At 52.6% G+C, this 70,172-nt stretch overlaps 2 protein-coding genes across 4 annotated transcripts; both read left to right on the top strand.

Annotated features, from left to right (window-relative positions):
* Nucleotides 1-13,596: 13,596 nt before the first annotated feature.
* Nucleotides 13,597-20,974, top strand: KCNK16 (potassium two pore domain channel subfamily K member 16). 3 transcript variants are annotated; one of them, XM_032410173.1, is made up of 6 exons: nt 13,597-13,809; nt 16,858-16,972; nt 18,040-18,206; nt 19,085-19,250; nt 19,563-19,703; nt 20,868-20,974. In XM_032410173.1, the coding sequence occupies exons 1-6, from the start codon at nt 13,597-13,599 to the stop codon at nt 20,972-20,974; spliced, it is 909 nt and encodes a 302-aa protein (XP_032266064.1). The 3 variants fall into 3 exon arrangements, with proteins under 3 accessions (XP_032266064.1, XP_032266067.1, XP_032266066.1); XM_032410176.1 differs by lacking the exon at nt 19,563-19,703; XM_032410175.1 differs by lacking the exon at nt 20,868-20,974 and having other exon boundaries at nt 19,563-19,786.
* A 605-nt stretch (nt 20,975-21,579) lies between these two features.
* KCNK17 (potassium two pore domain channel subfamily K member 17) lies at nt 21,580-34,714 on the top strand. Its single transcript, XM_032410177.1, has 5 exons — nt 21,580-21,912; nt 24,856-24,970; nt 29,327-29,487; nt 29,887-30,061; nt 33,978-34,714. Exons 1-5 carry the CDS (start codon nt 21,640-21,642, stop codon nt 34,286-34,288), a joined length of 1,035 nt encoding a protein of 344 aa, XP_032266068.1. The 5' UTR covers nt 21,580-21,639; the 3' UTR covers nt 34,289-34,714.
* The last annotated feature ends 35,458 nt before the right edge of the window (nt 34,715-70,172 follow it).

Below are 70,172 nucleotides of genomic sequence, written 5' to 3' on the forward strand. Positions count from 1 at the left end.
CCAGGGAGCCGTTATTGGGGGAACTGGCCTCAGTGGTGAGAGCTCGCCCAACACAGTGAGGAGTGATTTCCTCTCCAGGATTGCTCTGCAGCAATACCCCCCAGTCTGGGAACCTACAGTCACAAAATCTCCTACAGACTGACGGCTCCACCACCACGTCACTGGGGCTCAGCGGGTCCAGAAATGGCCCCTTTTATCTGGGGTTGAAGTCTGTGTCTGTGGGGCCCTCTGGCTCCTATTATGATAGCCAGACTTTAAGCAAATTAACTGCTTGTCACTCACACCACTCCTCACGTGTTAATGTGCCAGTAAATGTAGGGGTTTTGTTAAAACGTAGATTCTGGTCCAGGAAGTCTGGGTTGGGGGCCAAGATTCTGCACTTCTTAACAAGCTTCCTGGGGATGCCAGGGCTGCTGACTCACACTTTGAGAAGCAAGGAGCCATGCTAGTTACCTTTCTTCTTCCGGGTACCTCATCTGCTCCATGGATCTGGATGTTCGGAAGGAGGCCCAGAGAACGAACATGATTTGCCCAGCCACACCACGGGTTGGGGACTGTCCTGGCTAGAACTCAGGGGCCCTGGTTCTTAGTCCAGAGAACCTTTCTCCGTGTCCAGCCATGTGGTCAGAAAGAGCCATCCTGGGAGGTCACCTGGGTGGCTCAGTAGTTAAGCGTCTGCCTTCAGCTCAGGTCATGGTCCCAGGGTCCTGGGATCGAGCCCCGCATCAGGCTCCCTGCTCGGCGGGAAGCCTGCTTCTCCCTCTCCCACTCCCCCTGCTTGTGTTCCCTTTCTCACTGTGTCTCTCTGTCAAACAATAAATAAATAAAAATCTTAAAAAAAAAAAAAAAAAAAAAAAGAGCCACCCTGGAATATAATGAATATCAGGAGCAAAAAGCAAAAAGAGAATCTCTTGGAGAATTTAGCAGGGGTGTCTGTGAAAACCGTGCGGTTGGACAATGAGTACGGTTCCTGGCTCAGGGAGATTAAGCTTTTGCAGAGGGCAAAGGAGGCATCGTCCTGCAGAGCTGGGGGAATAAAGGCAGCCCCTGGGAGTCGGGGCACTGAGAGGCGCACCACCCCAGAGCCGAGGAGAGTGGCTTGCAGCCTCCTCCCTGTGCCCCGCGCCCTTCCGTCTGGGGAGGAATCGGTGCCCCCGTGCACAGCCTAACCAAGAACATCCCGTCTCCTTTCAGGTTTCCAGTAGGTGTCCAGCCATGCATCGTGGCCGCAGGAACAGAGTACGGATGAAGGAAGGCGCCTTTTCTCACTCACCCTGGCTTCAGATGTGATCTGCGGTCTGCTGAGAGCAACTAGTGATTTTGGCTCCAATAGAAGGGGCTGTGTTTCCTTAAGGACGGTGTCCTGAAGGCCACCGGCGAGGCTGGGCCTAGGGCTTAGGGTGCCGTCCTTGCTGTGGGTGCTAGAGACAATGCCAGGGTGCCAGGGGCGGGACAGGGGCGGGACGGGCTTCTGCTCACTCTTGTGGTGCTGCTTCCCATGGTCGATTACAAAGCCGGGACATTATGAAACAGTACCATCAGAATGTAGCGGCAGGGGAAGCTCGTGCTGGTAGAATATGGGAGAAATGATAGCCCGTTATTTTTAGCTAACTACCAGCCAGGTGTAGGAGCCCAGGAATAGCTGGGGCAAGCCAGGCAGGACAGGGCGTCAGAGCCCAAGATAACGCAGCTGAATACAAAGCATCCTGATGGCCAGTCCTGATCTCCCAAACCAAACCTTCCACCATCACCCTCACAGCCCGGATGACCCATAGACAGCACCTGAATCGGCCATATTTCCATCAGGGTCCAAGGACATCGCTGCACCCGAGAGCAGGAGATGGCTCCTGGGAGCCCTGCAGAGAGCTTGAGAGGGGGCAGTATAGGCAGCTGGGGCCTCACACCCTCACCGAGCCACTTGGGCAAGGATTGGGGCTAAAACCTTCCACTCCTACCAAGGAAACAGCTGCTGGGGGCTTGCCTCCGTGAGCCTTTTCAGCACTCCAGGGCCTGGCTGCAGGATAGAGACCCAGAGGAGGGTGGGCCAGCCCTCAGGAGGCCCTTGGAGAACTGCCACCTGGCCTGCATAAGGGCAGCATCAGCAAGGTCCCAAGCCAGCTGTAGGTGGGGAGGGGTGTGGAGTGGGGAGAGGAATGGCACCGCGATGAAGCTAAGTGAATAACAGTGTCCATCTACCACTCCCACTATCCCTGTCCTGTAAATACAGGACCTGCCACCACAGAGAGAGCAGAGAGAAAATACATATAATTGGCTTAATTTCTCCCCTTGCCAGGACTGGGTAAAAGGATCATGTGAGAGAAGGTAGATGATCACATTTCAGAGCCAGTCTGCCCATAGAGCCCCTCTAATCCACACCCCTATTGATAATATTAGAGACCTGAAACAGAGAGGAGGGACTGGCTTCTAAGAGCCTTGGGGGGCTTTCCCTAACCCCCCAACTAGAGCCACCCCCATTTCTCTGTTTCATTTTCCCCATCACTACGTGACATATTATCTTTCTTTATTTGCTTATTTTTTTATGGCCTGCCACCCCTCCCTGAGACTAAAAGCTCCATGACAACAAAGACCTATAGGTCTTGCTCACCGCCGTGTTCCCAGCACAAGTTCGTACTAAATAAATAATCCTTCAATTAATGAGTGGCAGAGTCAGAACCCAGATCTCCTACTCTCGGGCTCACGTCTGTCCCACGCCTTTACTCTGGCTCTGCGACTGAGGCCCATCAAGGCAGAGTCCAGTCTCTCTGGTCGACCCGGTCCCTCATGGTTCTGTGGCACATAGTAAGTCCTCCATAAAGTCTATAGAACCCGAGAAGATCAAACAGAGCCCTTCCAGCCTGATCCTAGAAGCCTCCCCAAGTCCACAGGGCCGACACGTAGCAAACAGACACACACTCTCAAGAGCGCTGAAGGCAGCATGGAGTTGGCCAGAGCGCCTTGGAGACAGCCTCAGTGTACCTAGCACACCTGAGTGCCTTCAGCCCTCTAGAGCTGGTTGGAGTCTATTGACTTTAGATCTCCTGCTGAGAACTTATCTCCAGGATCCAAAGGCCTTATTGACAGAGATGTGTGGTTGGCCCCATGCAGGGTGTGAACCCACCTCCTAGAGCAGAGAGAAAAGAAGAGAGAAAAACAGACAGCTGGGTCATGGTGTCCTGCAGGGAGTCATATACAAAGTGTATGCAGCCACTGGAGAGGGAGTCCCCTCTCCAAAGGTCCCCTCTCAATGGAAGCTGGGCCTTGGACATGGACACATGCTTGAGCACAGTGCATCTTCTCCAAAGTTCACTGGCCTCTAAAAGGGAGAAATGGATGCAAGGCTCTGGAAAGACTGTCCGGCAACCCTGAGCTCAGTGGAGCATCTGAGTTCACTCCAGGCCAAACTGGAGCTTTCCAAGACGTCTTCTGGAAAGTAGCCTGGCCGGTGACTCCAGCCCAGTCCCTACTAGAATTCAATTTGCTCTGCTATTCACTTGACAGGGATGTGAGGAGAAGGAGGGTGGTCTAGATGTTAGGAGGAGGGCTTGCTCAGATCTTGCTAAAAGGGATTTTTAGGAAGCAGATAAAGAAACTATGGTAGATCAAATAGCCAGTCTTAAGACTTTACTCTCTGTAATAAAATTATACATCCAAAGCTTTGCCATGGCCTCATGGTGGCAGGGTATACTTTCCTACCCCTTAAATTTGGGCTTGGTCCTGTGACTTGCCCTGCTCCATGGGATGTTAGCAGACATGATGCAAGCCTTGCATGCTCGGGCTTGCCTCTTTGCACTCCAGGGATCTGCCTTGAGAAGAACATGCCTGGGATAGGTGCTGCCCCTTCAGCCTCCATCCCAGAACATACACAGAGCATATCTAAGCCCAGCCTATAGCCTGGAGCCAAGCCCAGCTGACCTGTGGCTTGGAGCAGAGCTTCCCTGTCAAGCTCAGCCCAGATCAGCTGAACCCTGGCTGACCCAAAGACCCCATATAAGGCACTGAGACTTGGGGTGATTTGTTAGGGAGCATTAATTGTAGAAATGGCTAACAGATACAGATATTGAAACCCAGAAAGGGTAGATGGCTAGATGCAGAATTTCTCAAAGTTCACTCTTTTCTTCCATGCTGCCTACTGAAATGCACTTGAGAGTAAGCTGTGTATGAAAAAGTAGGACACCACTTATGACCATGATAGAGCAATAGGGACCTGATTTACCCTCCTGCTTGAAATAACTGAAAACTAGACAAAATGTATAAAACAACGGAAGAAGGCAGTACAGGACACCAACCGCCAAGAGAAGTGAAACAAGTGAGGTGAGCCCAAGATTGCGGAACTTAACTTCATGCAGGGCTTGGGCCTCAGTCCAGGAGAAGGCCGCCATGGGGTACCTAGTGGTTTCCTGAGTTGAGGAACTGATACCAGCGGTCCAGGGAGGCCAAGGTGGCTTCCACTGGCAAGGTGAAGTACAAGGGATGAGCAAGCTGCAGACAGAGAGAGTGGACAGACTCCGAAGATCTCCAGAGGGTACTGTGGAGACTCTCAAGTCTTCAGCTCACAGCTGGGCAATGCACGGTGGGGAGGAAATCAGTCAGGGCTGGGGAAAGAACCACCAGAAAGGAGCAGGTGGAACCATTTCCAGAAATAACACAGGGGTGGGAATAGTTCATGCTCCCAACAGCCACAGTGGAGAAACCTTCAAACAAAAGAGTCATTGAACAGAAATCAAGTAAAGGTACTGCCACGGAAGTGGGGCCAAATTAGCCATAGATCAAAGCTCTTCTGGTCCTGCCTAACACAATCTAAAAAGTAGGCCTCAAGAGAGGCAAACTGTTTTCAGTGAGTTTCCAAACAAAGCTCAAAAATATGTAAAGGATCCCTGGGTGGCACAGTTGGTTAAGTCCCTGACTCTTGGATTCAGCTCAGGTCATGATCTCAGAGTTGTGAGATCAAGCCCCACGTCGGGCTCCAAGCTCAGCGAAGAAGGAGTCTGCTAAAGTTTCTCTCTCCCTGTCCCTCTGCCTGCCCCCCAATCATGCACTCTCTCTCTTGCTCTCTCTCTCTCTCAAATAAATAAATCTTTTTTAAAAAAATATTTAAAGGAATAAAAAAAAAAAAAAAAACCTAACAACAATGTAGAAGTGGCACCCAGTAAAAAAATGACCAAGCATTCAAAGAGGCAGGAAAATATGGCCCATAGGAGAAAAACCAATCGAAAGAATTAGAAACAGACCCAGGAATGACACAGATGATTGAATTAATAGACAAGGACTTTTTTTTTTTTTAATGCAATGGGTGTATGTTTAAAATATAGGGAGAAAGATGCCCCTTGTCATTCCTTAAATGTAAACATGACTCAATCATCTGGTCATTCTTTTAACAAGGATGTGCCATCCACTGTGCTAAGTTCCAATGACTCAGAGGCGACCAGGACAGAGAAAGTGCCAGCCCTCTTAGAACTTACATTCTAATTAGGGAGACAGACAGCAATTAAACAAGGGAATCTGAGCTAAGATGGAGTTGGGGTGGGATAGAATGGGCCTGGGCTCACCATCAAGGGTGGGGCAGAGTACCGAGAGAAAGGTGGGAGATGCAGGCTCAGGACTAGAATGCCAGGTCAGGGGTTCGAGGATGTGAAGAGGCCTGGGGCTGAGCCATCAATTAGGAAGGTGGAGCATGGCAAATAGGGGGACTTGGGGGATCTGAGTCATTGAAGAATATGGAGGGAGAGAGTATCTCATGACATGTGTCCAGGGGTCTGCCAGGGCAACCAGGCAGAGGAGGTGTGGAAAGGTTGGCTGTGAATGTTAGAAGGTGAAAATGTCCATGTAAAATGTGGAAGGAGAAATAGCATTTCCTTTAACACAGGTTCCATCTTCGGTATGGCAGGTGGCCCCTGGCTATGGCCCTGGATGCTTCTGTCAGGGCTAGGGAAGAGGTGGCAAACTTTATTAGGGTTAACTGCTCTATTTGAGTTTCCATGGCCAAGTGCCAGCGAGCAGGGCTGAGCCCATGTTATGCACATTGAGGGGGAACTTGGAGCAACCAGCAAGCAGAAAGCTGGTGAGGGATGTCTCCCTCTCACTTTGCTCAACTCCTTGTCTTGAGAAGGCAGCACTTCCCCAGACCAGCCCCATGCCCCCTGCACTCCCTGTCCCATGTGTGAGATACTAATGTCATCTCTCCTCTGAAGTATCTTTTGGGTTGGCCTTTTCCATGACTTTCCTTAGAGCCAGGCAAGGAGATGCCCTCAGCCATGCCTCAGACACTTTAAAATGCCTTGCCAGAAAGTTTCTAAACCTCCCTCCAGCGCTGGGACCTGCCATGGCCAACAGTGTCATCAAGTGGGCCCATGTGGGCCTCATTCCCTTTCCTCCCTTCAGGTTATTCTTTTTTTTTTTTTTTTAAGATTTATTTATTTTACAGAGAGAACACAAGCAGGGGGAGCTGCAGAGGGAGAGGGAGAAGCAAGCTCCCCTAAGAGCAGGGAACCCAATGGGGGGCTCGATCCCAGGACCCTGGGATCATGACCTGAGCTGAAGGCAGATGCTTAACCGATTGAGCCACCCAGGCGCCCCTCTTCAGGTTATTCTTGCATGGGGTGGTTGACCAGATGCCCCAAGATACTCCAGGATTCATGCCTATGGAGTTGTGCTGGGGCCCCTTGGTCAATCCTTGGTTCCAGGAGAACAGCCTGGTGAGCAGATCATTCCACTGACCTGAGCATTCCACTCATGACATTGCTCAAGACTGGGCCACTCGAATGGTGCTGACCTGCTCACTTGAGTGACTCTCACGTATAACAAAGAATCTTCACATGCACTGAATGGACAACAAACAAATCCATGAGTACCTGTTCTCTGCTACATTCTAAATCTTCACCAATAAATTATTATACCTCACATGGACTCATGAATTTGACATAATTTTTATCGAATTGCTTCTATAGAGAGGAGCAGGCCTGGCCTTTTCCGTACTCTCAGTTCCTCCATTCACTACGTCTCTCAGGCCCTGGGGAGGCTCCACTCATCCCTGCAGCCAAGATGGACCATACCTTGGTCAACACCCCACATCCACACCCTGGTCCATGTCTTCCCAGGCTTATTTCTGCTTTTGCTTCATTGCATCTTACAGCTCTGGGTTTTTCCATAGTAGACAGACAGAAGGAGACATAGGGGCTTCTTTTGGGGGGGGGGGTGGGAGGGCTTCTTTCATATGGGGTATCTGATGGAGGCTTATTCAAATTTAGTGGCCTTCGAGAGAGAGAGGCATGATCTTCCCACTTCCGTCGTCTCCCAAGGGCATTTGTCTGACAAGCTGAATGACTCCTTCATTCTGTTCCACAGATGAGCTATTGTCCTGCAGGATGTACAACTATAATGACTCAGAAAAAGGGGTAGAGAATTAAGAGTCTGACAGACACTGGCAGTGTCCCCCGGCCCACTTGGAGGTCCCACGTGAACAGTCCCCATCCCCACCAATAGCTTCATCTCAAGTACCTGTCTGTCTCTACCCGAAGGTTCTCTTTGGTCACGAGGGCACTCTCGGCGCATATGCAGGGCAGGCCAGTAGTGCAGGAGTTAGCCTCTCCTGGAACAATCCTCAACTACTGAGGGGGAGGGGCTGGTGGATAAACACTCTCAGCTGCCTCGCCTCCCTGTGGGTCAACTCTGAAGTGTGTCCCACACAGTGTCCCAGAGCTCCCCAGCAGGGCTGAGCCCCAGCTGCCCACAGCGGTCACCTGTTCGATAACTCACCTTGTATTGACTGCCCCCCGTCTCTCCTCCCTATGCTCCTGGGATCATCTCCTAGGATCACTTCCCCCATGAACCGCTCACACATCCAGATTTTGCCTCAGGGTCTGCTCTGAAGTGAGCCCAATGTGAACAAGGGCATCTATTTCAAAGTCACGAGTTGGGGGGCTCTTGCAATCAAGCCCTCGAGGTGGTAAAAGTGGGAGCCCCATCCCCAACTTCAACCAGAGCCCCGCTCTTCACGGTGCCACATATTGAGGCACAGGGAAAGATTTCATGTGAGAAAGGAATCCTGCTGCTCCAAAAAAACACAATGGAAAATCTGAACAAGGTCAATACCAGGTGTGTTTGTTTGTTTTAAGCCTTTCCCTCAAATCACCCCTCAGCTTTCTCCCTCCTCTCTGCGGGCCATGCCGTTGGGCTGGACCTTCCCAGCGATCACACTCTCTGGCCATGAGGGCAAAGCCCCACACGAACCTCCACCTCCCCTGCCCCCACAGAGGACGCCCTCCCACACCCCTCACCGTGGGGGACATCCAGGAGCCTGGATGACCACACACAGGACCTGTCCTGCCACTCTGGCCCCGTGTTGCCGCCAATCCGGTGGGCGCAGGGAGGCGGCGTCTGAAACCAGGGCTCTTTCCCTCTGCTCGCCCTTTTCCCCACAGGGGACGTCCCTGGGACAGGTGGGCCTTATCTTCTCCCTCCAGTTCCGGTTTGGAACGTGCCCTTTTTCACTCGTGCGGATATCTGCCTATCGAGTGACTCCCTGAGCGAATGCCGATGTTGGCTGGCGGGGTGGCGGCCTGTCCTTTTCCTTATCTCGGGGCTCATTCAGATGGAAAGGGGCCCCGGGCCCAGCTGCTCTGTTTACCCTGCATTCTCTGCCCATTGTACATGAAATTGATCTGAGAGGGGTTTTGTTTTTCTTCTTTTTCCTCCGGTCTCCTTATTAGTTCAGCCTCGGAAAGTCCCTTATCACTGCCGGATGTCAGGCCACACTCTGCCACCAGGCCTGGCCAGGTTTGACTCTCCATTAATTGATTTTGCCCTCCCCACTTGGGGAGCACGAATTGGCTCTGCCCATTAGCAGCAATAATTCCCTGAAAGGAATTAAAAATCATGCCCTGTGTCCATCCATCCCTCACAGCGGCGTGTGCCCACATGGGGACGTGTCGGGCAGGGAGAGGGAGTGCTTGAGGGCCAGGGGAGGTGCACACAGTCATGTAGGTTCTCCCCTAAACTGGACCTAAGGGGGCCTCAGCTGACAGAAGGAGTGGCTGGAACAGGTCCCAGCACAGAGGGCTCAACGAGTATGTGCTGAATCAGTACAGGGAGAGAGAAAGAGGACTGCCTGTGTGGTGCACAGGGTCTTGAGGGCCTCTTTACTTGACCCCCATCCACCAGTTCTGCCATTACATTAACCACCCTCTGGCCCTGTGGCCTTGGGGTTTTCATAAGGACCCCCCATTAAACTGGAAGTGCTCCCAAGAAGGACTCTATCTAAATTCCAGTCAGGTCTCTGGGTGTCTGTGAAAAGTGAGCATGAGAACAGGACACGGGGTGGGGGTGCAAGCAGAGGAAGGAGCATGAGAAGGGGAGAGCGAGCAGCCGGGCAAGGGGGGGCCAAGGTTGCTGGCACACGGGAGGTTCTCAGTAGGTCGGCTGCAAGCGAATGGAGTGTCTTGTCCCCGGTGAACCTGCCCAGGACATGAGGCTGCAGGAGGAGGGGAGAGGGGGCTCCAGTGAGGGCTGATTCAGCCCTCCCTCCAGCCCAACACATCAGAGACCTACCTCTGGCTCCCTGCACCCACCCCTTTCTCCCACACAGGTAGTCCACGCTCTTCCCCTTCATTTCCTTCCACCTTAGAACCACCACCATTACCTGTGGATGGTGTCCAGACCCGTCGAGGACACTGGGCTACAGAGGTTGCTAAGACATGCCTGAGATCCCCCAGACGTCCATGGATGAGCTTTCTAAATGATACATAAGAGAACTCTTCACATGTTGAGCTTCTCTAGGGCAATAAAATAGGATTTGATTATTACATGGTCTTGAAGTGTAGCTACAAGCCTAGCTTAAAGCCAGGCATTATTAGCAAGTCTGTAATGATAAGATGGTGGCCCCGTCATCCCATCTCTCCAGACCATAAAGAAGAACCAGTCGAGGGTGAGTCTTGTGAGTCTTGACGCTTCCTTCCTCCTCCACAGCCCAGCCCGGTGCTGTCCGGGAAAGCTCTGGGTATAGAAGAGCCTCGTACAGGACAGCTTGAGATCCCCAGGTGGCTTCGGGGAACCCCGAACCAACAGGATCACAGAGAAGGCAGCTGCCATGCCCAGGCCAGGCCCCACCCAAACCCCAGGAAAGATGAGGTGCTTCGGAGGACACCGCGGCCTGCCCTCAGCACTGGTTATAGCACTGGGATGTCCCCATGTGCAGCCTCTACATCCTGCCTGCACCTCGGGTCCCTGTGATTTCTTGTCCTGGTTTGGGCCTCAGAGCAGATTAAGAACCTATGATGCTCCCACTCTCCTGATCACCCTCATACTTGAAATGGTAAAATTCTCCCCCTTGACTTTTGCTTTCTACAATCTCTTTCTCTTCCCCTCCCTCGTGCTGGACATGCAGGCCACCATCTCTGCCTCCCCATAGCCTTTTCCAAGTGACACCTGTCCGTGTGCAGAGGCGGAGAAGCTGAAGGTGGTGCCCGATGCAAGGACGGCCAGATACCTGTGAAGTGGCCTGCGTGAAAAGGGGCCCTGGGACACTTGGCCTCACCACAGAGGACCCGAGGCAAGAAGTACCAAGAGAAAGAAGAAGAGGACCCAGCAGCTGACGCTGATGAGATGAGGGCAGCGGCCTGGAGCGGAATTGCCATCAGAGAGATGAGTGGAGGGGCTGCCCCGTGTGGAGAGGGGACGGAGCCTGTTAACGGTCAGGAGTGAAGACGCAGGCTCGGTTGCTCCAGAAGGCTGGCGGCTCCTGGGTTCCGACCACAAATTGTTTCAATTACTTAAGATAATTGGAGTGTGTTCCTACTCCTTCCAACTCAAATAAGCCTTGAACAATGAAAACAACAACAGCAATGGCAAAAACTTGTGTAGCCGTTGGGGAGTAACAGGATGCCTGGCAGTGGCTTGAAAGAACAGGCTTTATGTTTCTAACATTTTTGAAATCTAGAGATGGGCGTGTGCAGGAACTGGCTGAGCGTCTTTGCCACACTCTGGACCGCTCCCTCAAGGGCACGAGGTGGCTCGGCAGGGCCGGTGCTCTGTGTGGGGACGGTGGGGCTGGCTGCAGCTGAGCCCTTTGTGGGAACAGAGCAGCTTTACCCCACACCTCCACGGCGGGCTCTGCACGCATCTAATTGGCTAGAACTGGGTCACATGGCCGCCCCAGCTGCAAGAGACACCGTCAATCCTCTGATCCCCTCCCCATTTCTGTGCCCCTCTTCTCCTCTTTAAGGTGTTTTTTGCTTCCAATGCCTGGCCTGCCAATGACCTGGGACTCCAGCGGACTGGAGAGGCTACTGGAGCCGTTCTGCCTGCTGGTGTGCAGAGCAAGAGACACCTCAACAACCAGCCCGTGTGGGATTATGAAAGCCCGGCTCCCTGCCTCCACCTGGGACTCACAGGGTGTGCATTCCCCACCGGGGCTCTCCAGGAACCAGGCGGAGCTGGGACTACGGTCCCTTGCGTGGCCCCGCCTGCCCCACATTCTTACCGGTCTTCCCCTAGTCCGCTGCTCATACACAAATCGTCCTCTCAGGGCTGCTCCCGAGGACCCCAGCTAAGAGCCTGGGGAGCAGGATAATCATGATGGGTTAGAACAATCATGCTCCACTGCCTGGAGCTGACACGTACACTAGTAGGGCTCTCTCAGCCAGGAAGGAGGGAAAGGATGTGGGCAGGAGGCCCATGTTGTCCACTGCCCCAGCTCATCACAGAAAACGTGAGCAGGGAACTTGGATCCTCACACACTGTCAGTGCAAATGTACAACGATGCGGCCGCTTTGGAAAAAAGTCTGGCACTTTTCAAAAAGCTAGGGTGACCGCATGACCAGCACTCCACTCCTAGAGACACGAAAACATACATCCTCACAAAAACTTGTCCATGAATATTCCTGGCAGCATTATTCATCATAGCCGAGAAGTAGAAATAACCCAAATATCTATCAACTGATAAATGGATAAATAAAACACTGCTGTATCCATACAATGAAATAGGAAACAGCTATAAATAAGGATGAAGTACTGAGACACATGCCATAGTATGGATGACACGTGCCATAGTATGGATGAGCCTTGAAAACATTACACCAAGAGGCCAGATGCAAAAGTCCACGTAGAGTCTGATTGCATTTCTACGAAATGTCCAGAGACAGAAAGCAGACTGATGGTTGCCAGAGGCTGAGGGGGCAGGTTGGGTGGATAGGGGGATGATAGCTAAATGGGGGTAGGGGATTGTGGAGATAGTTGCATGATTCTCAACATACTAAAAACCATTCCATTGTATACTTTAAAAGTGTGAAAGAAGGGCACCTGGGTGGCTCAGTCGGTTGAGCGTCTGCCTTTGGCTCGCGTCGTGATCCTGGGGTCCCGGGATTGAGTCCCACATCAGGCTCCCTGCTCAGTGGGGAGCCTGCTTCTTCCTCTCCGTCTGCCCTTCTCCTCTGCTTGTGCTCTCTCTCTCTGGAATAAATAATAAAATCTTCTAAAAAATAAATAAATAAAAGTGTGAATGATATGGTATGTGAATTATATCTCAATAAAGCTATTACAAATACAAGCCAAGAAGAGAAAGAGAGGAAAACACCCTAGATTCCACTCCCCCGAGTGAGCCACTGTGAACATCTCAGGCCAGGATATACTTTTAGTTTCTTTTTTATTCACACATATGTCTCGCCAATACAGTATCCTCTGAAGGGAACCTGCTAAAGGATTTCAAGCACAGAAAACTATCAGCAAAAGCTATGAAACAAATGTGTCCGATTAGGAGCATCAACCCCAGTACCTCTCCTGATCGAGACTATTATGTGTCTATTTGCTTTGCCCTGATTTGTCACCCAGTTTACTTATCCTCAGGGTCCCCCAGTAGGCAGGTCAATCCTTCCAACCCCATTCTGTAGCCAGGGCAACTGGGCACAAGGCATATTCACACCCATCCTGATTTATTTTTTTATAAGATTTTATTTATTTATTTATTTGAGAGAGAGAGAGAGAGAGACAACATGAGTGGGGAGGGGCAGAGGGGGAGGGAAGGACAGAATCTCAAGCAGACTCCAGGCTGAGTGGGGAGCCCGACTCGGAGCTCCATCCCAGGACCCTGAGATCATGACCTGAGCTGAAACCAAGAGTCAGATGCTCAACCGACTGCACCACCCAGGCACCACCCCCATCCTGCTTTCTTCCCAGCTTGGGGGTCTGAAGCATCATGGGTGAAAAACTGGGGGCTGTGGAAGGCAGCCCTTCAGGCCTGGGCAAAATGAGGGGGAAGCATCTGGTTTGGTCTAGAAACACCCATCCAACCTAGAGGCAGAGGGCAAGACAAAATGACCTCCGGAGGACCCCATAGGTCTCTTTGAGGGGTCCGTACCACTGACCTGTGCTCTCCATGGTGGAAAAAAAAAAAGGCTGGTTGGGGGTGGCAGGCCTGTTTGCACTGGAGGCACTTAGTGCAGCCAAGCTGAGCTGCACTGTTCAAACAGACTCTCCGGCCTCCAGACACCTGTGCTGAGGAGGACGAGGAGGGCGAGGCGGGCAGGAGGCTGGGCGCGGGCCCCTGGGCGCTTCCCACCTCTCTTCCCATAGGCAGCCCGACGGCCCCGGCAGAGCCCTGGCCACGCCATGCCCCAAGCCAGGCTCTGCGGCTGCTGGGGCGGCCGGGTGCTGCCCCTGCTGCTGGCCTATGTCTGCTACCTGCTGCTTGGAGCCGCGGTCTTCCAGCTGCTGGAGAAACAGGCGGAAGCTCAGTCCAGAGACCAGGTTCAGTTTGAGAAGCTGCGCTTCCTGGAGAACTACACCTGCCTGGACCAGCGGGCCCTGGAGCAGTTCGTGCAGGTGAGGGGAGAGGCCCGCGGGGGACGGTGGGCAGAATGCGGGTTCTCCCGGCAGGTCCGCAGCTACCACCCAGGGGCTGACGCAGCGCGGGGCGCAACAGGGAGCCGGCTGAGCCCTAGTGCTGCATGCTGTGCGACAGGGAGCAAGTCGCTTCAACTCCCTGCTCCCGAATGCCCCGTCTAAACGGTGAGAATACTCTCCTATGCGCTGCAGGCGTTGATGGCACATTAAGAGCCCTTTTGTAAGGTGCCACTTGGGGCATAAACGTGAGCTGTGTGTCGGCGTCATCAACACTGTGCAGATTTCCTTCTCCCACGCTCTGCCCTTCCCCTAACGCCGACTCCAGGGCTGCTAACCCTTCTGCCCTCTCCCCGCTCACACCCCTGTGCTGACCATGCTTGAGGGCTGGGGGGGCGGGAGACACAAAGAAAGATCAGGAGCAGCCGCCACGCTGGCCTTCCCCGGCCGGGTGAGCGGTGGCCAGGGCGACAGCTCCACCAGTAAGGTGTCCGTAGGGGGATCTCTCTGGTGGCAGAGCGGGTTCCCCCACCACCACCACCTGGGCCCCTTCTGCTCCCCAGCACAAACTCTGGGGCCCCAGCACCCTCTCTCCAAGAAGCAAGGCAAAACCACGGTGTTGTGAATGCCTTCGAGACCAGGGGGCCCGGTGAATGACAACACCCACCACAAAGGAACAAGCCAAGTGCAGAGTCATCACAGAGATAAATGGCCCATAGTGAGCATTTACAATATGCCTAAAACAGTGGGGAGCAGGGTCATCGTGATGGGTCAGACTAGTCATGATCCATCCTCTGGAGCCAAGCATTTTGTGTGTGTTTCCTCATAACAACCTATTACCATCACTGTCTCCAGTTGGCAGATGGAAAATGCACAGAGGGGTGGAGTATTGGCAAGACTGCACGGTGAGTGATAGAGACGGAACTCACCCATAGGCCAGCAGCTCTTCACCATACAAATTAGCATAAGTGCGGGGTTGGAGGGCAGGCAGGATAAGGTTCTCCAAGTGTGAACCAGATGCAAGAGCGTCACGTGGGAGTCCTTTAGAAATGTCAGTGATGGCACCCCACCCCCGACGCTGGGAATCAGCAGCTCTGGGGGCGGGACCAGCAGCCTGTCGTTAACAAGCCCTCCAGACCATGCCCGTACCCTCAAGATGGAGACGAGCTGACGTAGAAGATGATGGGTGGGCTGAGTGGTCAGAGGGAAATTTCCGGAGATGTGAGAGCCCTGTCCAGACCCTTTCTCCCAGGAAATGAGGCTTCCTTGTTCTCCAGCAGCCCTATGGGGCTGAGAAGGGCTCTGGAGCCTCCCAAGACCTCGGGGGATAAGACAGAAGCCCTGGAGGTCATGACACCTCCTCATCCCCCAGCCTAGGGTTAGAGGGGAAACCCAGGAGCCGGAGGGTGCGGGAAGGATTGAAGCTGGATCTGACTAGCTCTGTAAACAGAGGTGGGAGACAACAGGCTTGACTGCAGCCTCAGCCACTGATTAACGGCACCCCTGTTGTTGATTAGGACACCCCCATCCTCAGCCTCCTTGGGAGGGAGCCTCAGTTGCCAGGGGATGCCTGGCTGACAGTAAGAACGCTGGTCTAGGATTCCAGAACACACGTTACTGGTACAATCGCAAGAGGAAAAAGCTATTAGCAGCACCAGAAGCAGTATGAGAGACTCCTCCGTAAGAAAAGGGCCTTGCCCAGTTTCAGAAGACTCATGTCTGACTTTCTCTACCACGTGTGGATTCTTAGAGAAAACTGGAAGGTCGCATTGGGCCCCCCCCAACTCAGTACCCTTGCTGAATCAAGGCCCCTTCCTCAGCAGATTGGAGAGCTTCGGGTTGGCCGTGGGAGACAGCTGGGCCTAGGGCAAGCGCTGCTCCCAAGGATGAGGGTCTCCAGGGAGCGAGCGTGTTCCAGAATGTTCCGTCCTGGCCTCCCTGGGTGTGTGGGAAAGGGAGGGAGACCAAAGTCCACATGTGACGAGACCAGTTCTGCCAAAGGGAAGAAAAGCAGACAGCCTGTGTCACGACTCCCAGACTGGCCCAGCCTACCAGGGCCACCCCACCCCGGCAGGGAGCACACTCGAGCTGCCAGTAGGGAAACGGTTCCCACGGGAACTAGAGGCCGGGGTGGCCCTTTCCCCCACTGCCTCCTCCTGTTTTGGGGGCTTTATCACATGGCAAGGCTGGGCTGCTGCCTGGGACAATGCACGGTGACAGGGGAGGGGACTGGGGAGCAGACGGGAGAGGGATCCCTAACCAGCTCCAAGAGGGCTGGTCTTAGGGACAGAGGGGCTTCGGCCTGAGCCCACAAGTGTTCAGCTTGTGTAAACACACACTCAACACACATGCACATACATGCAACATAGAGAACCCATGCATGTCACGGGTATACAACACACCACGCAGAAACACTGCTACACACCGACCTTTGCCCTGGCCTCTGGTGGAATTTCTCTTATAGGTAAGCCTGGGCGGGGCGTCACTAGGGGACAGCAAAGAGCAAAGCCACCCGCTCACCTGGAAGTTCAGAGAACACAGGGTTCTCTTGGTCTCCCCCATCCACCTTGTGGGAGGGCAGCCCCATGGCTTCCCTGTGGTCCCCAAACCCCACGTTCCCTAGTAAGCCCTTCTGGGAGCATCCAACCTGAAATCTTCCCATTGGCCTCACAACACACCTACGCCTCACCCTCTTGGCCATAGGCAGCATCTCCCACCTGGCTCACCCCGTAAGCACCCTCGGCCTCCTCAAACCTGTTTCCCCTCCCCCAGCCCATGTTTACAGCCCACACATCAGTCAGCCCTGGCCCATGGAACAAGCCGTGGATTTGGAATCCAATGACCTTGGGCAAGTCAGTTAGCTACTCAGATGGAGCCGTGGTTTCCTTTTCTACAAAATGGAAACAAGAGCCCCTAAGGATATCATTAAATGAGATAACAGGAAAGCACCCTGCAGAGAGCTTGGCCACCAGCTGGTGCCTCAACTCCCTCTTCTTGCCACCCCATGCCACCCCCCCTGCCCCCACACAGGTCATCATGGAAGCCTGGGTGAAGGGCGTGAACCCCAAAGGCAACTCCACCAACCCCAGCAACTGGGACTTCGGCAGCAGTTTCTTCTTTGCAGGCACGGTTGTCACCACCATAGGTAAAGGGTCGGGGTGGGGAAGGGCTTCCCCAAAGCCCCTGTCTTGGTTTGGGTTCCCCAGACCAGATGCTGAGACCAGGATGCGGTTTGTCTCAGAGATGATGCCAGGAAGCACGAGTAGAGAGGTGGGGAGATAGAGCAGGAGGGGAGAAAAGACAGCAAAGTTTGCATTGACGAGCAGGGTCCCAGTGAGGGTCACTGGCCTCGCTCCCACCGGGGCCCTCTGAGAGGCCAGGCAGAGCCCAGCCTCAGAACAGTGCCTGTGAGGGGCGAGGAAGCGGGCTATTTATCTACTAATTCCCGCCCTTGCTGGTTGAGAGCTGATCCCGGATGTGTTAACTCTCCAGTATTTGAAACTTGCCCACAGACCAAGCACACTCTCAAATGGAGATGCAGGGACTTGGGGTGGAGAGCCACCTGTGTGTGCAGGAACTGTCCCCCGAGCTGCAGGTGGTGCCCAAGTTGTTCTGAGGGGACAGGACACCCAACAGCATCTGCTACACCCCCTCACCTAGAAAACCCACACCACCTCTCCCAAGGAAACCCCAGACCCCCCATTTCCAAGGTCTACCCATCCATTCAATTAAATTCGATTCCACATACCTTCCTTGAGCTCAGGGGACAACTAAAGCAGAGGGAGTGGGGAGTTAGGAGGGTACAAACTTGGATCAGACCCAGGCTCAGCCCTCAAGGAGCTTCTGATCCAGTGAAGCGGAATGAGATAAGCACGCAAAAAACAATAGTACAAGGCAAAGTACATAATTAGACAAGAATGACACAAAGCACTGTGGAGAATCACTCCTAGTAAGGAAGAAGAGGGTGGCAGTCAAGAGGGCTTCCTAGAGGCAGTGTCCCTGGAGATGGGCCTTTCAAAGACAAGCAGGAGTCTTACAAATAGAGATCTTTCTAGTGGGGGGGGGGGGGGGGGGGCGGAGAATGTTCTTGGGAACAGAGGAGCTTCCCCTCCATCCCCAGAGGTAGTGGAAGACCACCTTCTGCTAGAGCCTGTGCGGGAGGCAGCTCTGAACGCTCTCTTCTCCATGTTTGCACACTCCTCCCCCCTGCAGGATACGGCAACCTGGCGCCCAGCACGGAGGCAGGCCAGGTCTTCTGTGTCTTCTACGCCCTGGTGGGCATCCCGCTCAACGTGGTCTTCCTCAACCACCTGGGCGCAGGGCTGCATGGCCACCTGGCTACCCTGGAGAGGTGGGAGGAGCAGCCCAGGCGCTCCCAGGTAGGGCCCCTCCCCCCTTCCAGCCCCTTCCAGCCCCTTCCAGCCCTGCCCTGATGGGATCTGCTGCAGGGTGAAAATGGAAGTTGACACCAAGATGCAGTTTGGCAGGCAGGGTCTTAGGGGTAGATGCTTGTGGAAGAAAGGGCTGTGCCGAGGAAGAGGTTGAATTGTGATCAGGCTGGAACAAAGACTTGGACAGCCCCTCACGGAGTTCTGCATTGTGTGTGGCCGGTGAAGTTGGCCCCACAGGGGGCTAAATTGGCCAGGGCTTTATTCGTGTCCATCAGGCACAGGGTGGCCTTCCTGGGAAGGGTGTGCCCTTGGGCCAGGCAGTCCTCTGTAGCCAAGGGTCACCTCCAAGGAGCTGAGAGCTGGAGGCCACTGGCTGATGGCTGGTCAACAAGGTCTTCTTTGAAGGGGGATCTGGGCGGCACATCCCTGTGGTCATCATAGAGCTCTAGCACCTCCTCTTGTGGTTAAAAATAAACTCCAGGCCACCCGGCACACCCCCCAGTGCCCAACCGCTTGGCCAACACCTTGCAAAGCCAGGCACATGAAGGAGGGCCGAGGTGCAGAGCAATCCGGGACAGTTCAGTGGCTGTCCTCCATCCCAGATCTGAGTCCCCCGAGGGCCTATCCAAGTGTGATCCCCAGGCCCAGAAGAGTCTCCAGATTCCAGCCTGACCCACTAATGAAATCCTTCTGACCAAATATTCCCTGGCCTGGGCAAGAGCGCACACACAGAATACAACCCCCACCCCAAAGGTCTGCAGAGCCAGGAAGAGACATAGCTATGGCCCAGCTCTACTCCCAGATTTGTCCCTCCCCAATCCTGGGGCCTTCCAAGTAGACTCAGAGACAGACTCTCTCGCTCCCAGCTGCTGCAGATCCTGGGCCTGGCTCTGTTCCTGACCCTGGGGACGCTGGTCATTCTCATCTTCCCACCCATGGTCTTCAGCCATGTGGAGGGCTGGAGCTTTGGGGAAGGCTTCTACTTCGCCTTCATCACTCTCAGCACCATCGGCTTCGGGGACTATGTTGTTGGTGAGAACAAGGCAGTCACATAGCTCAGGGTGGGGGCCACGGGGATTCAGGGGATGGGGAGATATCAGCAGGAGGTACCTTTTGAGGATCAGATAGTCCTTGGTTATCCAGGGGAGACCAACAGTTTGTGAGGCTGCTGAGGATTCTAACATCCTTAGATATCTGTGGCCTGGGACCCATGGCCCTTTCCTCCGGGGACCTCCACTGCAGATCCTTGTTATGGGGAGGCCGGCGGGGACCCCTGTGGAACCTGGGGCAACGGGGGCTGTGCCCTCAGATCCCTAGCATGTATCATGTCTCCTTCCCTGCCAGGCACAGACCCCAGCAAGCATTACATCTCCGTGTACCGAAGCCTGGCTGCCATCTGGATCCTCCTGGGCCTGGCGTGGCTGGCGCTGATCCTCCCGCTAGGCCCTCTGCTTCTGCACAGGTGCTCCCAGCTCTGGCCGCTCAGCAGGGGACTCAGCCTCAAGGACCGGGGAGCCCCCGAGATGGATGGGCTCCCCAGACCTCAGAAGATCCCCATCTCTGCGTGAGGTCACCAGTGGCCCCAGGAGCCCCTCCTGCTGCCCCTACCCCTGTATGCCCTCTGGACTTCCTGTTCCGTGTCCTTTCCCACTCCCTTCCTAGCCAGGGCTGCTCTCAGGAGCTCTCCAGAGAGCAAAGGAGTTGGAATGCCCAAGCAGGTCACTGCAAGATGTAGGACAGGATGAAAGACAGATGTGTGTGGAGTGAGATGTGCATTGTTGTCCCAAAGCCCCTCCCCCAAATGTGGCCTGGCAAAGTTGAATCCAGACATGGATCACTCTGGTCAAATCCCCATGATGTCCTACTGCATCCCGCCCCCCCACCCAGGAGACTTTATTCAGTACAGCAGACAAAGGGTGAGTTTATTTTCACCTCACTTGATATATGCACAATGTGCATTTGTCAGGCCCCCACTGTGTGTCTGGCAGAGTTCCAGGCTCTGGGGGCAAATAGTGAAAGATCCTGCTCTCCCTGTGCATTTCATCCAATGGAAGGACTAGACAAGCCTCGAGGCCCTGAGCCAGTACCCCCAATGGGGTAGAGCAGGTATGACAAGAGCCCATAGGAGGGGCTGGCAGGGAGCGTCAAGGAGAGAGGCTGGGCAGAGACTTTGGAGCATCTTCGTGCAAACAGGATAGCTGCCCTCAGGAAGGTGGCAGCTACCTCTCAGAGCCCACCAGCTCCCCTTGCCTAAGGCCTGGAGCTGTCCGTCAACAAGGCGGGGCTCTTGGGTGTCCCACCTACCTTCCGGAATGTGGCCTCCCCCTGACTCCTCAGGGCACCCCTTGACCTCATCACCCCCTCTGAGCGTCTGTCTTAAGAGCCTTTCTAAACACACCCTGGGAAAACGGGGAGCCAGCAGATCCCAGGAGATCCCCCAGGAAATGAGCTCCATGGAGGCCTGGCCTCCTTTGGGAACGCGCTCTGCAGCCCTGGCCTTTCTCCTGCCGGACTCTGACATCTCGGGCCAGAAGGACATGAGAGTTTGAGGCCAGTCCATCCAAAGCCCAGCCTCAGGAAGGACTCCAAACCTCTGCCCCTACGTCTGCCATCAAGGCAGGCCCAATAGTGGCCGGGGGCTCTGGACAGGACTGAGGCAAGGCTGTGAGGAAGAGGAGGCTCCAGACGGGACACACAGGGAAGGATCTACAACAACAAGAGTGACCCAGGTTACACCACAGGACTTCCTGGTATGAAGAAGAGGCCTGGGAAACGGAAGACTCCCAGGGGACTCCTTATATACCCTGGACCTTTCCCCCAGGAAGGGAGTTAGGGGGCCTCTTCAGAAGCAGGGAATGAACAAACCCACTGGTCAAGGATCCTCTTGCCTCCCAAGTTCATAGACAAGAGGTGATCAGCTGGGGTCCCTCACCTTTGGGTACACAATGGAAAGGGGGTTGTTGCAAGAGATCCAGGGAGGACTTGACAGGTGGCAAGTCCTTGGTGATAGTCCCAGGATCCAAGAACTTAGGCTGGGGCCCTAAGGCAATGAACATGTCTTCTACTTTCTCTTCCTCTTGCGTGGAGTTTCCAGGAGTCCCTCCCTCTGCTCCCTACAGTAGGACACCCTGGGGGGCTCTGGGCCCCTTCCTTCTGAGGCCTGTCGTCACCCCGCAGCCCTCCCCTTCTCCCTGAGCTAGGCCTGGGGGGTGAGCACGCCACACACACTCAAGGCGGGGCCAGATGCCCACAGCTCCGGCCTCATTTTGTCCCTGGGATTGGATCCCTGTGCGGGGTGGGGCTGGGCTGTCCCATTCCCCAGCAAGCCTCCTCTGCTGAGAAAACTGGCCACAGACAGGCGTTGGCTGAGGAGGGGACCAGCCGAGCTCCTAGCCCTTTCTTTCCGACTCAGACCTGGCCCATGGCTCCAGGCCCAGGCCTCCCTGCCTCTCTGGCTCTGTGCAGACCCCCAGCCCGGGCGACGGCCGACCACAGGGCTCCCGAGTGCGCGGTGCCGGGCACCCTGCTCCTGCTGCTCGCCTACCTGGTTTACCTGGCGCTGGGCACCGGCGTGTTCTGGGTGCTGGAGAGCCCCGCGGCGCGCGATTCCAGCGCGAGGTTCCAGCGCGACAAGTGGGCGCTGCTGCAGAACTTCACGTGCCTGGACGGCCCGGCGCTGGACTCTCTGATCCGGGTCAGGGGCGAGCGGGGCGGGCGAGCGGGGGGCACGGCGGGGGCGAGGGGGCACGCCCTGGCTGCGGCCCGGGCCCCGCCGGCAGCACTCAGGGGACAGAGAGGCGGAGGGGTTCGACGCGGACCTCCTGGGGCGGGCGGGGGTTGGAGGGTCGGGCTGGAGCGCGGCGGGACCGGCGGCTGAGGCGGGAGGGAAGCGGACGCGGCGCTCAGTGCCCGGGTAGGGCGGAGAGGGCACGACCCGCCCCGTGGAGAGGGTTGCCAGGCGCCAACACCGGAATTTGAGCATGGGGAGGACAGGGGGCGCGCCGACCCGGGTCCGGGGCTGGCGGGGCGGGGCGCTCGCACGGCCGGGGAGGTGGCGGGGCGAGGGTCCCACCAGGCCCGCGCGCCGCTGTGTCGGGGTCGCACCGCGGGCCAAGGACGGAAGGGCGCGCCTGAGGCCTTGCACAGAGAGTGCAAACATGCGACCGGGGGGGGCGAGGAGGACAGGGGGCGACGGGCAGTGTCTGAGGATGCGCTGAGTGGGAGTCTTGGGGTAGGAAAGGGTCCAGGGCGCTCTTGTCCCAGCGGGTGAGTGGTATGGGGCCGGGAGCTCGAAGTGCACAGACCTGCTCTGAGAGAAGCGGGGGGCAGTCACAGGGGCGCTCTTTGGCTGATCCCGCTCTACTCCGGGTCTTCGGACTCGGGCTGGACGCGTCCGGGGGATCCAGAGGTCCCGGAGCACAGAGACTGCTCAGGGAGTGCGGGACGCAGCGGGGCGTGGGGGAGGGGAGAGGCAGGGGAGGGTTCTTGGGGAAGGGGGGAATCGCAGATGGATGGAGGTCTCCTTTCACTCCGGGCAGGACACACCCGACCGGGACCCGCCCAGAATTGGCTGATGTTTTAACGTCCCGGGACCTCCCTGGGTCCGGGGACCCAGACAGCTGTGTCCCTAGCCCCAAATGCCGGACCCGCAGTCCTGGCGCCGCCTCCATCGAGGAGGGCAGGGCCTGAGTCCCAGAGCGGCCATTCCGAAGCCAGTCCCCAGAAGGTAGCAGGGAAACGTTTCTGGGTGGGAAGTGACCCTGCACTGGAACAGTGGTAGGGTCCTGAGCACTTGGCCTGGGCTGACTGGGCAGCGGGAGGACTGTCTCTGCTAAGGACCTCACGTCGCACCTCCACCCACCCCCCACCTCTACACTTTCACAAATGCAGCGGCACTGCCTTGTCCTGGAGGCTGGGCGGCACCCCTTTTGCAGAAGTGCTGAACCTCCCTTACCTGCAGCACTGGCCCAGGGAGGATGACAGTGATGGCCATGATAGCAGAGAGTGCTTCTGCAGAGCCCTCGCTGTGTGTCAGGCATTGTTCCGGGGGGTTAACTTGCATTTACTCATTTCATCCTCACCTACATCCCATTTCCGAGATGAAGAAACTGAGGCTCAAAGAGGTTAAATACAAGTACATGGCTGCATAGCCAGGGAGCTGGGCCTGTTAACCACCAAGATGGGGCTCGGTGCGGATCTGTGGGGGATGTTCCCCAAAGTTCCTGCAGGGCTTTCATCTCCTTAGCTTCCCCTCCAACCCCCTCTGCTCCACACGCACTTCGACTTCGCCCCTTCCTCAACCATCCCGTGGCTTCCACCATCCCCGAGATAAGGATCTGGTGTGTCCGAAGCCCAGATCTCCCGCTGAGTACAGACAGGTACATGCAACTTCCCCAGATTCCCCCAAGGTCAAGAGCAAGCAGCCCTCCTCCTCCCAGCCCTGCACCTCCACCTATTCCAAATCTCCGTCATCGGCCCCACATCCACACACTCCCACAGTGGTCTTAGAGGCTTCCTCACTACCCACACCAAATAGGGCCAACGGCCTAGGCTTTTGAGTATCTCCTTTCGGTTCCTCCTGGACCACTCGGCCAGGATGCAGGCTACTCGCCCCTGCAAGGCTCTCTCCCCTTCTGGTCTGCTCACACCTCTGTTGCCAGCTGCCAGGGAACACACAAACCGGATCTTGCCTCCTCTTTGCTCGGTGACCTTGGGAGAGGCCTGCTGCTCCATCCCTGGGGTGGCAGATCCAAGCATGACCTGGCCCCCACCTGTCTTTCAGTCTCCCTGTACTAAATCCCAGGCACAGTCCTGCCCCGCAGGAGTCCCTAAATCTCCCTAAATGTCCTTCCACCAGGAGCAGTCCCTTTCAACTCTCAAAGAAGGCCCAACTAAAACCTCACCCCCTCCATGAAGCCTTCTGCCCCTACCCCCAGCAGAATGAACACCTTTCCTCTTTGCATTCCTATTATTATATTTGTAACCATGAGGATGATGGCAACCACTGGCACTTACCATGTCCCAGGTACTGTTCTAAGTCTACACCGAATAGCACATTTAACCCACACAACAACTCTATGAAGTAGGTGCTATTAGTATTCCCGTTTTACAGATAAGGAAACTGAGGCACAGAGAAGTTAGGTATCTTGTCCAGGGTCATGCAGCTCTACCGCCTTAATGCCCAAAGCTGCACTGGCTGCACTGTATGAGTTAAGTCTGTCTCTGTCCCGCTGAGGACTGAGATCCTGTCTCTTACATCTCCGGGTCCCCTAAAACACCACGTGTCCTGCCTGGCAGTGCTTGTTGCAAGGATGGGAGTGAGCAGGGGAGGGGGGATGGAATGGTGTTCTTCCAGCTGCTGAGACACCCTGAGCTGACCTGGGGTCTAGGGTAAAGAAGGGAAGGAGCTGTCCCCATGGTCCCTGCCCCTGGGGAGGCCCTGGGTGGAGGGGAAGAACCTCCTTGCCCTGGAAGGGCTGAGATTGAAGAGTGGTTGAATGTCCATGAATGTGTGTGTGTGTGTGTGTGTTTGTACACACATGCATGTGCATGTATTCATGCACACATGTGTATGTGTTTGGGTGCAGGGGCCCAGTTGCCCCACAGAGCCTGGTGGTCACTGCAGCCTCTCCCCCAGGGCATCATCCAAGCATACCAAAGTGGGGACATTGTCCTTGGCAACACCACCAGCATGGGACGCTGGGAGTTCATGGGCTCCTTCTTCTTTTCCGTGTCGACCGTCACCACCATTGGTAAGAGTGGGTGGGACTGGGGAGGCTGGTCTCCCCCTAGAGGATGGGGGACAGGGGACCAGTGCCTTTTAGAGGGGTGACTAGGGCCCCGTGACTCCAAGTGTAGTCAGCCCCTGCAGTGTGGCCACTGCCTGTGGGCAGGATCTCGGGCTCCCCTGGGATCTGCTGAATCAGTTTCTGCATTTCACCAAGGTCTCCAGGAGGTTTGTGTGCAACACTCACATTTGAGAAGCGCTGCTCTGGAGGATTTCTGCCTCACACAACCTTTCAGGAAGCAGGGGGTCTCCCCCGTGCAGCAGTAAAGATGCTTCTCAACTTTATAAGTGTCCAGAGCCAAGCCCACCCAACACTGAGCCCAGGGGTGGAGACGAGGGGCAAGGGAAAATTAGGAAGGAGGGAGGGGCCGAAATCTAAAAAGAGCCTTTCCGGCCCCTCTTCTCAGCATTGGGGAAAGGTGGCCATTCCTGCAAGCCTCTCCCCAGCTCACTGTGGCACCCTTCACCCTCCTCACCATCTTCTCCAAGCCCACTTCCTCCCTCACACACAGGGACCCCTGGAGCCAGATCTCAATCCTGTCTCCCCAGCCCCGCCTTCAGGAGAGCAAAGGTAGAACTTGTCTTGGGAAGGTGCCTGGGGGCTGCTGGAAAGGGAAGGAGAAGAGCAGCCTAGGTCCCTCCAGCTCTGAAACCCAAGAAATAACTCAAGTCCAGAACCCCATCCCCCTGCCCTTGGGGTTGCCCCGCCCTGCATGACACTGGATTTACCACCAGGTGGCAGGCTGACACCACTGCTGGCCAGGGCCACCTCTACCAGCTCTGGGCGCGCCAGGATCCTCTCCCCAGGAACCAGGGTCCCAGCCTCCGTCCTCCCCAGAGTGGAGCCAGGCAGGAGCACGCAGAGGACTCTCCATCTAGTTTTAAAGCAGCAAATACTTCTTGGAAACGGGTCTGAGGGCTACACAGGAGCTTGGGCAGCCCTCCTCCTTGAGGCAAGCATGCTTGGGGGAGGCCCCTCAGACTCCACGGACCCTGTGACCCTGGAAGGACTAGCCAGGATGGTGTTTATTCTTCTTTACACCCGCTGAGCCTAGTACAAAGCCCCGATACAGTGGACACTCAACAAACCCTGACACGTTAATGAATTCCAAAAATACCCATTCCACCTGCACTCACTGAGTCCCAGGGTCGGAGGGGATGTTGAGGAGCAGTCACTGCAGGGAGGCCTCCCTGGTGTGTGGGGGCCTTTAGTCTCTAAACCCTGCACCTCCTACACCCTTTGCCCCAGACCCTGGACTTTGGCCCTCTGAATTCTGACTTTGGTAGCCTGTCCCTTCCTCTTTACTCGGCCTGATGCAGCTCTCTCTGAAGGGAAGAAGGGCAGAGGAAGGGGGAGCCCACCCCACCCTGCACACATGATCTACTTGTACTAGGCACTGTGAGGGGCTCTTTTACAATTGAGATTTCAATTGAGAGGCTCTTTTACAATTGAGATTTGTCCATACGGCCTTATCTCCAAGGATAGGGCTTATTATTTTCATGTCACAGAGGGGGAAACTGAGGCACATAGAAGTTACACAATTTCCCCAAGGTCACATAAGCAGCAGAGTTGGAATTGGAAACCCAGCTAGGGGACAGTATTGCTCTTAAGCGTAAACCTTTAGGAGGTTTACAAGATAGAGTGGGAATTCTAAACAACAGGAAGAAAGAGAGGGCCATTCTGGGGTGGACAGTAGGGAAGTTCATGTCCCTGTGATTCTGACCACACACGCATGCACGAGCACGCAGAGGGGATGCAGAGAGAGGAGGAGGAAGGCAGAGATAGGAAACGGGGTACCTATGGAACACTCCACAAGGAAAGGAAGGAATAATTTGAGAGACACAGCAGAGGACTGCCTCCTTGGCGTCCCTGGGGCCCTGGGTCCAGCACCCAGTAAAGGCTGTACTTTCCAAGACCCAAGATGAAATAGGGTCTGACAGGCCCTTGAACACTTCTAGACCAGCCAGACAGGCCTGAGCCCCCACTTTGTCCATCACCTATGAACTCCATCTCTGGCTTGCTCATTCGTTCACTTATCCAGTCATGCATTCATTCAACAAATAGACTTAGTAGCTGTGGGAGCCTGACAGTTCTGGGGAAACAATGGTGAGCGGAAAATGACAAGTCCCTGCCCTTGGAGGGTGCTGACATTCTAGTGCAAGAGGACACCCAACAAATAGATACATAGACAATATTCAGGGGGTGGGAGGGGCTTTGAGAAAAATAATGCCAGGTAAGGGGCTCTGATAGTGAAGGGGGCTATTGTATATCGAAGGCCTTGTTGATACGGTAAACTTGAAGCAGAGACATGAACAGAATGAGGGAGAAAACCATGTAAATATCTGGGGAAGCAAGTGCAAAGGCCCTGAGGTAGGAGTGTGACTGCTGGGCTTGGGCAACAGGAAGGAGGACGAGGTGACTGGAAAGGTTGGAAATGAGGCCTGACTTTGGAGGAGGTGCAGGGCAGCCACACAAGGCCTTCCTGGTAGGGCTCTCTCAGGATGTCCTGGGGCTGGACTAGCAATGGAAAAGAGGTGACAGGTGGGAGGCCTGCTGAAATGAGAGGTGGCTTAGATGGAGCATGGGGTTCTAAAGCAAGGGGGCTGCTGATGTCCTCAGACCAGAAGCTGGTACAGTGGAGTTGGGTCATTCATCCATTCATTCACAAAGCAAACATTCCTCTAGCAGCTTCAGTATACTAGATGCTTGAGGGGACACATTCCTATCCATGACACATCTCCATTGCCTCCTTTTGTCCCATGGCACACTGTGAGGTAGATGTATACCCATCTTACAGACAAGGACACAGAAGCTCAGAAAGGTCAAACCATTCACCCAAGGTCCCACAGCCTTCAAGGGGCAGAGCTGGGATTCAAACGCAGGAAGCACCTCTGATTCCAAAGCCCATGCTCTAGATGAGTGCATGCTTTGGCCACTCTTGGGACTATGCCCTCTGAGACCCCCCAATAAGGTGAGAGTGAGGTAAACCACCAATACAAGTGAGCATGGGGTATGTAGGAGTGCTGACCCAGTCTGCCTCCCCAGGGGGTGCAGGGTGCAGGGCATCTGTTCATCTATTGACTCATTCATTCCTGTATTTCTCATTCATTCATTCATTCATTCATTCTTAAAACTCATTCAACACACATTTGGTGAGCACCTATGAGGTGTCAAATCCTGTGCCAGTTGCTGAGAATATAAAGCTGATTATGACTCAGCCCATGCTCTTGAGGGGCCCTTGAGAATAGCAGACTTGGAAACAAATCATTCCCATACAGTGGGTTCCCCTCAAAGCCGGCAGAGGGCTGGGGGAGCCATGGCACTGGGGCTGCCGTTTCTATGCTCTTGGTAGAGGGAGAGTCATGCTCAAAACACAGAGGCAGGAAGGGGCTGGGGACTCAGCAGGGCAGGAATGTGGCTGGAACTGGGAAAGTGGGGGACCAGATGAGCTTGGCTGGGTGAGACTTTGGGCTTTCCTCAGCAGACTCGAAGAATCCTGGGAAACGATATAATCAGGCTTGCATCTGACTCAAGGCAAGACAGCGGTGCTGACCAAGAAGTGGGGGGACAGAGATGGAGAGGAATGATAGAGGAAAGAATGCCCAGGCTGATGGAATCTTTCGAGGAATGCTTCGTCCCCCTAGCCTCCCCATCCCTTATCTTCATGACAGGAAGATAGCCAACCTCCCCCTCCCCCAGGGCACCTGATGGTCCATCCACCGCCCCTCACTTCCAAGGGGTTGGGGGGGGAGCCCAGGTGCATTAGTGAGGGCCCTCCGGCAATCAGGTTTCAAGACAGAATCAGATGTGTAAGAGATGTATCGGGGGAGGGGAAGGAGGTCTTTGAAGGACGAAGAAGGAGCCCGAGAGATGTTTGGAGCCCCAAGCAAGACTGACTGCATAGGCCTGGGGCGGCGCCCAGAGACAGGAGCCTGGAGGCAACAGGGCCCTGGCTGGAATGGTGTCTGTCCCAGAGGTGCGGCATCTGCAGGCTCCACACCCTTCCGTGTCCCTCTCCACGTCCTTCTGTCTGTCCACAGAGGGGGAAACAAAGGGAGAGAATGGAGTCTCACACTTGGTGGGTTTGCGCTCACACACACTCCTGAGCCTCCTGGAGCTTCTGTTTTCCAGTCCGTAAAACATGGGGCATGATCCCCACTTGGACAGCCGGTTGTGAGGTGGGACTGGGGGAATGAAGGCACGGTCCTGGAGCGGGAACAAAAGGTCTCGGTAAATACCAGCTGCCGAGTCTGGAGGGGGTGAGGAGCAGTGGCCCCTGGGGATGGAAAGGGCCCCTGATGTGCCTCCATCTCGCCTCAGGCTATGGCAACCTGAGCCCCCGAACGATGGCCGCCCGCCTCTTCTGCATTTTCTTTGCTCTTGTGGGGATCCCGCTCAACCTCGTGGTGCTCAACCGACTGGGGCATCTCATGCAGAGGGGGATGCACCGCTGTGCCCGCAGGCTGGGGGGCGCCTGGCAGGTGAGGGGGCTGTGGGAGTAAGGGGAGGGGTGGGTTATGCTACGATGAGCCAGGTAGTGGGAATCGGGGGCCCAGAGGAGCAGGGGTTACTTCTGGAAAGCAGGGTTCCTGGTGGGGATGTGGTGGGATTGGAGGCCACTGCCCAGAATGGGGTCTTTAGTAATAAAGGGGCATCAGTGGGGGAGACGCCGTGGTACCTGGGGGACAGGAAGGGAATGAGCCAACCAAGGTCTTGCCCAAGAACCTGGAGAACACAGACTACGTAGAGGGGTCGCAAGGGCAGCCCCTTCCTCCTGGCAGGGAGCATTCGCCTTGCCTCCAACTCGGGACCCCCCCCCCCGGCTGTCTGGTCCCCCAGCACTGGGTAGAGGCCACACAGGGCTCTATGTGCACCCACAGGACCCGACCAAAGCTCGGTGGCTGGCGGGTGCTGGTGCCCTCTTCTCGGGCCTCCTGCTTTTCCTGCTGCTTCCCCCACTGCTCTTCTGCCACATGGAGGGCTGGAGCTACGTGGAGAGCTTCTACTTCGCCTTCATCACCCTCAGCACCGTGGGCTTCGGCGACTACGTGATTGGTGAGAGAGCCCTGCAGGCGGTGGGAGAGTGGCCTGGACACGCAGCTGCCGGCCTCCATTCCCTCCACTCGCCCGCTCCGTCTGCTGGCACCTGCTACGTGCCAGGCCCCGTGGGGGTTTGCAGGCCCAAAGTCCAAAGGACACGGTCCTTGGCAAGTTCAACCTGCTTTGTTGTGTGATGGGGCCAAGATCCGGCTAAAAAGTGACGCCTGGAGTTTGACCCCAGGGCTTGGGGCTGGCTGTAAGTCACACTCCTGGCCCTCTTGACAAGCACTGGAAATGTCTGAGGCTCAACTATTGTTATGAGCGCTCACCAAGTTAGGGGAGTCCCTGACCTCCCTCCCTGATCCTTCCTTGTCCCGGGGTCTCTCCTCCCCACTTCACCCTGCCCCATGAAATGCCAAGCTTCCCACTCTCCCTGGGCCGCGGTCCATCTGTTCCACGTGGCCCCAGGGACTAGGCAGGAGAGTCTGCATTGGAAAACAACTGGCAGACAAGCTTTGAGCACCAGCAAGGAAGGGCTGTGTGGTCCAGAAGGCCCAAGGTGAGGTTAGATCAGCGGTCACCACCCAGTGTGGGCAAGGCGAGGGGCCCAGAAACCTCTGGCCTTGCATAATAAAGATGAGGCAGGTGCCCAGCAGGTGGCGGTAGAGGAACATTCTGTGGGGCTTCAGGGGTGGCTGGGCCCTCCGCTCCGCCTCATCAGCCCCCTTTGCTGCCCTCCCCGAAGGTTCACCATAAAAGCAGTGGCCACTGGTACGACCAGCACAGTGGTCTCAAGGGGCTCTACACCCTCCCTCAGATCCCTGGCCCTCGATTAGGGAGGAGGCCCTGTCCTTCTTCACATCGTTAGAGACAGAACCCTGCCTGGAATATTGAAATGAGGTCTTACCAAAGTAACAAGCAGTTAGCTCATCAAGCAACCTAGAGTGACAATTTTTTGCCCATTTTACTAAGGAGGAAGCTGAGGCTCAAAGAGGCCAAGCCATTTGCCTGCAATTGCACAGCTAGCTCGAATTCTGATCCGTTGACTCCCAAGCTCATACTCTTTCCAGACCACCTCACACATCCCCTCTCTGGGCCTCAGTGTTCCTGTCTATAAAATGGGGGGCCTGGGCTAGGTGATGGCCTTCTCACCTGTGTGCAGAGCCCCCTTCCCCGAACCTCTCCTTCCTTGGGAAGAAGGGTCCTCTGTCAGGGGCCTCACGCTGTCCCTTCCCGATATCCTCCATCCTGGGAGGAAGCCTGTTGCTCTCGAAGGAAATCTTGGAGGTTTCCTCCAACTGAGTATGCTCTCACTCCTACCCTCAAAATGGAGAGATGTGTCTAAGGAGAGCTGAGCCCAGTGGCTCCAAGGGCCACATCTAGCCCCCTCACAGCTCAGAGAGTGATTCTGGGATCTGTCCTCTCCTCTCTGTTCCCACTGTCATCCCTTTAGTCCAGGCAGAGCAGGTGCACATGGCTGGCTACAAAGATGAGCACTGCACAACCCTAAGGAGTTGCTATTCACACAGAGCACAACGGAATGGCACCCATGGATTTGTGCAGCCTGTATTTTTGTCCACCCTTGGCTCTTAGGACCTTTAAAAGTGACAGGTGTTATCATGTCACCTGCCCAGCTCCTCTGAAAACATTCAGTGTTTTCCCACAGTCTTAGGATAGAGTCCAAAATCCATGATTTTGGCAAGGGCCTCTGTGTGGCTGAGCCCTGCCTCCCTCTCTACTCTGAGCTCTCCCTCTTCCACCCTGCAACTGGGCCACCAGGAGCTCAGCCGGAAGGGGCTCAACCCAGGCCTGCGAGATGTGATGGGTCCTGCCACAGCCTCCTGCACCACACACAGACCCCCTGAATGCCTCATCTGCAAGCAGAAGCTGAGGCCCAGAGAGGGGAAAGAGGCTGACTAAGGTCCTAGAGCCGGCAAGCCCAGAGCAGGTCGAAGACAGACTCCCAAGCCAGGATACCTATGTTGCAGAATCTTCCAAGGCTGAGCGGGGACAAACCCCACTCCCGCCTCTTCCTCATGTCTCTTGACCTTCTCTGTCCTCCAAGGATAAGGTCAAACCCTTTCCTTGGATGGGAATGCTGAGGTCCACAGTCTGGACTCGGGGTGCCCGTTGTCCCTGTATCAGCAACCACAGGGGTGCTGTCTTCACGGCCGCTCTTCTTTCCCCGAAGGCCGTGGCCAAGAGCGGCACCCCAGTCCCAGCCATCTGTGCCCCCCCGGCCTTATACCCCCACATCCCCCAATTGCATTTGCAACTCATTGAAGCGCCTTGCCAGCTGCCAGATCTCCCGCCACTTACGATTTCGGCTAAAACAATGAAATCAAACCGGAGAAGGACACCTCCTCCCCCTCAGTTGCCAGGAGCAAGCCGAACTGGTGGGTGGCAGGGGCAGAGAGCTGGCTCACCACTGATCTCATTTGGGACCGCCAGCGGAATCTTGGCCCCATAACCCAATCAGCTTAATCCAATCCTGGCTCCTGCCAGGCGGCGAGGTGGGGTCAAGGGCTGCAGGCTCATTCCCGAGCTGGGGCCCAGGAGAGGGGCCCAGGCTTCAGTGACTGGGAAGAGAGGTTGTCTTGGGGCCAGCAGGGCAGGATGGGAGTGGACAGAGGGGTGGGTGGGACGGGACCTGAAGACAGAAAAAGATGCTGAGGAAATAAGAAGACAGATCTCGCCCTTTGAACAAACCCGATCTGATGAGGGAGGCAAGATAGACCCCTAGGAAAGAGGGAAAAATTAAGTTATGGAGCAGGCTAAGCCTCCAGTGACCTCCATCTGTCCCTTCCCTCTGCCGTTGCTTATCCAGTCCTGACTATGTTGGGAGCACCCTTGTGGGGGTCTAATGGTGAGTAAAACAATCACCCAACTCCAGGTCTTGGGCACCTGTTATGTGCCAAGCACCATTCTGAAAACCTTAGATATTTGAAGCCGGTCCTGGAAGGTGGACCTCTTGTTGTCTCTGTTTTATAGATGAGGAAGTCAAGGCCCAGAGAGAATAAGTAGCTTAGCCGGCAGAGTACATGGGCTGGGAGAGAGTGTAACAGAGGGGCTCAGCCTCATCTCTGGGAGTGAAGACTAGCTGAGATCTATCTGCAGGATGAGGGGAAGTTAACTAAGCCAAGAGGAATTGGAAATGAAGAGCATTCTGAGCTGGGAGGACAGCAAATGCAAAGGCAGGACTGATGATAGATGGAGGAAGTGGGGAAAGCCCAGAGTGACAAGCACAGCACTCAGTGGGAAGAGGTGTGCAAATCGAGGCTGGAGGAGTAGATAAGGACCTTGGGAGAAGAGTTTATGATTTCATCCCAAAAACCAGGGCCTTGGAAAATAATCATCTTCCCCATTTCACAGGGGAGGGGCATTCAGACAGATGACGGTCGCACAGCTAGGAAGAACCGAGGCGGATACAAACTCCAGTGGTTCCCTCTGTGCTTCCTAAAGCTCCTGGCAAGTTGCCTCTGTTTAGATATGAGGAAACCAAACACAGAGACAGGCAAACAACAGAGAAGGCATTAGAATCTCTTGGAAGGCTTATTAAAACACAGATTGCTGAGCCTACCCCCAGAGTTTGCATTCGGTAGGTCTGGAGTGGGGTCCGACCATTTACATTTCTAGCAAACTCTCAGGTGATGCTGATGCTGGTCCAGGGACCCCACTTTGAGAACCACTGGGATAGAGCGCAGAATCTGTCAGAAAGCCAAAGAGGAAATTTAGCTTCCAAACCCAAGGCATCAACCCAAGGAGGCTTCCTAGAGTCCTACAGAGGTGGCCCCAAGGCCAGCAATCTCCAATCAATTTGAACTTCCCATATTCTGCTCATATGCATCAAGCCATGTGTGTCTGCTTCTGTTTGGGAATGTGGCCTTGACCTTCCCAGGCCTCCATCCTCTTACTTTGCCTCTCCCCCCAGGGATGGACCCCTCCCGGAGGTACCCGCTATGGTACAAGAATACAGTGTCCCTATGGATCCTCTTTGGGATGGCGTGGCTGGCCCTGATCATCAAACTCATCCTCTCCCTGCTGGAGACGCCAGGGAGATCGTATTCCTGCTACCACCACAGCTCCAAAGAGAACTTCAAGTCCCAAAGCTGGAGACAGAACCCAGATGGGGAGGCAGAACCCCATTCACCACAGCCAGGCTGCCATCCAGAGGAGCCTATGGGAATCATGCAGCATCCAGAACCTTCTACTCAGGTCTCATGCTGTGGAAAGGACAATTAGTTCTACTCCAGTATGTGTTCCATCTTCTTCCTCAGCAACAAGACCCCTGGTTTTAAGCTTAGCCCATGACCACTCAGACTAAAGACTACGTTTTTTATTAATCTTCTCTTGAGGCTATTTGAAGCTATATGATTAAATTCTGCCCAATAGAATCCACAGAGAAGTATCCTGTGTGACTTATGAATGTGACTTTTCGCAGCGGGGCGGGGAGGGGGGCGGGAGGTGTTCCTCTTCACTATTTCCTTTTTCTAGCTGGCTGCAATGCTGATATCGTGGCTGGAGCTCTGGCAACCACGTGGCACCATGAGGTAGAGGCCGTGTTTGAGATTGGTGACACAGTAAGGTAGAAAGAACCCGGGTTCCTGATGGTGGCAGAGCTACCATAACAAACCTGGACTGAATACCTCCAGACTTCATTTATGAGAGAGAGGAATAAATGTCAGTCTTATTGACTACAGTATTGTTTGGGCTTTTCTGTCACTCACAACCACAGCTAATTCTAATTGACATACACACCCAGAGACAAAGGCAGCATCTGAGACTGAAACATACACAGTGAGAATCCACTCCCTTCCCAGGTGAGTTTGCCCAGGACTCCCTGGTGAAAGGGATGGGTTGAAGGCTGAAGTACAACTCCTCCTCCACCTCCAGAGACCTTCTAGGTAAACTCACTAAAGATTTGCAGATCATTGTGAGGGCTGATCCACCCAGCAGGCAGCTGGTCCCAGTTTGACTGCTGAATCCTTGCCCTAGGGCTTCCTCACACCAGGGAAAAGCCAGGGGCAGGCCAGTGGGCTCCTCCTGCCTCACCCCACCCCACTTCATTTGAAGACTGTGATTGCACAGTTTGCAAGGCCAGGTAGGCTTTGCAGACGTCACTTCAGTCTGTAGATAGAGTGTCTCCCCCTGAGCCTTTCTGTCTCTTGCTTCTGGGTTGCTACTAAGGCAGCACACTCCTTATCACACTGAGGTCCCCAAGCCAGCCAGGAGCCCCTGGCAGTACCAGCCACACCTGAGGGTCACCGGGGGCAGCTGGGTTCTTGGCCTCGGTGGATATCCACAACTCGGCTCCCCTCCACTGTCCTACCTGTGGTGGCACAGGGACCTGAGGGGCTCCATGTGGCCTCTCCCTGGGGACAAACACCTCGGCCTCAGAGCCCTCCTGAGATTGGGTCAGGGGCAGCCTTTTGGCCAAAAAAGAAGGAAGGGTTGTTACACCATCCAGCTTACGCCATCTGGCCTGGCCCTAAGTGGACCAAGGCCAGCCCCAGGAGCAAACACCAGCGAGTAAACAACAAGGTCCATGCCCTCTTCCTAAGGCCCACAGGCTGGGCAGAGGAAAATGGAGGTGAGGATGAGATCGCTGGAGGTCTGGAACTGGCATCCTTGTACTTAACACACTCCACAGAGAAGACCCATAACTCAAAACTGGGAGAGACAGAGGCTAGTGCTGGGTTTATATCCATGGTCCCAACTCTGCCTCACCTTGAGCCCCTCTCTCCCCATGCCTGGCCTCTTAGACAGAGTCCCTCTCACCCCCCATCAATCTCTTTACCCCACGCACACCCAGACCCATGCTCACAATGCCCAGGGGAGAACAAGCCCGTGGTACCCACGGTGGGGCAGAGGCAGGCTTCTGATTGGCCAGTTGCCTGCAGATGTCTGCCCCACAGCCAATGAGAGGAGTCGCTGGAGCCCTGATGCACAAATCCACCCAGAAAGTGAGAGGGGTGGTAGGGTGGGAACGAAGAGGAAGAGTGAGCGGTGTGGGGTGTGAGAAGAAGCCTCAGGAAACCATGTTGGGAGCCACCGGGAAAGGTCTGGGTCTGGGAAAGGCGCAAGAACAGTCAGACCTCGGCACAGAAACCACAGACTAGAAGGGGCAGTGAGGTCTTGCAGTCGCAGATGAGAGGGAGGGGAAGGAGGCGTGCTGCTGGCGTCGTATGGCAGCCTGAGAAAGCTGTCCCGCCCCGTGCGGACAAGCAACCAGGTCACTCGTTCCTTCGCACCACCTTGAAGCGGAGGGAAAGCAGGCCTTTCAGAGCTGTAGAGCCCGGCTGCTCAGGGTGCGGAGCTCGGAGCCAGCCTACCTGGCTCACCGTTCCGGTGACCGGTGCAAATCACTTCACATCTTGCATCGGCTTCTTCTTCTAGGAAGGGAGATAAGAGCCGGGCTGTGTCCCGGGATTCGATGCGTGTGTAAAGTAGCAGCAGGGTGTGCGTCATCCCCGAGGAGGCGTGATGTGCATCTCAGCTTCTGGCGTCCCACAGCGGGCCCCGGGACCAGGCAGGAGGCAGGGCTGGTGGCTACGTGCTGACCCCTCTCAGGGCTCGGGGCTGGCCAGGCAGGCTCCAGGGAGCAAGCACTGACGCAGGACTCAGCCCCGCCCTGGGGGGCTTCCAGGCTGACACCATCACGCTGCTAGCCAGGATGAGGGGGTCTGGACACGCGTGAGTCATAGAGGAGCCTCTTGGCAGAGAAGGGGAAGTGCATGCTGAGCGTGCAAACGCAGGGCCGGGGGACCGGCCACTGCTGCTCCCACAACGCAGAGGGGCAGGTGGACCCCTCACCCCAGTGGCTTCTGTGCCTCCGCCCCACCCCCCCACCCCCCCACCGGACAGGCTGTCCAGTTCTGTGGCCTCAGCACAGCCAGGGCAAGATCAGACTCACTGTCACATGGTGGTTCCCTTTAAACCAGTGACATTCGTCATCACCACGTCATCATCCTGGTCATCATCATGATTTCCTAACATTTATGGGGTGCTTATTATGCGCCAGGCACTGTTCGTTGTAAGCACTTTGCTTGTACTGAGTTATTCTCCCATCAACTCCGAGAAAGGGGCTGTTCTTTTTAATGCAGTTTTAAGACAGGGAAAATGACATTTTCACTGGATGCCAAGCAAAGACAGCCGCCCGTCCTGTGGGTGAGCAGGAGAGAGGTAAGGGCCTGGCATGGGGGCAGGGAGACTCTCCCTTTAAGCCCTCTGTAATCTTGACAAGCCATTCCCCTTTCTGTGCCTCTGTAAAAGATGAGGTTGACTTCGGGGACTCTGCATCTTACTGGCTCTATTCCCTCTGGAATTTTGTCTGGATTGTTCTAGTTGACCATGTTTCAGGGAGGGCAGTTCCTGGCCCCAACCATCTCCTGAGCTGTCTTTTTTTTTTTAAGATTTTCTAATTTTTATTTATTTGACAGAAAGACACAGCAAGAGAGAGGGAACACAAGCAGGGGGTGTGGGAGAGGGAGAAGCAGGCTCCCCGCTGAGCAGGGAGCCCGATGTGGGGCTCGATCCCAGGACCCTGGGATCATGACCTGAGCCAAAGGCAGAAGCTTAACGACCGAGCCACCCCGGCGCCCTCTCCTGGGCTGTCTTAAGCATAAATGCTTGGACCTAAAGGTCCAAGGAAGTCTCACTCTGTCTTTGTCTATCTATCTGTCTCTCTCCCTCTCTCTCTCCCTCCCTCACACACACACACACACACACACACACAAAGTTCCCCAGGTCCTTCCCTCACGGCCCCTCCAGCACTGGCAGCCTGGCTGTGGGAGGGATGTCCGTTCATTTTAGGAACTGGGCCAGAGAAGGCTTCAGTAGCAGCCAGAGGACCCCCATAGTCTGGGCAACAGCTCTCTGAGACTCTCCCCGTCCCCAGTTCCCTCTACCCTTACCTCACCGGCTCCCCACCCCTGGGCTCCAGGCCCGGAGAGCAATGGCCTGAAGTTGACCCTCTGACAGCCCCCCTCTGCTCTCCCTAAACCACCCACGCTACTGGTCGCTGGGTCTCTCACTCTATTGTCCCTCCCACCCCCACACCCCAGACACTCTCAGTGCTGGGCCCTGGCCCCACTGACCCTCTCTCCTTCTCCCCTCTATACTGTGCTGTGCCCTGTTATGTCCTAACCCTCTTGCCCTTTGCTAACCAAAACTCATCTCCAGTTAAAATTGTTCCTTGGGGTTCAGGAGGCAGCAATCCCCCTCCCCCGCAAGGCCTCCTCAGCCCATCCTTGGGGTCTTTGCCCAAGATTCCCAGCCCACCCCCCACTCCAGTCACAACACCCTTCCCAATCCCCATGGCAGCCCTGGCAAGGCCTGGAGGCAGGAGGGGCAACCAGAGCTGGACACCCCCCACCCCAGTTAGGGCTTTTGTGGGGAGCCAGGGACACTCCCCCTGCCATACCAGCATAGTCTCCAGAAGTGTGAAAGCAAAACCAATCAGACTCACTCCCATCAGCCACTGAGCCCCCTGCCCCTGCCTGGTTCTGGGGTTAGGATCCAGCTCAGCCTTTGCCTGCATTCCATCCTTTCCACATCTTTTCAGACCAACTTTTATCTCACTTACTCTTCCCTGGAGTCAGGCAGACGTGAATCTATATCCCGACTCTATCAATTACTTGCTTGCTGTGCAACATTTGAGAAGTCACATAATATCTCTGAGCCTAAAATGGAAATGCTGATACCATCCTCAGGAATGTTTGGATGAATGTGGGGGAGTGAGTAATGAATGAGAAAGCACCCGAGTTGGATCTGCTACATCGTAGGGCTCAGAAATATTTGCTCCCCTCCCTTTCTCTTCTTCCTGGCCTGAAGCTCTCCCTGACCCCACCCTCTTTCATCAGGCAGCTCATGGAGCCCTTCTGCACCCCTTTTCTGTGTCTCTAAGGTTTGCACTGAGGAGTTGTTTGTTGTTTGAGCTAGATGCTGGGGATAATAAGAAAACAAATGAGTGAGGCCAGCCACTGCACTCAGGGCACAGCTAGTCAGATGGGGGGAGACATGGCGCTCCAAGTCTGACAAGGAGTTTCCTGTGGGGAACACGGTCTGTCCCTTCTTCCCTGACTTCCTTTGAGAAGACCTCCTAGACCCTCCCAGCCTTTGGCCTCCAGTGGACTTGGGAGGGGCAGGAAGTGAGGCAGGGATGGAGGGAATACATTTGCCAAGGCTCTGGGAGGCAGCAGGAGACCACCAGTAAAGTGAGAGGGTTCGTGTGTGTATTGGAGGAGCGGCCCACTGGCTGACCTCTTGGGTCAGGTCGCTTCCCTGGGGGGTGGGTGTGAGCCTGCAACAGCGCTCCTTGATAATCTGTCTTGGCTCCTTCTCCCCATCCACTCTCGGACTTTCTCTGAACCCCTGAACCTCCCCGGTGGGGGCAGGGTCTGACCTCCATGGGCTGAGTCACCCAGGCTCCTTTGGTCTTTGGCTTCTGACTTGCGGAAGCCTAAGAGGGCAAGTGGTGGGAGGGGAGGAGGGGAGAGGAGTCAGGGTATTTGCCCCCTCTCCCAGCAGGCCCTGGTTTTGGCAGTGCTGTACTCCTTCCCTGAGGGCACAGCGCCTGTCCGGCTGGCGCCTTTCCCAAGGTAGCAACACTGACTGGGCTCTAGTGAGAGCCCCGCTCCCCACCCCTTCAGGACCAGGGGCCATAATGACTCCCCACTGTCGCCGGTCCCTGAGCTGCACCATCACCTAGACCTGCCCATACTCTCCATGCTCCCTTCATCACACCCTCAGCAATGAACCTTCGGGAAGTGCCATCTACTTCCCACAAAGACCCAACTGATCCGAGCACCCAATTCATCAACCCGAGCTCCCTCCCTGAGCCAGACTGCAGCCCAGCTGGGAGTTGGAGGCTCAAAACACTGAATTAAAATCATGGAGGAATCCACTCAGCCTCCCTGATCCAGGAGAGGCTCCAGCTTTGGCTCAGGGTAACAAGAGTGGAGACCCAGGCCCAGGTGCCAGGCACACCCCATCACCCTTACCTGCTTCTGCCTGGCTGGGGACAGCAACATGAAGGAAGGGGGAAAAGGCTCCCCTCAACCATGTTCTGGGCCGTGCTGAGAAGTCAGGGAAGAAGGGACAGACCGTGTTCCCCACAGGAAAGTCCTTGTCAGACTTGGAGCGCCATGTCTCCCCCATCTGACTAGCTGTGCCCTGAGTGCAGGGGCTGGCCTCACTCATTTGTTTTCTTATTATCCCCAGCATCTAGCTCAAACAACAAACAACTCCTCAGTGCAAACCTTAGAGACACAGAAAAGTGCAAAGTGTGACCGCCCCCCCCACCATCTGGAATACAGCTCCTTCTCCGCGGGTGGTCCAGAGCTGGTCCCTGGGGCACTTGCCAACTCACACCTGTATACCCTTGGGCAAGTCACTTCACCTTGGGGCGGCCAACTGGTCCCAGTTCTCTGGAGACTGTCCTAGGAAAGTGCCGCCTCCAAGGACACCCCTCAGTCCCAGGAAGAGTGGGACAGTTGTTCACTACTTAATCTCCCGGTGCCTCAGTTTCCCCCATGTGCCAACAGCAATCGGCCTCAGGAGGAAGGCTGTGGTGTAGGTGGAATGAGTTCATGCACCTGGCACAGTCAGTTCTCTATGATTTACCTTCTTTGTCTGAGTTTCCCAGGAGCAGATCATGGGGCAGGATTTGGCTGTCAAGTAGTTGATTTGAGAAGTGGCTCCAAAGAGCACCAGGAGGAAAAGGAGAGTGATCCAGAGAGTTGACGGGCAGGGGAGGGCTGCTGGGCAATCGGGCTCCAGCCTGCTGCAGAACTCTGGGTGGAGCGTGCCTCAGAGCTGCCTGTTCCGAGGGGCAAGGAAGAGAGGCATATGACTCCCCACTCCCATTTCTCAGCATGTGAGGGCTTCTGCCTGAAGAGGGAGGTGCTTCCTCCCCAGCACATGCGGGGCAGAAGTCTGCGGAGTACGTGGGAATGGGTCAGTGCAGAGAGGACAGGGCACTGTCTCGTAACACTGAACGTGTTAATTACACTCAAACTGGGCAGGAGACATGGGAGCAGAGGAGACACCTGCCCAGCTGTGGGAAAGGGGGGTCAAGGCAGGAGGAGATATTTCCTGGGTGAGCTTTGAAGCATGAATACAAGCTTTCCAGGCAAAGGAAGAAGCAGGCCTTGTACGGGATGGGTTCGCAATAAATATTTCAATGAATGCCAAATAAGTCCAGAGAGATTCAAATGCTTGAATTAGCGGGGCTGATTAGATGGTGGAGAGGCATGGCCAGTCAGAGGAGGAGGTTATGAGGTCAGACGCCCGTAGACATCAGGAAAGGCTGGATCAAGGCACGAGGCCCTGAGCTGGGCCCCGGTTGACAGGTGAGGAGCGGGGGAAGGCAGACCACGTGGATGAACCTCAAGAGCAAAGGCCGAGAAGCAGGAATGGGCAGGGCTAGAAAGGGATGCCAAAGAAAGGCAAGGAAGGGGAATGAAGGGAAGGAAAAATTAGGGAAAGGAAGGCAGAAAGAGAAGGGAAGAACTGAACTTGGGGGGAGGAGAAAAAGGGGCAGAGAGACGTAAAAAGCTCGATCACAGCAGTAGAGAGAGAGCCAGAGTCCTGTTTCACAGAGGTCCAAGGAAGAGAGTGAAAACAAGGCAGTATCAAGTTCTCAGGAGCTGAGTCCTGCCCAGAGTGGAGGCATGAGCCATCCAGGAAGGCTTCCCAGAGGAGGCGAGCCCTGAGCCAGCAGCTGCTGTGAGCCCAAGAACAGGAGCTGCATGGAAAAAAGGCTGCAGAGGCCCCGAGAGCGAGAGGGAGCAGAGAGCAAGGTGCCACCAGCAAGCCAGGAGGAGGGCGGGTTCCAGTGGTTATTACCGGAGCTGCGCAAATATTGTTGTTTCGACTGGTAGTGGGGATTGGTTTATTTTTCCCCAGGAACCACAAGTGTGATGCACAGGTTCATTTTAGAACATGACACCACGGGAAGAGCAACAATATTTGGCCTCGCCTTTCCCACTTCTGGCGAGAAGCACACATGTGTGCATGCATGCAAGCATACGGGCGCACGCACACGCACACACAGAGTTATAAAAAATAGCCCAAACCACAAAGGTTTAATCCTCCAATGCCAAGTGTCTGCTGGAAATATTTCAGTTGTCACCATGGTAAGAGTGTCCCACTTTTTTATATGCAAAGCACTTGCAAGAGTACCTGGAATATTAAAAGTCCCACAAACATCTTTACTATTATCTGGAGGCTGAATAGCCCAGTGGCTAAGAGCTTGGACACGCAGCCACATCATCTGAGTTTGGAGCCCAGCTCCACTCCTTACCAGCTGTGTGACAGTGGACATGTTGCTTAACCTCTCAGTTTCTTCATCTAACATGGGGATAATACTACTACCTCACTCAAAGGGTTCTGAGAGTAAATTCGTCAATACATATAATAAGCATAGAAAATGGCCTGGCTCAGAGTAAATATTACAGATATGATAGCCATTGTCATCTTCATCACCGTCACCTCCTGTCCATGAAATGCACAAACTCCCTGAAGCCTATGCCATAGACTCCCAGCCCTCCTCCCCGCCAACTTCCCGCTGAAAACCAACCATACCCTGGCCAACAGTGACCCGGGACTAGGAGGGAAAGAGAGAGAATGTGTGATCGCATGCATTCAACAGGAAATGTCAGGTGCCTCAGAAGTCTTGATTCCAAGATAGTGCAAACTTCCCCCTTCCACCCCAAAACTACATAGCTACATCCAGGGCCTGACATCACAGCTACACCCCTCTCCACCCACCCGCTTCAGGAATCTCTTAGAGAAGGCAGGGCCATTTCCCGTCTGGCGGAGACTCTGCGTGTACCAGCTAAGCTAAGTTCCAGGGGTAGGGATGGCAGAAGAACTAAAGCTTGGATCAGGTCAGGGTTAAATCTCTCTTGGTGGTGGGGTTTGTCTGGGGAGAGAGGAGGTGAGGGCAAGTGGACACTGTTTCCAGGTTCAGCTTGGAGCATTAGCCCTCAGCCCCAGTTGTGCATCCGCATCCCCAAGAGGGCTTGTTCGAACACAGATTGCTGGCCCGATCCGCGGAGTATGTGATTTCTAGGACAATCTACTTTTCGTACAAGTTCTTATGTGGAAGCTACTGGTCCAGGAAGTACACTTTAAGAACCACGGGTTTAGGTTCTACTCCCAGGAGCTGTGTGACCTTGGTCAGGTCACATCACTTTTTGGGTCTCAGTCTTTCCACTTCTAAAGCCAGGACTCTAATACCTGTCCTCAGGATGTCTGTGAAGATTCCAGAAGGACATGGAGGCAAAGTGGTCAGCACAGAGCCTGGCTCCCAGTAGATAGACACTACGACTATTGTCATTATCCCTCCAGCATCTAGAACTGGTGGTTTTCCTCTAGCATCTGCTCTTTCCCAGTAATGCACCCCTAATTATTAGATGGGCACATGGCTGCCCAGAATAAAGACCTCCTTTTCCAAGCTCTCTTGAGGCAGTGTGGCCTTATGATAAGAACTAAGGCTTGTATACTAGATGGGATATTGTTTTGCTACTGAAACAGAGATGCAAAATAGTAGTGACCTAACTAATGGAGAAATGTATTTATTTTTCATATAAAGGCCTAGGAGGTTGTCTATGATCCTTCCATCTTGTTGTTCCATCATTCTCAATGTAAGACCTTCGTTTCATCATATAACATGGCTGCTCCAGCCCCTGCCATCACATCCACATCTCAGCTAGTGGGAAGGAGAGAAAGGAGAAAGAAAGGTCATACTTGTTCCCTTTCAGGTCACAACTAGTAGCTGTAAATATCATTTCTACTCACACGGTATTGTTGGGAAGTCAGTCACATGACCACACCTAACTACAGAAGGCTGGTCAGCCGACCAGGTATACAACTGGTTAAAAATGCCATTACTATGTCAGAAGGGGTGAACGGCCACGGTGTTGGCAACAGGCTAGAGTCAGTTTGTGTGCACAGCTTCTAGGAATTGTCCTTAAAGGAAAGGAGAATTCCCTTTTTCAGCCCTTCTTCCTGTTGTTGGAATATTCTAGACGTGATTGTAGAAGCTTGAACGGCCCCTTTAGACCATGAGGTGAAAGCTGTGTTCATGAAGTAGACTGACTACATAGGAGGGCTACAGCCCTAACCATGGTGGTGCAGCGATACCAGCCCTGAGCTGCTTCCCTCTGGGCTTGGTTTACAGGAGAGAGAAATATGCCTTTAGCTCATTTAGCCCACTGCTGTTTGGGATTTTCTGTCCCTGGCAGCTAAACTTAATCTTAACTGATAGTTTTCTTTCCAGCACGGAGCTACTCCTCTCCTAACACTCCAAATTGTCAGTTGTCGCATGTTCTGGGAAATGGGAGGGAAGGGGGGACTCATGGGACATTCTAATATTTTACTCACCCCTGGCCCTGTGTTGTAGACTGAAAAGCAGCCCCAAGTCTTCATCTTTCCCTGGATCCCTCCCTTTTGCAGGCTGACTCTGCAATGCTTTCCCACGCTCTGTGTGGGCTTGGTCATATGACTTGCTCTGGCCAATGGGGTGTTAGCAAATGAGATGCCCACAAAGGCTCAAACAGTACTTATGAGTTTGAGCTTCCTTCTCTCTCTCTCTCTCTGTCTGGCTCTGGCTCTGTCTACCATAGCCATGAGAACATTTCTAGACTAACCTGCTGGAGGAAGAGAGGCAGTGGAGCTGGGCATTTTATTTCAGAAGCAAGAACCAAGGCTCAGAGAATATGAACTGCCCACGGGCATCTCTAGTATTAAATGGGGGAAGGAAGGAAATGCCAACGTCCTCAACACCTGCTCTGTGCCTGGACTCATCAATTCATTTCAGCGAGGTGGTAATGCCAGGGGTTCCGTCCAGCCAGACTTGTGTCCAGCCCACCTGGCATTAAAGCCCTGGGTCTCCACACTGCCCAATAGTGCCCCCAAAGACAGCCCCTGACCCTGCTTCCCCTAACCTGTTCTAATGTAGAATTTGACCTCAAGTGTTTCTCTGTGAGGACAGACCTCCAGGTTGCTAAGTCAAGTGTATTAGTCAATTCAGGCAGCTATAACAAAATACCATAGACTAGGTGACTTACAAACAACCGAAATTTATTTCTCACAGTTCTGGAGGCTGGGGAGTCTGAGATCAAGGTGCTGGTGTGTGGTGAGTGCCTGCTCCTGGTTCACTGATGCTGTGTTTTCACTGTGTCCTCACACGGTAGTGGGGACAGGGAGCTTTCTCGGGCCTCCTTTAAAAGTCCCTTATGAGGGCACTAATCCCATTCACATACCATCTACCCTCATGGCTGAAGCACTTCCCAAAGCCCTGACCTCCTGATACCATCACGTTGGGGATAGGGTTTCAACATACGAATTTTGAGGGGAAACAGTCAGCCCTTCGCATCAGCTACACTTTACAGTCTCATCTTACTTGTCCCTCATAGCACATTGGCATATGCATGGCTGCACTCTACTGGATTTCCTCCTGCTCTCCTGGCCACACTTCTCAAGTATAGCAGGATAGTCTGTCTCTCTTTACTTCTGTCCTTCTTTTATACTTTCCTCTTTTCCTTCCTTCCTCCCTCCTTTCTCTTCCTTCCTCCCTTCCTTCCCTCCTTCCCTTCTTCCTTCCTTCGCTCCTTCCTTCCTCCCCTCTTTCCTTCCTTTCTAAAATGGAGGACAACTGAACTTCTTTGTCAGGTAAAGCGTCGCTTCTGGGGAACACTTAGCTACTCAAATGCAGGGCAACCAGGCATCCATTGTTCTGAGCTTGGGGGAGCGGGTGGACAATTTGTGAGATCTTTAGAGATATTCAGAGAGAGGAATGTGCTGGACCAAGTACAATAGTGACCTATGGCCATGAGATTTGTGGAGAGATGAGACTACAGGGCTCTAGTCTTCTCTCACCCCATGCTTAATCTCAGGCCTTAGCCCCTTGGGACTGAGAAGCCCCCTGAGAGTGTTGTCAGCTGCAGATAACAGAGTTCCAGAGGGAGATGTTGGAGCTCCTGCAGTAGGGCCCATGGAGCCTGGAAACTTTAACTGGAGTCCTATCTGCCATCCCAGCCCCATGACCAGCTCTATTTTCTGTAAATGTTGGTTTTTCCCAAGGTTCATCCTTAGGCCATCTTTTTTCTCATTCCGTATTTTCCCCCTAGGCCATCAAGTGCCTGCCAAGATTTCAACAACCAACCACAGCTTGACCTCTCTCAAATTTTCATCTCTAAACCAGATTTCTCCTTTGAGCTCCTGAAACTAAGCGTCGAGATCATCACCTTCCAATCATCTCCTGGTTCAGGATGGCCATGTGAGCTCCAGCCATAATGTCCACATTCACTCAGGAAGGAAGAAGGGGAGGAGAGATGCTCCACACTCCCCACCACTTTCAAGGAGATTTCTTAAAGAGCCCATGGGCTTCTATTTCATGGGCTAAAAGTTAGTCACAAGATCACATCTCACTCCAAGGGAAGCTGGGAGATAAGTCTTTTAGCTAAACGACAAAGAGCCCAGAGCACCACTGGTCTGGTCTCTGCCTACCTCATCAGCCTCATTTTCTGTGTCACTGTTATACACAGCCTTCTTCCTTCAGCAATGGTCACATTGACCTTCTCTTGGTTTCCTCGGACAAGCTTGATTCTCTGCCACCTGGAAGCTTTTGCATAAACTGTTTCCTCTGCCTAGAACAGCGTGTAGGCTCTCCCCCACTCCATCCCACACACTCAACTCCTTACCTATCAGTGTCATCTCCTCAGAGGCCTTACCAGAAGGAAGCATGACCCCACTTGAAAGCCCTCACATCTCCCTGAAACCTTCTTCCATAGCACTTACAAGTTTGTAATTACATATTTATTTTGGTGTTTATGTCAATTCAATTCAATTCAGTTCAATTCAACTCAACAGATATTTATGGAGTTCCTATTATATGTCAGATACCCTTCTGCAACACCTCCTCCTAGTCCCAGCCACTAGCCTTCAAGGGCTCCCTTTCGGATAATTTCTCTGTATCTGCTATTTGCCCTTGAGGGACTGGGACCAGACCAGCAAGTAGACTTAGGCAAATCATGATTTGAGACAGTGAAGACAGTGAAGACTGTCTCCCAGCCCATCCTTCCCAGGGTCTGAGCAGCCTGGTGGCAGTCAGGGCCAGGAGACAGGGAGGGGTGGGGGGGAGCATGGGCTCGGCTCCTGGAGACCGAGTCCTGGGTCAGCTCTGCCACCCATGGGACATGAGACCTTGGGCCAGGCACTGCCCCTCTCTGGACTTCAGTGTCCTCATTTATAAAAGGAGTAAGTGTCCCAACCTGACTTTGGATGAATGTTCCCTGAGAAAATGACCAAGACCTTTCTGAAAAAATCCATGATGGGCTTTGGGTTTCATTCATTCGCCATTCGTTCATAGACTCGTTGACACATGTTTATTGAGTGTCTCGTCTGTAACAGGAATAATTCTGGAGCTGAGAAGTCACAGGGGACCCAGACAGCGACAGGAACGGGGTCAAGGACGCAAACAGGTCAACAGGCAATCCCAGTTCTGTGTGGAAAGAGAGAGCTACAATCTTGTATTGGCAAGAACTACAATGTTCTTTCTTTCTTTATAACTCAATCTCTATTTTAAATGCCTCCTCAAACAGGGTAAAAGGAGAATGTATTCATTCTCTATTGCTTCTGCCTTCTCTTCTTCCATCAACTCCTTTCACTCTCTCCTCCTTTCTTCTAGCCCAGGAGAAGTATTTTTCAAGTCAAGGACGGGATGGGGGCCAGGGCAGTCTAGTTACTATGATTGTGTAACAAAATACCCCCAAAATTTGGCAGCTTAAAATGGTCACAGTTATTTCACTCACAAAGCTGCAAGTCAGGCAGGTGCTGGGGGGACAACTCTGCTCTAGCCCGCATCAGCGAGGGCGGCTTGAAGCCTGGGTGGGTCATCTACAGAGTCGCTGGCTCAGTCGTGTCTGGAATGGGCTGTTGGCTGAGACCTAGCTCACCTCCATGTGACCTAGGCTTGCTCATGACATATTGGCTGCTGGGCAAGGGTGAACCCTGAGAGTGGACAGAAGCTGTACTGCCCCATACGACCTAGCCTGGGAAGCCATATGGGACATTCACACTGCCTTCTGTCATCCAGGCAGTCCCAAGCTCCCACCCAGTTTCCATGGGATGAGGAAGTAGCCACCTCTTCTGGAAGAGCATGTGGGGAAGCAATAGGGTTGTGACCATTTTTGGAAAATACAATCTACCATGCAAATGGAGAGGGGACCTCTTTACCTTTTTTCCCACTGTTTTGTTTATTGTGGTAAAACACACATAACATAAAATTTACCATCTTAACCATTCTTAAGCGTACAACTCAGTGGTGTTAAATACATTCACATCATAGTGCAACCATCCCCACCATCCATCACCTTAATTCTTTTCGTCTTGTAAATCTGAAACTCTGTACCCATTAGACAGTAATTCCCCATGCTCTCCTCACCCCGGCCCCTGACAGTCATCATTCTACTTTCTGTCTCTATGATTTGACTACTCTAAGCTCCTCATATAACTGGCATCATACCATATTTATTTTTTTGTGAGTGGTTTATTTTACTTAGCATCCTCAAGATTCATCCATGTTATAGTATACTGCATAATTTCCTTCCTTTTTAAGGCTGACTGATACACCATTGTGAGGATAGGCCACATTTTGCTCATCCATTCATCCATTAAAGGACATTTGGGTTGCTTCCCTGTTGTGGCTACTGTGAATAATACTGTTACGAGAGGCGCCTGGGTGGCTTAGTCGGTTAGGTGTCTGCCTTCAGCTTAGGTCATGATCTTAGGGTCCTGGGATCAAGCCCTGCATGGGGATCCCTGCTTACTGGGGAGTCTACTTCTTCCTCTGTCTCTCCCCCTGCTCATGTTCTCTTTCCCTCTCTCTCTCTCTCTCAAATAAATAAATAAATAATCTTTAAAAAAAAAATACTGTTATGAACATGGGTGTACAAACATCAGTTGGAGATCTTGCTTTCAGTTTTTTTGGGTAGATACCCAGAAATGAAATTGCTCTTTCCAGTAACTCTATTTGTAATTTTTGGAAGAACTGCAATACTGTTTTCCACAGCTACTACACCATTTTTTAAAAAGATTTTACTTATTTATTTGACAGAGAGAGAGAGAAAGCACAAGCAGGGGGAGCAGCAGGTGGAGGGGGAGGGAGAAGCAGGCTCCCCACGGAGTAGGGAGCCCAGTGTAGGACTCGATCCCAGGACCCTGGGATCGTGATCTGAGCCGAAGGCAGATGCTTAACGACTGAGCCACACAGGCATCCCGTTACTACACCATTTTATGCTCCCACCAACAGTGCATGAGGGTTCCAGCTTCTCTAAGTCAGTACTTGTTGTATTGTTTGTTTGGTTTTTGGATAGTAGTCATCCTAATGGGTGTGAGGTGGCATCTCATTGTAGTGTTGGTTTGCATTTCCCTAATGATTCTAATAATTAGTGATATTGAACATCTTTTCATGTGCTTACTGTTGTTGTTTTTTTAAACATTTCTCCTATTTTTTACTCCCACATCCTTGTAGTTCCCCTAAGGGATTGGGGTTGAGACACAAAGGCCAGAGACTTTTCTGCTTCTTACTTTGTCATGACCCACCCTTGCGGGAATAGGACACCACATAACACCACATAAGCATCATCCAGCTGCTGTGAGGAGAGGTGCTCTGGGAGCCTGAGGAAGAACTTTCCCCCAGGCCTGGAACATGGGAGACACAAATGTGCAGGGTGAATAAGAGTAAGAATGATTAAGAGTCAGACTGGTTGGGGGAGAAGAATGGGGCACAAGGTTGGGATGAGGGGATAAGTGTTCTATATTGAGAGGGAACAGCATGTGCAAAGCCTCTGACGGAAGAAAGAAAAAAGATGTCAGAGTCGAGAGAGAGGAAAGAGATGAGGATAGAGATAGCCAGACCAGTTGGACATTGTCTGGAATCTAGGGAGAGAGGCCTTTAAAGGGTTTTAAACCAAAAAATGAGATAAGATTTTGAGATAAGATTCAAAGATTATTTTGAAGAAAATGTCAACAAAATGAAAATACAACCTATGGGAATAGGAAAGAATATCTGCAAACCATATATCCGATAGGGGGCTAATATCCAAAAGGTATAAAGAACTCACACACTTCGATAGCAAAAAAAAAAAAACAAAAACAAAAAAAACCCACAAATAATTTTTTTAATTAAAATGGGCAAAGGACCTGAATAGACATTTTTCCAAAGAAGACAAATAAATGGCCAATAGGTCCATAAAAAGGTGCTCAACATCACTCATCACCAGGGACCTGCAAATCAAAACCACGATGAGATATCACCTCACACCTGTTGGAAGGGCTGTCATCGAAAAGGCAAGAGATAAATGCCGGGACCCCTTATGCACTGCTGGTAGGATTCCAAACTGGTGCGGTTGCTATGTCTCCATACTGTTTTCACAGTAGAACAGTTCCTCAAAAAATTAAAAATAGAAATACCATATGATCCAGCAAGTCCGCTTCCGGAAATATATCTGAATATATGAGATATCTGCACCCCCATGTTCACTGCAGCATTATTTACAGTAGCCAAGATACGGAAAATAACCTGAGAGCCCACTGACAGATGAATGGGTAAAGGAAATGTGGTGTATGGAACAATGGAATATTATTCAGCCATAAAAAAAGAAATTCTGCCATTTGTGACCACATAGATGAAACTGGAGGGCGTTATGCTAAGTCAGATAAGTCGGACAGAAAGAAAAGTACTGTGATCTCACATGTGGAAATCTTGAAAGAACAAAGGAGAGGGAGGAAGAAGGAAAGAAGGGAGGGAAGGAGGAAGGAAGGAGGGAAGGAAGGAAGGAAGGGAGGAAGGGAGGGAGGGAAGGGGGAAGGAAAGAAAAGAACTCAGAAAAAGAGAACAGATTTGTGGTTACCAGAGGCAGGGGCTTGAGGAGGGGGAATTGGATGAAGGCGGTTGAAAGGTATAAACTTTCGGTTATGGGGGAAGTAAGCCCTGGGGTGTAACGTGCAGCACGGTGACTATAGTTAATACTGTCGTATGGTATGTTTGAAAGTTCCTGAAAGAGTAGATCCCAAGAATTCTCATCACAAGGAAAAAACTTTTTCTTTTTTTTTTTTTCTTTTTTTATATATCCATTTGACACGATGGATGTTAACTGAACTTACTGTAGAAATCATTGCACAATATATGGAAGTCCGGTTGTTATACCGTCCACCTAAAATTTACACCATGCTGTGTATGTCCGCGATGTCTCAGTGAAACTGGGGAAAAAATTAAGTGAAATGGATTTGAGAAGCATTTGGAGGATGGAAATATTGGGTCTTGGGACTGGTTTGGACATACGGGAGCAGAAAGGGGCAGCTCCCTGAGCTCAAAGAAGCTCCTCCTCGGGGCATGCACCCTCACAGCCCCTCCAGGAGCTGCTGGGTCCCACACAGCCGCCTGTCAAGTGGCCAGGCTTGTGGGCATGACAGGCCTTCTGGAACCGGATATGGGAGACATCCCCAACTGTCCCTGGATTCATTAACTGCCTGAATCCAATAATGGGATTCCTCTCAGGTCTCTCCAGGGGAACAGAGCCAAGTCCTCTCTGGAAGAAGAGCCATAGAGCCCTACGCACAGGGTAGCACATCCCCAACCCTTCACCCACCCCTGTTCACACCCTCAGGGAGCCAACTGGAATACCTGGGTAAGGGAGGTCAGGAAGGACAGAGAGACTTTTTTTTTTTAAGATTTTATTTATTTATTTGAGAGAGAGAGAGCACAAGCGGTGGGGAGGGGCAGAGGGAGAGGGAGAAACAGACTCCCTGCTGAGCAGGGAGCCCAATGAGGGGCTCAATCCCAAGACCCTGAGATCATGACCTGAGCCAAAGACAGATGCTTAACCCACTGAGCCACCCAGGCACTCCGACAGAGAACCTTCTTGCACAGCTGAGGTTGGGGGGCAGGTTTGCACCAGGACTAAATCTGAGGCCACGTGGGCCCTGTGCCACTTGCTCTAGACTCCCACTACAGGCACCATTGTGCCACCATTTTGCTTTGGCCACAAAGCCAAAGGATAAATGTGCCCCATCTTCCTGCAACATCCGTTTGACTCAAAGAATGTGAGGAAAATATTATTTTTTGTATTAAACACAGTTATGATGGGATAGAATGCAAAACTTATGTGTGGGTTTTAGATAAACAGAAGCCTTGAGATTCTACTAGGGCTTTGAGTTGGCTGTTTTGAGCCAAGACCCTTGGGGGAATGTGGTCTGGCCCCTTTGGGCACCATTCTGGTGGAAAAGTTTGAGAAAAATCAGCGTTCTTTAACAGCCACAGTCCAAAGGACAGGCTCTGCAAAGAGTAGCTGCTGCCGCTAGGGACAGCTAGGGACAGCTGTGTGTGGAGTCACCCTGGGCTGCCCTAGGGCAGTGACCCCAGAGTCACCGACGATGTAAGGGATGGCAGATGTTGGCAGAATCTCTCACAAGTAGCTATGTTCACTTCTCCTGGTCCCAGCCAGTTATCAGCAAGGCATTCCTGTTCTCTCCCTCTGAGTACAGAGCCGGTCCTCTGGCCCTCAGCTCCCACTGAAGACAGAGCCAGAACGAGCCCTGCTGGCCTTCGGTTAGCTATCAGTGAGAGGAGACAAGAGGGAAGATGGCCAGGGCTTCCACCGTCTGTTTGGTCACTGGTTTCACCCACAGTATCCAATTCGGCCACCTTTGCTCCCTGGTCAATGAGTACCAGAGTGGTTCGAGGCTAGAACAGGGGACCAAAGGGCTGGGTAGGAATGGATTCAATGTAGGATGGGTGGGAGAAGATGAAGAAACGGTTGCAACCTTTTGTGGTCTGACTGGGAGAGGGTAAAGGCAAGAGGAAAAAGGAACACAGGAGAGCAATGAGACACTTTATGTCCTGACTACTTCCCCTGACATAAGACGAGCCCCAGGAGGCCACCTATTCTGTTCCTGACACCCAGTGACCCTTGGCTACAGGGGGCTTGGTACCGAAGAATGAGAGTTGAATATACTCCAGGGAAACACCTGATGGAGGGGGACACACAGCCCTGCCTCAGGGAGCCCCAGTCTGAGGGGAGACACAGCCCTGCCTCAGGGAGTCCCAGTCTGAGGGGGAGACACAGCTCTGCCTCAGGGAGCCCCAGTCTGAGGGGAGACACAGCCCTGCCCTCAGGGAGCCCCAGTCTGAGGGGAGACACAGCCCTGCCCTCAGGGAGCCCCAGTCTGAGGGGGAGACACAGCCCTGCCCTCAGGGAGCCCAGTCTGAGGGGAAGTAGTGCCCCTGCCCTTGGGGAGCCCTAGGTCTGTCAGGGAGACCCTGGCTGTGCCCTAAGAGAGCCCAGGCCTGGTGGGGTACCTCATTAGGGCCCCACAGAGGCTTCTGTCTAGCTCACCACAGGTACTGCTGTGGCTTTGCTTTGAATTCCTGTAAACAGAAATGGGAAATCCCGGGAACTGAAACACTTTTAATCACGCTCCTTTATTGCCCTTCCCTGGGTGACTCAGCAGTAGGAAAATCACAGCTCCCAAGAGAGACGAGAACCGAGAATGAAAACCAAAAGGGAGAGTGAAGAGATGCAGCTAGTGACCCAGCGTCCACAGCTGGCCCATCTCGTCCCTCCAGTGGTTGCTGGCGACCAGCTGAGAGCAGCCACTGAAGCTGCGCACAGAATCATGGGGGGGGAGGGGGCGCGGGACACACAACACGCTGCTCCCAGCCCCAGGGATCCCCCACAGCAGGGCTGGGCCTAGGTCTGGGCAGGGGCCAGTGCACAGAAGCGAAGGCCTGAATGGTCTGAGGGTGGTCGCTCACCGTCCAGGGCTTTTGATTCCTGCCCTTTCAGGCACATACCCTGCCCCTCGGCCCGAATGCACTCCCTTCCCTCCGGTGTGCCGCATCTGGCTCTCCTTCAGTCCCATCTGACCCCTCAGAGCTGCCCTCACACCCTCTGAGCCCCTCTGGGCACGGCTGTCACCTGACTGATTTGCGGTACACGCGGGCTTGTGACCTTTCTTCTCCTCTCAACCCCTAAGCCTCAAGAATAGGTGTTGAGCAGAACGGGCCCGGTCCTTAGGAGAACATGAATGAATGAATGAATGAATGAATGAGACTAGAATCCAAACCCAGGTTTCTTGACAGAAGCAAGAGGGCAGGAAACATCTAGGAAAGAGGCTGCTTTTTCCTGGAAGAGTGGGAGGGAGACACCTCCTTGAGCTGAAAAGGAAACTGAGAGTTTGAAAGTCTTGAAACTGAGACTTAGCAAGGGTGAGGGGCCTACCCCAAGTCACATCAGTTTACCAGAAACAGAGCCAGGACTTGAACCAGGGTCCACTGTCTCGCTCTCTCTGCCTGATTCTCCACCCTTGTACCTGGGGCCCGGGGCACTGGGCCAGGCTGACACCCAGAGGGAGACACGCTGTTCCGTTCTCGCTCCAGCGGGGTGGGGCAGCATGGCCATGGCAGCAGTTGACAGGCCCTGCCCAGAGTGGGTACATGTCATCACCGGGAAAGTCTGGCTGAGGCTTGCAGCCTCTGCGCCCAGGGAGAGCGGGGCTTTGCCAACAAGGAACCGCTTGGATCCCCCATCCCAAATTTTATGCAAGCACCCAGGACCTTCCAGCCCTGGTGGCAGGGAGTGCAGGGCTGCCTGGGTACCCTTCACCTGCCAGGGCAGCTCCTGGGCTCACTCGAGGCTGGGGGGCAGCTCTGGAGGGGTCCTGCCCAGTTTCTCCACTGCCCCTCAATGGCAACAGATTCTAAAAATCACTATTCTTACTCTGCCCGTCCCTTCACAAATATTTCCTCATCCAAGACCCTTGCCAACCCAATGAGGAGGTACTGTTATAACCCCCATTTCACAGAATGAGGACCCTGGGCCCAGAGAGGTGCAGTGACTTGCCCGGGTGGCTCAGCTGGGACTGCCCAGCTCCAAATCCTTGCTGTTCATCATAACACAACTGTTTATAACCCCAGCGGCTGCCTCACCCCTCAAATTCCTCCCAAGGAGAAGGCCACCCAGAACCCTGAGAGCAGGAAACAGACTTGGATAAATTACAAAGTAGCTGCGGGCGCTAGGGGGAGTGGGTGGCCGGTGGGGGGGACCCCTGCACTCGGCCGTAATAAAGGCGTAAACTGGAAACCCATTTGGAGTCTCCCCTTTGCCTACCTTCACCTGCTTAGGGAAGGGAGGGGGCAGGAACTAGCATTTGACATTAGGGAAGCGCCCATTGGGTTCCAGTCCTGGGCTGGGCGCTTGTAAGATGACATTGGGCCCAGGGCAGGGCAGGTAATTTCCAAGCTCTTTGGTGTTGGAACCAGCTATTTGTAGGACTGGTTTCCTGAGGGTGACGCCCTCTGCAGAGGGGGCCCAGGGCTCTGCTGTTGGATTCTTCCTGGCCAGAACTGTCACTAGCGACTGGGATGAAGACACAAATGCCCACCTATCGAGCTTCTAGAAAGGGCAGGTGCAGAGTGGACTCAGGAGCACTGTGGAAGACAGAATCCAGATGGTGGTCTGCCCTATGAACAATGAGTTTGGTGTTCCTACAACAGCCACTGGGCCCTACTGTGTGCCAGGCCCTGGGGAACCAAAGGGACAATGAGGGGTCAGTGCCCTTGATGCAAGGTAGGGGGTTGAGTGGAAAGGCAGGAGCCCATGCCAGATTCAGAGGCCACCCAGCCCCCAGAATGCAATGATTAACCTGGAGGTGGGGCGGGGGGGGGGGGGGGGGGAGATGGGGGGACGGGCAGAGAGAGAAGCATTTATTGGAGAAGGGCTTATCTGGGCTGGCTTTGAAAGGCAAATCAGAATAATAGGGCTTCCTGCCCAGGGAGCCACTGGGATTAGTGTGAAAATCAAATGAGATAATGGAGGGGAAAGTATCTTGGGGGGACCTGATTATCCAAAACCCCAGACTCTGGGGCCTGTTATGCTTCCACAGGTGAGAATGCAGAGCCTCAGAGACGTGGGATGATTTATTTGCCCGAGGATACCTCATCTGACCGTCCAGAGCCATCGACCTTCCCACTCCTCACTTCCGCCTCCACTGTGCCCAGTAAAAAACATGTTTGTATGGAGTTGCCACTGGGAACCATTGCTCACCCCAAGATAACCCCGTGTTACCACACTACCCTGATATCATTCCTGTCAAGACAAAAGGTTGGGCCTTTTAGTTAACCCGAATGGCTTTATCTCATCTAAAAGCACATATTCCACGAGACTGGGATTCCAGGGAAAGAACTCTTCCATCTCCATTGTCGCCTTCAAGGGTGCCTTGGGAACACCAGGTTAGGGACATCTAGCTGGGTTAACATATCTGGTCACTAGCCTCCCATCATTCAGCCATTGTCTGGTGATTTATGGAACACCTAGTGTATGCCAGGCACTGGGTTCGGGACTGAGCGAGAGGTACTCACATGGGCATGTGTGTGTGTCTATTTCTTTGTCACCTGGATGTACCTGTTCAGCAGGCTGGGTTCTCTAGGAAGCAGCTGCTGAGATGGAGGTGGGCATGGGGAAGGGTCCCCGGGGAGTGACTTGTGAGAAAGGAAACAGGCAGAGGCAGGATGGGCAGATCTGACCTTTGCCTCCCAGCCCATCCGGAGAACCGCAGAGCAAAGATTGCCCAGCAGAGGGGCCCTGACAGCGCTGGGCAGAAATGACCAGACCCTAGAATCGCCGCTGTGCTCAGCCAGTGGCCCTCAAGCTCAAGGCTGGAGAGGTGAGGCGGTGCCCACAGCACACGCCCACAGGAGGTGCTCACATGACTTTGACGGCCAGCATGTCCTCACATTTTGTGTCCTGGGTGCCCCTCTCTGCACCTTGGCCCCAGCCCCGGGCTTCTGGAAGAGGCTAAGACCTAGAACCATCAGCTCACCCCACTCTTTGCAACTGGGCAGGCAGTTGAAGGGAAGTCTGCAACAGCACATGTCCAAATCCACCGCATTATTCCATTCGACACACGTTGACCGAGCACCTGCTGGGTGCCAGGCTTCCGGGATGTGAAACGAACAAATCAGACCGGTCTCTGTCCTGGGGAGCTTCCAGTCTGGCCCGTCTCCCTGCACATACCTGGGTTTGGGCCTCAATATCTGTGTGTCAGGGTCAGGCTGAGCACATGCCTGTGCTGGAGCAGACCTACCGCTCTGGTGGTGTCTGCCCGTGTGCGCGCATGCGTGAGGAACACACACTCGCACACAATCAAGGGGGTCCTCGAAGGGTGAAGATTTTCAGAGAAGCTGTGGCTTCATTGGAAAAGTGAGAGCACCAAAGATGCAGGAAGGGTCAGCCTGATGGGCTCGCTGAAAACCCCAGGCGGAAGAAAGGGAAAGCGAGCCGGGGTGGCCGAGCTGGTCTCTGGTGGGGCATTTCCATGCAGGAATGAGCAAGGAACAGGTGACAGCGGGGAGGGATCATGCATTCCTGGGCTGGCAGCTGGGCGCAGGGCCAAGGAGGAAAAATTTCTGCTTTCTTAAGAACTAGGGAGTGGAGGGAGGGGAAAGGACTTTGAAGAGAGTCCAAAGACCAAGAACCAGAGCTGGGGTGAGCCCTTCAGACAGGAAGGAGCAGGCTGGCAAGGAGAGGGCAGGAGGACGAGAGCCAGCAGAGCTCCAGGACAGCCCATCTGTTGCTTCTGTCAGTCATCCTCCATGGAACCACAAGCCAACTGCATTTGAATAAGAAGAAGTGGCAGGAACTTTGTATAGCGTTTGCATAATGTCAGAACTCCTCTTCCCTGAGATGAGTCCAGTGTCCCGGCTGGAAACCTGGAGTCATGCTAGACTCCTCTCTCCTTTGCCCCCTCTGTTCTTCAGTCCCCAACGCCAGTCTACCATTTTTTTTTTAAGATTTTTATTTTCAAGTAATCTCTACACCCAATGTGGGGCTCGAACTCAAAAGACCCAAGGTCAAGAGCCCCACCGGCTCCACTGGCTGAGCCAGCCAGGCACCCTGAGACCAGTCTATCTTTTAAGGACTTCCAGAATCCGCTCTTTGGCCTATTGTTGCCGGGGCCTCTGGCCTCACCTGGACCACCCTCCCCTCTGTCCGCTGGTGTTAACAGTCTCTTGTCTGCCAGCCTCCTACCTCCTTGCCCCCTCTGATCCTTCTCTTTGCTTCAAAATATACCACAGCACTCTTCTGCCTAAACCCCACTGTCATGAAGACAAAGCCCCATATTCTTACTTTGGCCTTCAAGATATGACCCCTACTCAGCTTTGTACTCACCTCTGCTCCCCTCCTGCAGCTCTACACTATAGCTGTTTCATCCTTAAAGTCAACACCCCCTCCCCCACACCCCCACTAGGGCTCTCTGGCCTCTGGGCCTTCTCAAATGCTGTTCCCTCTGCCGGGAACACTCTCCCTCTGAAGAATTCCTGCCCAGGCCTTCAGCTCTCAGCTTCTGCACTGCTCACTCTGGGAAGCCTTCCCTGGATTCCCCACCACACCCCAGGGTTAGGGGTTTCTGCCCCAGTTCCCCGCCACGGCACTTGCCAAGTGACTGTTGCTGGTGAATTACAGTGACCCTGGCGGGGACAGTCCCCCGTCTGTCTTGCCCAGACTGTGGCTCCAGGGTGCTGCCCAGCACCCATGTCACCAGCAAATATTTTTTTGAGTGTCTACCTAGTGTCAGGTGCCACAAATAGACCCTGAGGAAATGATGGGGAATTAGCAAAGTTCTTCTCTTCCCTGAGCTCCCACTCTTGGTTTTTGCATATTCCAAAGTTATTGCAGGCAGCACGTATTAGTTGTATCGTGTAAGGAAAGTGAAGCAAAAGAGGGACGGAGCGAGGAAGGGTGGAGACAGAGAAAGAGAGAGAGGGAGAGAAAGGAAGGGAGGGAGGAAGGGCAAGATGGATGACATGTGGGTTCCTGTCCAAACTCCCGAGTGAGGTAAGCCAAGCTCTTCACAGTTCTGGGCCCTGCCCTGTGCCAGTAGCTTCCTCACCTCTTTTCATTTTGCTGCACAGATTTTATGCTCCAGACAAAATGCAGCTCCCCAACACACCATGATCTTCCCTAGCTCCGAGCTTTTGCACATGCTGTGCCCCCCTGTCGAGAGCGCCTTTGCTGGCCTCGCGGTTCCTGGTTGCCCTTCACGACTCAGCTCTCGTGTGTCATCTCCCGGCTCAAGTCACATACTTCCTTCTCTGGGCCCCTGTGACAAAGCACATACCTCTCTGGCATGTGTCACGTGGCATGCTAACTATTCATCTATCTGCCACGTCTTTCTCCCACCAGACTGTGAGCTCCCCAAGAGCAGACACCAAGCCTTTGTTATCTCGGGTCCCTAGAGAGCCTAGACTTGTGTCCGGCCCAGGGCAGGCACTTGTGTCTGTTGAACTGAATGGGAAGGTTTTTGACTCAAATCCTGTGCCTTGTTCACCACCTCATTTGTCTCCCAGCCCTGCTCAGGCTAACGTGCTGCCAAGACCAAGTAGAGGGCTGGTCATCCAGTCTGCTCAGCCCTTGTGGGGCTCACCACATTTCCCAAGCTGGGATGCCTTTCTTCTGTCATGATGTCACCCCCATTCTTATTTTCTTGTGGGTCCTCAACTCCAGTGCACTGTGGGCCCTGGACAGGAACAAGGTCTTCAGGATTTTGGGCCCATGCAGGGACCTGGAATGCTCCAGATACCTCTCTCCCCATGGCCATGTCACCCACCCTCACTTCCCTCAAAGGTAACCACTAGCCTGACACCTAACACTATCGATTCTTTGTGGCTGTGTTTCTCTAAACAGAATCACACAATACACCCCTTTCTGACTCTGGTTTCTTTCACTCAACATCATGTTTATGGGATATGTTTGTGTTGTCGTGCATAGCGACCACGGCTTCATGTTCATTGCTTCGTAAAGTCCCATTATGAGAATAGTCCATAATTTATTTATCCATTCTATCTTTGATGGGCATTTTGGATGTTTCCACTGTTTGATTTTTTTTTAAGATTTTTTATTTATTTATTTGACACACACACAGAGAGAGAGAGAGAGAGAGATTGGGAACACAAGCAGGGGAAGTGGGAGAGGGAGAAGCAGGCCTCCTGCCGAGCAGGGAGCCCGACGTGGGGCTCGATCCCAGGACCCTGGGATCATGACCCGAGCCGAAGGCAGATGCTTAACGACTGAGCCACCAGGCGCCCCTCCACTGTTTGATTTATACATGAAGCTGTTATGGACATTTTGAAGTCTCATGGTGAGCAGACACGTGCATTTCTTTGGGGAGAAACCTAGGAAAGACATTGCCGGGTCATAGGGCATGCAAGTGGTCAGCTTTAAAGATACTGCCAGTTGTCCAAAGTGGGTGGCACACCATTTTTTTTTTAATTAAAGAGAAAATCTAAGCCTACGTAAACATATTTCATACACAGTGGTGCCTGGTAATAGTATTTGAGGGCAAGAAGGGGAACGGGGTGTTTAGAGGCTAGGGCTAGGGGATACTTGAATTTCACTTGGCACTCCTTATATATTTGGAATTTTGAAGCTAAAGTCAAACCTAGTGCCAATTTTTTTTTTATTACTAAAAAAGAAGAAAGGGGAGAAAAGCCCATGTGCTTTTCAAAAACTTTCTTGGGGTCTTTTAATAGACCCCTGGGTCTCCACTCACCCCCAGACCCCTGTCTGAGAGTGACCCTCCCTGCCCCACCCCTCCATTCTTACCTTTTACAGAAATGCCAACAGTTACTGGGGAACAGAGCTCCTAGTCTGAGGAGGGAGGCTGTCCCCACCAGGAAGGAAGATTCAGCAGGATGTAAGGAGCAGAAATTACAGAGCCTTGGAGAGGACAGAGGAGACCCAACAATAGGAGTGGATGAACAAACAGAGCTAATCACATCCAAAATTCCCAAGGAGACACTGAAGGCAGGTGTGGTCTGGATTGGAGATAATCTGGAAAGACTTGCCAGTTAGGAAGGGTCTGAAAGGCAGGGGTGACTGAGGGAAAGGGAAGAAGGGGAACACTACCCAAAAGAGTGGGAGGAGGTTGGAGGTGCGTACATGTGGACCGTGGGGCATTGCTGCCCTCCTCCTTCCCACTCAGAATCTTCCACTCACACTTGAACACACACTCCACCCCAACCCGGAGAACACTGAACACTTCTCATCCAAGGACACCACCTTCCTCCCCACCCTGCAATCAAGGTCCCACCTGCACCTCTCACTACAGCCAAGAGGAAGTGGCTGCTGGGCTGGGCCTAGGAGAGGGAGTCAGTGCCTTGGGGCTGCTTCTGCTTCTCTGAGAAGGGCTGCTGTGGAAGGGAGGTGACCAGTGCTCGCCCGGGGCACATTCTTCACTGGCTCACTCACTGGCTCATTTTGTGCTATGGCCCAGGCTCTGCACAAGGGACTGGGGACACAGGGGTGAAGAAGACACAGTGCTCTGTGAGCTTCAGGCTGAGAGGGCTTCACTGGCTCCACGTGATTTTAGAGAGGGCAGGAGGATCCTCCCCTCCCAAATAACGCTTTCCCTCTAGCTTGCCCGAGATCCCACCATTACGGTTACTTAAGTATAGATCATCCACGGGTTGTGGGGCTCGAAGCGCCCACAATTTGGGAGGGGGCACCCTTAGTGAAATCATTCAAAATGACAAATTTTACAAAAACCTGTGACCATGAGAACTCATTGCTGGGGCCCATCCCGGGGGCCTGGAAAGTGCGGGACAGACCCTGCAGCTTGAGCTCCATGAGCTTCTCCTCTCAGTAAACCCAACTCACTGTAAACTAAGCCCCTGCTTCTTAGAAGTGCAGATATTAATGAGAGGAACGAGTCCTCGGGATATGGCTCAAGGGAAGGGTGCTGGGCACTGAGGGGGGGCATTCTGATAGGAAAGTGGCGGGTTCCAGGAGGGGGAGGGCCAGGGAAGATGGTGGGAAGGGGAGGTAGCCAAGGCTCCTCCCCCACCTGGCAGGCACCCCACCCTTCCTTCAGAGCACAGACCCCCTTGCTCACGGAGAATCTGCCTCTCTCTTTGGAACCAACAGCCTCTCTCCCCCATTTCCCAGCAGAGTCAGGAATAGGGTGCATGCAGAAATCAGCCCAGTGTGAGTTTCCTTCACCTGGGGATGGCTTACAAAGAGACAGCAAGGTCCCCGGAAGGGAAAGTGAGCAGACTCATTCTACACCAACTCTGTGTGGATTTTTCTGCTCCAGGTTTCAGTCTTCACTCTGATTCAGTGCAGTGGTTGGAGTAAATCAACTTACACCAACGAAAGTCTTACGAAAGCCCAGGGTCTCCCAAGGTCTTCCTAACCAGGGACTTTTAGTTAAAGGAGATGATGGTGTCTATTTCCATGTCAGTGCCTTATAACTTCAATAAATTAAATAATTGCTTTTTTCATCCTGAGGTCTTTCTAATCATGACACAAAATCTAGAAGTCATAAAATAGAAGCTTGATAAATTTAACTCCAAAAAAAATTTTTTTTCAAATTTCTGCATGGTAGGTGCTATCATAAACAAAGCCAACGGACAAGCAAGAAACTTGGAAAAGTATTTGTGGTTAACACCATAAACAGATAGTTAACTTCCCTAGTATATATAAGGAGCTCCTACAAATCAATAAGGAAAAAACCCAACAATCTTCAATAGAAAAAAGTGAGTGAAGGACATCAACAGACAATCCACAGGGAGGGAAAATTTGAATGGCTCAAACATTTGAAAAGATGCCCAATTTCACCTATAGTAAGGGAATTGCATATATAAACAAGGCCCAACGTAGGATTCCACCTACAAACATCAAACATTCGTCCGTATACTGAGTTGGCAAAGATATGTAGAAACAACACTCAGATCTTTCTGTTGAGCATGTAAATTGGAAGAAATCCTCTGGAGAACAATTCGGCTACAGCTATTGAAATTATAAATGCATATTCATTTGACCCAGCCACTCCACTTTGCTTTTGTAGTTTTTGCATTTGAAACCACCTGACCATATTAGCCGTTCAAAAGTAATAAAAGCTTCTCCCTAGGGAGATGTGAGAGCTTACTAGGGGAGCCTGCCCTCTTTGTGGCTCAGTGGGGATGAAGCTTCTTACTCAGCCACACGTTTTTTGACCATTAAACAACCTTAAATAGTTTTTAGATACTGTCATTTATTGTTTTATGTTTATCTATGATGGCTGGTTGGTTAGGAAGGGGAAGGAGAAAAAAATACTGATTCTAAAGCATAACCACCCAATATGGGCTTTGGCAATTTGCCTCCCAGTGCTCATCAGCAGATCCATAATTTGCATTCATCTGATCAAAATTATTTTTAAAGCACAACAAGATGTCCTGAGCTCTTATTATTGAACAATATTAAAACAAAACAAGAGAGGGTTGATTCTTTCCAATTTGGCTGTGCTTTTATTAGAAATGGAGGCTATGTATACCACCCTGTGTTATGTGTGCAGACATGCTTAGGAAAAGTGGTCTGAGGGGTGCCTGGGTGGCTCAGTCGGTTGAACGTCTGCCTTCGGCTCAGGTCATGATCCTTGTGTCCTGGGATCGGCTCAGGTCATGATCCTTGTGTCCTGGGATCGAGCCGCATTGGGCTCTCTGATCAGTGGGGAGCCTGCTTCTCCCTCTGCTGCTCCCCGTGCTTGTGCGCTCTCTCGCTCTCTCTCTCTGTGAAATAAATAGGTGAAATCTCAAAAAAAAAAAAAAAAAAGGAAAAGTGGTCTGAAACCTTCTCTCCCATCATGTGCAAACCAGACTTGAAACGTGTGACAAGAAACCAGATGATTTTTCATGATGCGAAATGCAAGAATTTCACACATCATGTCCTGAAACAGTTTTTAGCAATTGTTGACTCTGTAACATGGAAAGTAGTATCAAACCCACTTTTAGATCGTTCAATCCCTAATCGACACACAATATAACTTGTCATTTTGAATTTGTCCAACAAAGCATGCTTTTCCTCAAGCAGTAAACGCACTTACCTTGGAAAACCTCAAAATTAGTCTCTATACATTACAAGTATTTAAGTTAAATGAACTCTATAATATAACTGTAATAATACATTTCAAAGATGTAATTTTTTAACTGAAAACACTGTGATTTGAAAGAAGTGCTGAAATGACCATTTTAAAATATTTCAGGCAATTCCCAACATTATATATTAGTGTTGAGGGTGTCAGAGACTTTTGAATAATTGAGACAGCGGACATTAGCTATGCTTTTCTTGGCTTTTGAGACTTAACAGCCAGATGTGTCATCCCTCAGCATCTGGGCTGCCCAAATGCTGACCCCTGGGGAAGCACCTAAAGGGGGTAAATACTTCCTATCTTCATCAATTTATAAGTACTCTTGATCTCGCTGGAGCCCTGTGAAACTTCTATTATCTATATTTATCTATTATCTACCTATCTACCTATCTTCTGTTATCTATCATCTATCTATTATCTCTATCTATCTATCTATCTATCTATCTATCTATCTATCTATCTATCATCTATCTATCATGTTTGTCTGTCTGCCTATCTAGTTTTTCCCACTTTACAGATGAAAATACTGAGGCCCAGGGAAGTTTACATCACTTGCCTGAGGTCACACAGGTGTCAAAGCCAGGTTTACAACTCTCCTTGACCTGTCACTCAGAGGTGACTGTAACAGTCCCAGCTCCCTCCCCCCCCACCACATACACCCACCACACACACTCCCCACCCCCTTTGCATTCTGAGGACAAACCTGGTGCTTTTGTGACAAAAGGAGCTCAGAGCAATGGCGGGTGGGGTCTGGGAGGCAGTCTGAGGTTGAAGGGTGGTTGGCTTGTAGCTGCCTTAGTGGGGGGCCCGGGGCAGAGGGCGTCGAAGTCAGCATCTGCAATTCTGCTCCATGAACAAATGGGTGGCGTTCAGTGGCCATCAGTGCCTGACGGGGTCAAAGCTCCTGGAAAGCCACTTGACTGGGCCCAGGTAAATGTTTAAGCACTGGGGCGGTGGTAAGGAGTAAGTCTTGGGGTGGGGGTGTTCAGGTGCAAGAAGCATGGAGAGGGAGACTTTAACCCCAGGAGTGAGTCATCCCCCCCCCCCCACTTCCATCATGTGCCTCAAAGGCCAGAAAAGGGCTGCCTGGGTCAGGCTGGGTCCCATCCAGGAGCAAGGGGGAGGGGTGAGAGACCCTTGAGTCCAGGAGCCCCCCTCCCCTCTCTCTTTTAATTGAGGTCAGTTCAGTCGGTACTAGGCATTGAATTGGAGCTTATGCGGTTCCTTTCTGGGGGTCAAACTCTTCTGGGTATGCAGCTGTCTGACTTTATTCCTCCCCATCCCTTCACCACCTCCTAACAGGGCCACTCCATGGGCCTCTGCTTCCCCAGTCCACTTCAGATCCCTTCTGGGCATGGAACCACAGATCCCTGAAGGTGCTAATGTCCGCTGGCCCAGGCAAGTGGAAAACAAGAGTGAGTGTGGCTGAGTCACGGGAGAAGGCATCCAAGCAGGACCAAGGTCCCAGGCCTGCCCTCCCCTTGGTGGAGGACACTGGGCTTCCCAAATGGGGTTGCTGTCAGCTGGGAGCACTGGTCTTAAACCACCCGGACCCTTGGCCACCATCAGCTTCATCGCCACCATCTGAAGGCTGGGCAGGGTATTGCACAAGTGAAATCTGAAGGCTGGGCAGGATATTGCACAAGTGGGATTTCTTTCCAGGTTTTCTGTCCATCCTGGATTTGAACCAGTTCCTTTGAGGGCCAGGAGAGTTCTTAGCCCTTTGTGGAGATTGCTGGCTGCCATAGCATATCCACTCTCACTTTCTTCCTTATACTATTGTACTGTGGGAGGTGATGACGTACCCAGCTTAAAACAAACAGACAAATAAACATTTCCCAGACTCCCTTTCACAGCAGGAAGGCTGATGATACATTGATGGTGAGGGAGGGGGAAGGTTTCAGGGGAAATGCAGTAAGGATCCTAATTGAGCTGACAGGTGCCTTTTGCCCTATCTCCCATACTCCTTCCTTTCTGAAACTTAGATGTGCTGGCTGGAGCTCCAGCTGCCATCTTGGAGTATGAGGTGACCCAAAAGATAACAATCCATGCAAAGGATGGAGAGACACAAAGCTGGAAGGAGCCTGGGGCATCACGACACCACGGAGCTGACACTGAAACTCTAAAGATAGTTTATCTGTGGAGTTCTTTTACTTGAGAGAAAACAAAGCTCTATCGTATTAAGCCACTATCATTTTGAATCTCTCTTACTGGCAACCAAATGCAATTCCTAACTAAAACATTGAGCTTCCCTAAAGTTCCCTCCAAATGGACACAGGGTCCCATTCTCCAAAGACCTCAACCAAGAGGGGATGACATCACGCATTGTTGTCTTTGGGCAGCAGGAGGGATGGACTGGGGGTCGGAGCAGTGCAGAATGTGCTCCCCATTCTCAAGCCTGAGACACCATCTGCCATCATGGCATCATCCTCAACAGATGGGGGGAGTCCTTGTCCCTGTGTTATCAGAAACAAAACAAAAGCCTTCAGAGTAGTCAAGGTTGACTTCCAATCTTGGATCTATAAGGATCAGCAACTCCCTGCTTGCTCACCCTTCCAGAAGCCTTCTGGGCTGACCAGCGAAGAGCCGGCAACCCTCCCAGGTATCTGGTATCTGTTGGAAGATGCTCATGATTGCCTGCCTCACATTTCCTGGGCGTGGGTCTGCTTTCAGCCACAGCTATGTTGGACAATCCCATGTAAGCTCAGGCTCACGCCTCCTCGAGGTGGCCGCTTCCTGCCCCAGGACCTTCCCCAACATCTCAGCAGCCTGCTGAGCTGTGCTCAGGCGGCACAACAGGGAGTTGATCTGGACTCACGTGGCCCTAAGGCCGTGGTTCTTCGCCCTGGCTACAGCCACCAGGATGCCCTGGAAAGCTTTGAAAAAAACCCTGCCGGCCTCCCATTCCCAGTTGCCTCTCCCATTGCCTGGGGTGGAGTTTGAGTCTTAGTCTTTTGGGAAAGTTTGCTGGGGATTCTAAAGTGCATGCAGGACTGAGAGCCACTTCTTCAGCAATTAGAGTTACTCCCTGTTGACCTCGAGGCCAGATGGTCAATTTCTTTGAGCCTCATCTGTAAAGTGGGTAAAAAATACTTTGTCTGCCTCACCAGGCCAGTATGATACTAATGGTTACCCGAGCTTCCCTTTCCCTCCCTTCCCCTGGGTCTCTTCTCTTCACAGAACGGTGGGTGCACGGGGCAGCCAAAGGAGTGAGGCCATGAGGGGGTAAGGGTTTGCACAGAAGCATGTGTATGACTGGAGAGAACTCAGCTCAGAAGGTGCGGGCACAGGAAGTAAATACCTTGGGGATAACGGGAGCTAAGTTTCTCATTGTCAGAGAGATGCTTTACAAGCACATGAAGAGAGGGAAAGCTAGAAGGATCTGGAGCTTCGGGACTGGGATAGGAAGTATCGGTACAAACTCACGGTTTTAAAATACATTGATGCAGATAGATACTGAAAGAGTTGTGGATGTCTCTATGTGGTGTATTAGGTATTATGTGTGTATGTGTGTATTGTATGTATATACGGTCAAAACTCATTATTTATTTAGATATAAATAAATACATACAACATTGTATTAGGTTCAGGTGTACAATATAATGACTTGATATTTGTACATATTGTGAAATAATCACCACAATAAGTCAAGTTAGCATCCATCACCACACATAGTTACAATTTTTTTTCTTGTGACAAAAGCTTTTAAGATCTACTCCCATCAACTTTTCCTGGTTTTTGTTTGTTTGTTTGTTTGTTTGTTTGTTTGTTTGTTTTTTAGAGAGAGAGAGAATGAACAGGGGAGGGGCAGAGGGAGAGGCAGGGGGAGAGAGAGAATTCAGGCAGGCTCCACACCCAGCACGGAGCCCAATCGCGGCTCAGTCTCACAACCCTGAGATCATGACCTGAGCCGAAATCAAGAGTTGGACGCTTAATGGACTGAGCCACCCAGGCATCCCAATCGTCACTTTCAAATATGCGATACAGTGTAATTAACTCTAGTCACCATGCAGTATATTACATCCCCGGGACTTATTTATTTTATAGCCGGAAGCTTGTACTTTCTAAGACTGTTCATCCATTTTGCCCACCCCCTAAGCCCCACCTCTGGCAATGACCAATCTGTTTTCTCCATCCATGAACTTGAGGACTTTGCTTTTTTGTTTTTTGTGATGCCATACATAAATGAGATCATATGGGATTTGTCTTTCTCTGTTTGACTTATTTCACTTAGCATAACACCCTGTAGGTCCATCCATGTTGTCATAAATGGCAAGATTTCCATCCTTTTTTATAGCTGATAACATTCCAATATTTTACATGTATGTAAAACAACTTTTCATCCACTCATCCATCATCTATGGACACTTGGGCTGCTTCCATATCTCAGCTATTGTAAATAATGCTGCAATAAACATGGGGCTGCAGATATCTTTTCGAGTTAGTGTTTTCGTTTTCTTTGGATAAATATCCAGAGGTGGGATTGCTGGATCACATGGTTGTTCTATTTGTACTTTTTTGAGGACCCTCCATACTGTTTTCCATAATAGCTGCACTCATTTACATTCCCTCCAACAGTGCACAAAGGTTTCCCTTTTCTCCACAACTTTGCCAACCCTTGTTGTTTCTTGTTTTTTTGATAAGGGCCATTCTAACAGGTGTGAGATGATATCTCACTGGGGTTTTGATTTCCATTTCCCATTTCTCTGATGATGAGTGATGTTGAACACCTTTTCATGTACCCACTGGCCACCTGTATGTCTTCTTTGCAAACATGTCTGTTCAGATCCTCTGTCCATTTTTAATCAGATTGGTTTTTGGCTATTGAGTTGTATGAGTTTTGATCCTTATTACTCCATATTTGCAAATTCACCTACTCACCAAAATGTATTTGTAACCCCAAAGTAAACACTTGCAGCACTTTTGAGGTTACGGACACACACAGAGAGGTAAAAAAGTTTAGTCTGCCAATGTGAGTGTTCTCAGCTGAGGTCGACAAGGACTGCTTTGTCTCCTCGTTTCGACTCTCATACTGTCGACAAGTATCCTTGTCACGGTCTATTTAGTGCCACCTTGTTCTCATTCTGGTGCTTCCTGTTGGTGATTTTGCTGTTTAAAATGGAGCCCAAGCATAGTGCTGAAGTGTCTAGTGCTGCACGTGCAAGAAAGCCGTGACGTGCCTCACGGAGGAAATACATGTTAGACAAGCTTTGTTCAGACACGAGTTACAGAGCAGATGGCAATGCATTCACTGTCCATGAGTCAACAGTATCTATTAAATAAGATGTCTTTAAACAGAAACACGCATAAAACAAGGTTATGTATTGATTGGTTGGTGGAAATGTGACCAAAGGCTCACAGGAACCTAACCTTATATTTCCTCTAAGAGCAGTGGTTCAGTGCTCACTGATGCAGTGTTGGTGAACTTTATAAAACACAACCACTGTGAATGAGAGTGGCTGTATATATATTTTGTCTTAGCTCTATGTTTTCAGAGGGCCTAGAAGTAATGATGCTCCCGTAACAACTCACTGAGCACCCAGATCTTGGTTTCTAAATACCACCCTCCACTAAAAGGAACCAAGATTCCTTATAGAAGTGGCTGATTCCAAGGCTGGAGCAGGGAGAGTACAAATGAGCCTGGAACGCTTTATTGCCCCAGACATTAAGGAAATGCTCAAAGCACGATAGGGATATGGCAAAGGACACAAGGAGCCAACCTGAAGGGGGTCTGTCTGGCCCAACTTGGAATAATTTGAACACTAAAATAAATAATAATCTTAATGCATTTCAACCAATTAAATAAAATAGGAATCCATGAGCCCATTCTGACATAAACAAACAAACAAACAAATGGGGGAGAGAGGAAGGTTTTCCTTGTAATTAAATGCCAACCAACAAATGGTAGAAGGAATGCTGAAAATGGAAACATTCCCATTTGGCAACCACAGTGGTAGTGTTTGATTCAGGACTTGTCAACAGATGTTAAAGCAGGTGGGCAGAGGTTCGATGAGGATCAGGATATTGGCATAATTTCATAGTATCTCCTCACAACATCTGTATTAATTACTAAGCAGAGATGGTGACTGTGTGGTGTGGAAGGCTGACAGACACCAGATGGTCCACGGGATGAAGGCACAGAATCCTATCTGTG

Source organism: Phoca vitulina, unplaced genomic scaffold, assembly GCF_004348235.1.
Source record: "Phoca vitulina isolate PV1807 unplaced genomic scaffold, GSC_HSeal_1.0 scaffold11, whole genome shotgun sequence".
Lineage (NCBI taxonomy): Eukaryota > Metazoa > Chordata > Mammalia > Carnivora > Phocidae > Phoca > Phoca vitulina.

Excerpts from the sequence above, each read along its gene's own strand:
- KCNK16 (XM_032410173.1), top strand. The coding sequence starts at position 13,597 with ATGCCCCAAGCCAGGCTCTGCGGCTGCTGGGGCGGCCGGGTGCTGCCC. Across the intron at positions 16,973-18,039 it reads CACGGTTGTCACCACCATAG|GATACGGCAACCTGGCGCCC; the intron begins GTAAAGGGTCGG and ends TCCCCCCTGCAG. Across the intron at positions 18,207-19,084 it reads AGCAGCCCAGGCGCTCCCAG|CTGCTGCAGATCCTGGGCCT; the intron begins GTAGGGCCCCTC and ends TCTCGCTCCCAG.
- KCNK17 (XM_032410177.1), top strand. The coding sequence starts at position 21,640 with ATGGCTCCAGGCCCAGGCCTCCCTGCCTCTCTGGCTCTGTGCAGACCC. Across the intron at positions 21,913-24,855 it reads CGCTGGACTCTCTGATCCGG|GGCATCATCCAAGCATACCA; the intron begins GTCAGGGGCGAG and ends CCTCTCCCCCAG. Across the intron at positions 24,971-29,326 it reads GTCGACCGTCACCACCATTG|GCTATGGCAACCTGAGCCCC; the intron begins GTAAGAGTGGGT and ends ATCTCGCCTCAG.